At 39.5% G+C, this 71,531-nt stretch overlaps 4 protein-coding genes and 1 long non-coding RNA gene across 9 annotated transcripts in view; 4 read left to right on the top strand and 1 right to left on the bottom strand.

Moving 5' to 3' along the window:
* Positions 1-838, top strand: part of LOC116318652 (H-2 class II histocompatibility antigen, A-Q alpha chain-like) — a 1,302-nt gene extending 464 nt beyond the window's left edge. For both annotated transcript variants that reach the window (XM_031737732.2, XM_039609468.1), the window contains exons 2-4: positions 1-27; positions 155-436; positions 525-838. The exon at positions 1-27 is cut by the window's left edge. In XM_031737732.2, coding sequence (XP_031593592.2) covers positions 1-27; positions 155-436; positions 525-655 — 440 coding nt within the window. In that variant the 3' untranslated portion in view covers positions 656-838. The remainder of the gene's footprint in view (positions 28-154; positions 437-524) is intronic.
* A 171-nt stretch (positions 839-1,009) lies between these two features.
* LOC116318651 (class II histocompatibility antigen, B-L beta chain-like) lies at positions 1,010-3,890 on the top strand. 2 transcript variants are annotated; one of them, XM_039609467.1, is made up of 6 exons: positions 1,010-1,577; positions 1,674-1,699; positions 1,775-1,940; positions 2,259-2,552; positions 2,643-2,756; positions 3,367-3,890. In XM_039609467.1, the coding sequence occupies exons 1-6, from the start codon at positions 1,526-1,528 to the stop codon at positions 3,414-3,416; spliced, it is 702 nt and encodes a 233-aa protein (XP_039465401.1). In that variant the 5' UTR covers positions 1,010-1,525; the 3' UTR covers positions 3,417-3,890. The 2 variants fall into 2 exon arrangements, with proteins under 2 accessions (XP_039465401.1, XP_031593590.2); XM_031737730.2 differs by having other exon boundaries at positions 1,674-1,940.
* Positions 3,891-21,975: 18,085 nt separating this feature from the next.
* LOC120437396 lies at positions 21,976-22,750 on the bottom strand. The gene is made up of 3 exons (XR_005611088.1): positions 22,611-22,750; positions 22,454-22,506; positions 21,976-22,343 (listed from the first exon to the last, which is right to left on the bottom strand). It is a non-coding gene; the product is annotated as an uncharacterized LOC120437396 (long non-coding RNA).
* Positions 22,751-43,392: 20,642 nt separating this feature from the next.
* LOC120437350 (leucine-rich repeat LGI family member 2-like) lies at positions 43,393-50,815 on the top strand. 3 transcript variants are annotated; one of them, XR_005611048.1, is made up of 3 exons: positions 43,393-43,439; positions 43,783-43,947; positions 50,747-50,815. XR_005611048.1 is itself a non-coding variant. In XM_039607895.1 (2 exons), the coding sequence occupies exons 1-2, from the start codon at positions 43,767-43,769 to the stop codon at positions 44,457-44,459; spliced, it is 384 nt and encodes a 127-aa protein (XP_039463829.1). In that variant the 5' UTR covers positions 43,684-43,766; the 3' UTR covers positions 44,460-44,575. The 3 variants fall into 3 exon arrangements, 1 of the variants encoding a protein (XP_039463829.1); XR_005611049.1 differs by having other exon boundaries at positions 50,751-50,812; XM_039607895.1 differs by lacking the exons at positions 43,393-43,439; positions 50,747-50,815 and adding an exon at positions 44,257-44,575 and having other exon boundaries at positions 43,684-43,947.
* Positions 50,816-62,122: 11,307 nt separating this feature from the next.
* LOC116333111 lies at positions 62,123-67,392 on the top strand. Its single transcript, XM_039607969.1, has 7 exons — positions 62,123-62,179; positions 62,896-64,822; positions 64,911-65,077; positions 65,159-65,382; positions 65,632-65,761; positions 65,833-65,930; positions 66,062-67,392. The coding sequence occupies exons 2-7, from the start codon at positions 62,908-62,910 to the stop codon at positions 66,309-66,311; spliced, it is 2,784 nt and encodes a 927-aa protein (XP_039463903.1). The 5' UTR covers positions 62,123-62,179; positions 62,896-62,907; the 3' UTR covers positions 66,312-67,392.
* The last annotated feature ends 4,139 nt before the right edge of the window (positions 67,393-71,531 follow it).

The raw sequence follows: 71,531 nt of genomic DNA, 5'->3' as shown, positions 1-71,531 counted from the left end.
CAGACAAGTCTGTAATAAAGAAAAAAGGTCAGTGAAACTCAAACTGTTATGTTTCCTGTTCAGTTTTCACTGTTTATGCTGCAAGTTTTTTTAGATCTTTTTTTTTTAAACCAGAAAGTTGAATTTAAGCGAATCATGTGTTCATTTAATTTAGAGCCACCAGAATTCATCATCTACCCCAGAGATGAAGTGATAACAGGGGAAGATAATACCCTCATCTGCTTCATCAACCGCTTTTTTCCTCCTTTGATCAACATTAAGTGGACCAAGAATGATGTAGTAGTAACAGTGGAAGACCCTTTCATCAAAACTTTGTCCAATCCTGATGGGACCGCTTATGTTTTGTCCTACCTCAACTTTGTGCCAGAGAAAGGAGACATCTACAGTTGCACTGTGGAACATGAAGCACTGGATGAGCCTCAGACCAGGTTTTTGGGTGAGAACAAAGACGCTTCAGATATTTTAGCACATATAATATGATTTAATGTTTAGAATTCATCATTTCTTTCTGCTGTTCTCTGCAGAGGTTGAAACAGATGAGATCAGCAAAGGTCCAGCTGTCCTCTGTGGATTTGGCCTGAGTGTTGGATTGCTTGGAGTTTTCATAGGAACCTGCTTTTTTTTTAAAGCAGTGCACTCTGGTCCCACTGCTTGAGATGTATACTACATATTGTATAGAGCTGCATAATCCTTCGTTTGTTTCCAGCAGGCATAACTTTCATCTGTGGTTACTGACAAACCTCAAGTGTCTCGTATTTGCATCACCTGTGTAATGGCGTTAATGGCGTCGTTCTTTGGCTGATATGTCAGTGTTTCTATAATAAAACTTTCGCTTTCATACTGTGCAATAAAGCTGAACGGTGATATCAGCACTTTTCACACAGACATTTTCAGACGTGACGCACTGCTGCACATTTTTGGTTCGTAGCATTAGTGCAGAGCTTGAAGTCTGCATTACTGGTATTCTAGCATTGAAATATGCCTTATTAATAATCCATCACTCTAAAATCATATTAGGTCCATTATGTCAAGTAGAATGAAACTTGAAAAAAAACTATGCTGTTTTTCTTTCAACTGAAATAAAGTAAAAACCAGACTAGAAAAAAAGAATGTATCCATGAACATATTAAACACATTGTTGCTGAGAAGTCTACCTGATTGTAAGTCATCACACTTCATAAGTATTATTACATACTCCACTATTATTAACAAGGATGTGAAAACTAAGTTTAAAAAAATATGTAAATAAACCGATACAAGTGAATACATTCTGGAAAATTACTAGAAATGAAAAATAGTTTGTAAGAAGTTTGTAGTTAGTTGCAGAGAGTATTTGAGTGCCTTATTTTAAGAGGAATAACATTATAAATATATATATATATATATAGTAGAGGGATAGAGGGAGTTTCCACTAAATGTTTTGCTGTTAAATCAGCCTATCTGCTTTCATTTCCTTGTTTTGGTGAACATATAAATGCTGCAGATTAAGTCTTCTTCCTGAATCATCGTACAACACACGCGAAACATGTACACTCATAAGTTTATCCTGTGTGTGGCTTTCTCTCTTTTAAGTCCAGGTGAGCTGCAAAAATCTTCTCTTTGAACAAATCAGTGAAATATTAAAGTCTAATTATTATTTTTAACATCAGAACATTTCTTTCTTTTTATTTCAGTTCTCACAGATGAAGACTTTTACCAAGTAAGAGCATGCTGTACATTCAAAGGGTCACACTTTGAAGAAACCGAGTACATATTAACTAGTTTTTTTAATAAGAACTTGATGATGGAGTACAACAGCACAAGAGGCAACTGGACGGGATTCACAGCATATTCAATTGAAGCAGCAAAATGGTGGAACAGTGATCCCTTTGATGCACTAACAAGAAAGATTGAAAGGAAACTGTTGTGTACGGACATGTTAGATGCCATCCAATCCGTAGGTAAGAGATTTGTTTCTTAATAATGTTTTAAATCAAATGTTAAATAGGGTTTTGATGCTGTGAACTTTTTACATCAAATATTTTTATGATCACTTTTGATGACATAAGATTATTATATTTGTTTTACTGTAAATAACAATAGTGCTTTATGAGTTTTGCTCAGTTGCATGACATTACAGTTGATTTCCAAGTATGCCATAATTGACAGCATAGCTACGATACATTACATTACATACATTTGAGGAATACATCTGTGAACAGAGAAGGTGCATTAATGTATTTTTCTTAATCAGAAGCATGAAACTTATTTTTTCACAGATAATCTGACAACTATACCCACCGTCAAACTAAAATCCTTGAAAAGGCCTAATGGCGAGCACGCATCTACACTTGTGTGCAGTGCCTACAACTTTTATCCAAAACAAATCAGAATGATGTGGATGAGGAACGGCAAGGAGGTGACCACAGATGTCAGTTACTCTGACGTGATGCCTAATGGTGACTGGTACTACCAGACTCATTCTTACCTGAAGTACATCCCAACTTCAGCAGAAAAAATTGCCTGCATGGTCGAACACATTGGTCTCTCCCAGCCGAAGTTTGTGGTCTGGGGTAAGTTTGCTGCTGTGATGCCAATTAAAGTCAGAGAGATAAAACTGAAGCTGCATAATTACGAGTTTCACTTTTATCTCACTGTTTCAGACCCCTCCCTCCCAGTGGAACAACGAACTCAGATAGTTGTTGGACTGTGTGGACTCGTGATTGGATTTGTTATTGCAATATCTGGAATCATCTACTACATCACTGTGTGTCAAAGTAAGGAGTTTGTTAGAAGTGTACATAATATAACATATTCTGATCTAAGACTGAAAGCCTCGGTGTGCCCAGCACTCAGTAACTTTCTTGACTTTGTCTCTTTTCTGTTTTCAAGAGAATCCAAAAAAAAAAAAAAACTATTCCTATTCTTACTACAGCACATATCATTATTAAGTAGATCTGTTGCCTCATCATCATCATCATTTTTTTCTATGCTGCTATTGCTGTGTTCATAAATTGGGCCTTTTCTGTGGTTGCAACAACATTAAGTTTTGCTTGCATACACTGTAAAAAAAACAAAATCCTAATATAAAAGTATTTTACTGTGTATTTTACAGTTTTCTTCTGTTCTTCTAGAATATCATTAAATTTACATAAATAGACTGTGAGTTCCCATGTAAATCCGATGTAAAATTAGGGCAACAAACTGTATTGTCATTACTGAAAATAACCGTATTTTTATGAGAAAGTTATTTTCTATTATTTTATGGTATTATTTTGGCACCACAGCTGCAGGAATATTACTTTTTCAGGATTTTTTTTTTTTACAGTGTAGTAAATCTGACCAATAGAGTTGTTAAAATGATAAATATGTTCTTCTTTTTAACAGGACAAGTGTTCATTCCTGTGGAATCCCCTCCTGAAGCTGGAGCAACTTAACAGCCTGAGCAAACACTATTAATACGGGCACATCCATCCAAGGTGCCCCAAATATCACAGCTCTCTGAATAATGATGTCTGTTGTGGGTGTTTGGGGCTTTGCATCTTTTACCCTACAGGACAGAGGATACATTTGTAATGTCGTTAATACTCTTATACAGTATAGTAATATATTTTATAGAAAAATGATTACACTGTATCTACTGGCATTAACCCTCATTAAGCAGTAAACCCTGTGAGTTAACCAGTGGTGAAAGTGGAAAAGTAGAAAAACCCTGGAACAATACAATGGTTCAAAAGCTACCCACAGTGTGTGATGGGTTTAGATTTTATTATTGTCCTTTGTATTAGGAAATATTTAACCATATATGCTTAGAGGCGTATAATCGATTGTGTAGTGATAGGATGTGTGATCTTTAGTAGTCTGCAAAGGCTTTGTGTGCATGCCAGAGTGTTCTGGCATGCACACCCACATCCTGGGAGCATGGGAGAGGTTGTACCTTGTTTTATTGTTTTATGGTAGGATAAACGTATCTATGTCTGTTTTAGTCTAAGTGCCTTTTGTTTAGATGAACTGCTGGACTTCCAGACCAGCAGGTTTAGGGAAGTCATTTATGGGGTCACACACACACACACACACACACACACACACACACACACACACACACACACACACACACACACACACACAGAGGCAAGGTATTCTTTGTTCACATGTATACCTATGTAAGATGTCATATGTTAATGACCCTATGCATATTCATGTAACCACAATAAAAGGAGTGCTATGGGGAACCTGGCTGAGAGTCTGACGGAGCAGGGCTCTAGACTAACTTTTTGCCATGGGCGCACCGGTGCGCCGGCACAAAAGTTAGGCGCACTCAAATTTTTCAATTGCATCGCTTAACACCGCAGTTTTACATGTTTTTTTGGGGGGAAATTGCAGTCCATACAGACAATATTAATTTCTAAATTATTAACTAACAATCTTGTGCTTATAGTGCTTTGTCAATATTGTAGAAAATGTTAAACTTAATCATCATCTCGGCCTCCTCTGACGACCTGTTTGCTGCTGCCTGCTGCTGAAAGGCAGTGGGGAGAGGGTTCACTTGGGCAGTGCATTTATTGCAGCATATAATGTGTTTTCTGGATACACTGCTGCTTTTTCAGCATTCAAAGATTGATGGCACCATGTCAGAGCTGGCTATGAATTTCAGATGGATCAGTCCTTAACTTAACAAAAAAGTTATCAATAGTTCTTTTCATCTTTTCTTATTACCCACAGCTACATCCACTTCTGCCAGGCCTAGGCTGCTCACTGGGGCTGGGTATCATCACTGATTTCTATAATCCATTTGATTCCGGTTCTCAAAGTCCTGATTCCATTCAATTTAGCCTCAGACAGTCAGAAATATTATAATTCTGATCATTTATCAGTACTGATACATGTGAGACTTCATCAGAATTGTGAACATCACAGCAGATGCCTTTGTGTGAAAGTAACTGAGAATAAAACACAGAAAAACATGAAGGAGATTTTTCTGGCCTGGCTTTCTATAACAGATAACCTTAAAAATATTCTGCAATTTTGCACAATTTTAAAAAGTTTAAATTTCTTCAGTATTGAACAACAGAAAAAAATTGGCTTTCTTGTCAAATGTTAATAGACCAGTTGACAGTAAAGGCAGCTTGTGCAAAAGGGAAATCGAAACAGGAGAGAGACTTACAACTGGTGTCCGCTAAACTGTGGTTAGAGCAGGCGCAGAAAAGACAGGAGGCAGTGAACGCAAAGAGAGCAGCTTTGCAGGCATTAGCTGTGAAACCTGAAGATGAGACGCTGTAGTCTACTTCAGTGGTGCTGACGTTAAGGGACCAACAGCGTAGACCAGTATTAGAGAGGGAGAGAGAGGCCAGAGAGGAGGAAGAAAAGCAGGAGCAGGAAAAGAGGGAGAGAGAGGAGGAGGATAGAGTACGACAGGAGTTTGGGGATGCCGCAGCACAATATTTAAGCCCTTATAACACTAGATCCAAAACTAAAAGGGATGAGGCGAGTGCAGCTGGTATGCCTGTCTATCCTGTCCATGCAGTAGATACCTTTCCCATGGTGGAGGTCGCGAATCCCCATTTTGGTGTTGAAGGTGACCAAAGCCGTGTGATTTGTGTTTACAGGCCATGGACTGAATCTGAATGTGCAGAAGCATGTAAAGGTTTAGGAGACCCATTGACTAATGTTGATGAATTTATTGCCCGACACAAGCAACTCTGCTCCTCGTATCGCTTAAACGGTCAGGAAACAGAAGCCACCTTTAGGAGGTGTCTCACATATAACTGGGCTCGGGTGCGAGGCACCTACACAGGGAGGGACGGTAATACCGTCCTGCCCTATGGCCATGCAAATTTAAGAGGCCAGGTTGATGGGGTTTATGAGCGTCTTAGAAATACTTTTAAAGCTTCTGTAGATTACAACAAAATCGCCCAATGTATGCAGAAAGAAGGAGAGGATGTTCATGAGTTCAGGGCGAGATTAGAGGAAGTTTTCAAAGAACATAGCGGCCTTGAAGAGAGTGCGGAGAAGGCCAGCCCATATCAGCAGCAGTTAAAACATGCTTTGATGAATGGCTTTCATTCACTCATTGCTGATTTCATCAGAAAACAAAATGTTAATCAGAACACTGACGGGTCCGTTGAATGCATGAATTGGGCCCGCCATGCACAGGAAGTCATTAAAAATTAAAAAAAGAAGTCACAAAGCTCTGAGGCTGCTGCCTTTTTAGCAGGTGAAATTTTGTTTCAGGGACAGGCTGGAAGAGAGCAAAATAGAGGCAGGAGCAGGAGAAATAGAGGCTCATGGCAATTTAGGGGGAACCGTGGCAAAAGAGATGATAAGTGCTATGCATGTGGGGAAATGGGCCACCACGCAAGAGAGTGTCCTGATCGCATGCCTGAAGAGTATAAACGTCCTGATGCAAGAAACCCTTATTATAATAAATGACTAGCACCTGTTGACACTGCTAACACACATACATGTACAAATGATCCCTTAGTTTGCCAGAATTTACAACAGCCTGTGTTTCAGACTCTAGATTTAACTGAAGTATTGTTAAATCTGTCAGGGAAAGAAGTAAAACCAGTTCGCACGTTAACTGTGCAGGGTAAAACCATTCAATTTCTGTGTGATATAGGGGCAGATAAAACTGTTTTAAAAGATCATGTGTCAGGAGTTGACCCTTCAAGTGGCACAATTTATGTGAAGTCTGCAAATGGTCAGTTAAATCAGCATAGAATCTCTAAACCAGTGTGGATTAGAGATCCTACCACAGGAGAGGCAGCTCAGGGTTCAGTTGTAATGTGCCCAACTTGTCTGGTGAACCTCTTGGGAAGAGATATGATGATGAAACTTGGAATTTCAATAATTCCAACATCCATTGGGATGATAGCTGCAGGGAAAGGAGAAACTGCTGAGACAATGGTTCATCAGGACAGTGGGGATTTGCATTATTACTGGACACTTGACCTGTCGGCCTCCAGACCTGATCAAATAAACTGTTAGCTGCAGCTGAGGAAATGTTGACAACCAGCCACGACACACAGGCGCAAGAAGACTTGCATGTCACACTGAGATTTAAGACCACGCCTGGGCCTGATGAGGCCTACACAGATAAAGTGTTGAAATTAGGGCCACAGAGAATCACCATAAAAGCAATATATACTGATGGTGAAACCATGGCTGGATGTAGTGTGATCCTTTCTGAAGCTGCACAACAACTTTTTACAGGGCAGACACCACATATTTCACTGACAAAGAGTGGCACAGCTGAGTGGACAGACTTAGCATCTTTGGTGAGGCAGGGGGAGAGTGTTGGAATGTGGCAGCAAGCTGGAGGGGGTTGGGAGACAGACATGCAGCACAGCATCTTTCGTAAAAAGCTGGGATGGGTGACACATACTACACCACAAACACATTTAAAGGGGGGTGAGAATGACACAACAGAATGATATGTTGTAGATGTCAGAGATCACCCGGAGCTTAAACAGGTCCCAGAGAAGCTCTGGTCTACGGGGAAGACTGATGTGGGGTTAATGACAACAGCAAGTCCAGTAGTTATAAAGCCCAAAACGTCTTTTAGGCCAAGAGTGAAACAATATCCCTTGAAGCCTGATGCAGTGGAAAGCATTAAACCAGTAATAGAGGATATGATTAAAGCAGGGATACTAGTTGAAGCTCCACAGGCAGTATGTAACACACCCATCTTCCCAGTTAGAAAGGCTGATTCACAGTCGTGGCGCATGATTCAAGACTTAAGAGCTGTAAATCAGGCAGTGGAGAGTATAGCTCCATGCGTCCCCGACCCCCACACCTTGTTAAATCAGCTTAAGCCAGACAAGACACACTTCACTGTGGTAGATTTAAGTAATGCTTTCTTTTCCATACCAGTGCATGAGAATTCACAAGGCTGGTTTGGTTTTACGTATCAAGGCAAAAAATACACATACACCAGATTGCCGCAAGGTTTTTGTGACAGTCCTACAATTTTCACACAGAATATTACAAATTGTCTGTCTGATTTTGTAATTCCATCACATTCACAGATGTTGGTATATGTCGATGACATTTTAATTGCATCCAATTCAGAGAAGAATTGTAGAGACATGTCATTGGCATTGCTGACTCACTTAGCTGAAACAGGTAACAAGGCCTCACTTTCAAAGCTACAGTGGGTAAAGACAGAAGTGAAATTTTTAGGACATCTGCTTAGTGCAGCAGGGAAGAGCATACATCCAGAGAGGAAAACGGCTATTTTGGCAGCACCTAGGCCAGTGACAAAGAAACACATGATGCACTTTATGTTCAATATATGTATTTTGTTGTGCCTGAAATGAACAAATAAAAAAAAAATAAATAAATAAATTTCTAGGGTTGTTAAATTTCTGTCGATCGTGGATGCCCCATTACACTGAAATTACGCAGCCATTATTGGATATGATGTACAGTAAACCTTTAGCTATGTCAGAAAGTTTGACTTGGACGCCTGAGGGGGAGCAAGCTCTGTGCATGCTGAAACAGATGCTGACAGGAGCATCAGTTCTAGGACTTCCAGATTATAACAAGCCTTTTGTTCAAACTGTTGACTGTAGAGGGCATTTTATGACATCCATGTTGGTGCAAAAATGTGGAGGTAGAATGAAGCCAGTAGCTTATTATTCTAAGAGGCTGGATTCAGTGGCTTGTGCCTTACCTCATTGTGTGCGATCTGTGTGTGCAGCTGCTGAAGCCGTAAAGTGTTCTGGTGAAATTGTTTTGTTTCACCCTTTGACCCTGCTAGTTCCACATGAGGTGGATGTTTTATTGCTGCAGACTAAAATGACATTCTTGTCACCTGCAAGACATTTATCTTTAATGTCACTGTTGCTGTCCCAGCCACACATAACTATTAAGCGGTGAACAACTTTGAATCCCTCTACACTGTTGCCCACAGAGGAAGAGGGTACACCACATGTGTGTAGTGAGCATGTGGAAACAGAGTGTAAACAGTAGTAATATAGCTATGGCTTTTTTGCCCCCCCCCCCACTTCCCCTTTTCCCCCCACACACCCCACCAGTTTTCCCTCACCCCCTCCCCTTTCCCCCTGCGCGTCCATGTGAGTGAGCGTGAACGTGAATGGACTTTTGCTCGTGCATGTGAGTTCAGGGGTCATATGAGTTTACATGTATTTAATAGCGTTTTATTTAATGAGACCATTATGTGTTTTAATTAAGCTGATTTTAAAGGATTGTATAGGTCTCAGAGCTCTGTTATTTAGACATAGATGATTTAATTTAGCTAGTTTAGGAGCATTTTGCTTTTTCTTTAGGGCTCTGAAACACACAGGACCAAATAGTTTTCAAACAAAAAGTTTTTTCCACCTTCTAAAAAACACATATTCACACATAGCCACACTAGCACTGTATCAACCCCCAATGTTCCTTTAATGCAACTAGCCCTATAATTATCTACTAGTCACAAAGACACATAGATGATTTAACTGTTTTAGGAGCATTTTACTTCTCTTTAGCGCTCTGAAAGACACAGAGGCTAATAGTTTTTAAACAGAATACCACAAACAGCAGGTATTCCTTTAGAAATAAACAGGGATACTTCTAAAACTACATATTCTTAACTCTGCAACAGTTAGACAGAGGGGGGCTTACAGTTAGACCCCCTACAGTCAGCAGAAGAAGTCATAAAAACAGCCATCCTTATCAAGAACATCCCAGCACTCACACATCCCAACTGTAGTTCCATAGTTTTCCATTACAAATGCTCTTTTATCTTATCTTATCATGTCAGAGGCCAACTGAAACCGTGGCCAACTGAACCACCAAAGGTTTTTTCACCTTTTCTTACACCCCCACACATTTATCTCTACAGGCAGACATTAGCAACATTAGCATTAGTCTCATTAGCAACAGGGATGAGACCGACTACAGAAGTGAGGTGAGACGCCTGGCCACGTGGTGTGTTGACAACAATCTCTCTCTGAATGTGGAGAAGACGAAGGAGATTGTTGTGGACTTCAGGAGAATGCACACCCAACATGCTCCTCTGACCATTGACGGAGCGTCTGTGGAGAGAGTGAGCAGCACTAAGTTCTTGGGTGTGCACATCACAGAGGATCTCTCCTGGACGTACAACACCACAGCACTGGCCAAGAAATCACAGCAGCGTCTCTTCTTTCTCCGCAAACTAAGAAGAGCAGGAGCACCAGCCCCCATCATGTACACTTTCTACAGAGGCACCATAGAGAGCATCCTGTCGAGCTGCATCACTGTGTGGTTTGGAGCCTGCAATGCGTCCTGTCACAGAACCCTCCAACGCATAGTGAGAGCTGCAGAGAGGATCATTGGTGTCTCTCTCCCCTCCCTCCAGGACATTTACAGCACCCGTCTCACTAAAAAAGCCCTTTGCATAGCGGCTGATCCCACGCACCCAATGCAAAGCTTCTTCAAGCTGCTGCCGTCAGGGAGGCGACTGAGGAGTCTCCAAGCCAGGACCAGCAGACTGAAGGACAGCTTCATCCATCAGGCTGTCAGGAAGCTTAACTCCCTCCCGATTCTGCCCCCTCTCCCCTCTCTCCTCCACGGTCTCACTGAACTCTGTCACACACACACACACACACACACACACACACACACACTCTCTGACTCACTCACTGGCCTGCACCAGTTATTAGCCACCTGTGGAGCATTGGACTGCCATTACCTCATAAGACTTTGTTCTGTTACACTACCTCCTACCGTACATTACCAAATCTCCATTTGCACTATTTGCCTATTTGCACTACCCTGCCTGGTCTACACTGAATGTCATCTACCGTTACCGTTACCTGAATATTGTATATTGTATATTGTATATTGTATAGCTTGTACTGTATTTATTCAAATTTTACTTTTTAATTATTTTACTTGCATTTTTAATCTCTCTCTTATATTTAAATGTTCATTGCTACTTCTTCTAGGGTTTGAGAGTAACGGAATTTCTATTCTCTGTATGTCCTGTACATATGGCAGAATTGACAAATAAAGTTGACTTTGACTTTGACTTTGACTTTGATTACACCTCCTAGTGACCAACCGATCCTCCAAACAGTTTTCCACCTTTCTTCTTTACATCCTACCCTTTTTTATCTTATCATGTCAGAGGCCAACTGAAACCAAGGCCACCTATATAAAAACACCCCATCAGACACACAGTATTTTCCTCAGCACTTCACAACTGCCGCAAGGTATATCGTTTTAACTTTTTATTTTTTCGGATCCCAGACACTGTGGTGCGAGGTAGTTAGCTGTTCATAAGAGTTTAATTTAATCAAACCTCATTTTACGGATCTAAGTGGCTCCTCATCACTAGCCAATTCACCACTTTATTTAAATATCAGAATTTTCGGAATGATGATCCAAGCGGGACACAGAGGCTGATAGTTTTAACGCACCAGAATGCAAATATAAATAAAAGCCTGACTATCCTGACAGGCTAGCTGCAGCGACACCTTTCTTTCAGACGGATGCCTGGATGTGCGTTGGAGCTGCCTTTGCTACCCGCACAGAGCGTTTCTGACCTACGGGCGCTGCTTATACAATAGAGAAAAGCAACAACACAGCGTGTTTCTCTGCTCCAAGACATCGGGGGGCCTTTCACACAGTAAGCATGTCTGTTATACCCAGTGCATAAATGTCTGTATGTCAGTGCTGATTATTCAAACCCTGTTTAAAATGTGACACATATGTTGTCCAAAAACAATTCCTCTAAATTTGCAAAGTTACTGATTTAAAAACATATTTTTTCGAATTTTTAGTTGCATGACAAACATACGATAGACTCTTGAGCATATTTATTTATATAGCTACATTCACAATGGTACCGCCATGCTAAATAAAATATGCCCAAGCACCACTGCACTCTAATGCAAGCCTCTGAACTGTATGTTGATAAGTACATGATGTGTACCTCTACCTCTACAGCTGTAAACAGTTTGTATCCAAACTTTGAGGATCTGCTGAATTGTTTTAATGGCACTTTTTGACAAACTGCAGATGATGAATTCCTCTTTATTGGAGAAACTGTCCCTAAGCTATTGTTGCTCATACTTACTGAGTTCCCTAGCTACTTCTTTACTATGTCAGTAAACTTTTTGAACAATAAAAGGTATGGTAGATTTAAATAAACATCCTAATTGAAGCAAAGGCAAAAAAATGGAATTAATTTTATGTGGCTGTTCACAACAACAAGAAGTGAAAATCCAAAACCGGCTCCAATCCTTTGTATTAATGATCTCTCTGTGTGTGTGTGTGTGTGTGTGTGCGTGTGTGAGTGTGTGTGAGTGTGTGTGAGTGTGAGTGTGCGTGCCCTCACAGAAGGAAGGTCACAGCAGCAGCTTTTCTCAAACGCATTACCAAGCAGTTTTTTTTTTACAAGAAGTGTAGCTCATACGATGGTATAAATGTATTCTCTGCGATACTTCATAAATATGAAACTCTAAAGATCTTGAGTTCATGCACATTGTGAAACAAGAATCTAAATATTTTGTGTCACAATGATTTCTATAAAAGCATGTTGTTTATGGGGATAATGTAACAAATCTTTTGTGGGCCCTATTAATGATCAATGGTAATTGAAGAGGAACCCAGGCTCTGGACATTTTCATGACAAGTGACAGCGCAGACATCTACTAATGAGAGAACATGTTTTATCATCATAAACACTGTGATATGAAGCATCGTTAAAGTGTCACTCCAGTAATGTTGACTCATGTTTTTAATAGATGACTTTAAAACACTAAACTCTAATTTCTGTGGTTTATTTTAAGTTTACAGAATATAACATGTGGTAAGACGACGAGTTTTACTTCTCACTGTCGTGTTATGTGTATCTATTTATCATGTATGCTACTTTGCTCTGTGGACTGTAAAATGTTTCATTGTCCATCCATCCGCTTCCGCTTATCCTTTCCAGGGTCGCGGGGGGCGCTGGAGCCTATCCCAGCTGTCATAGGGCGAGAGGCGGGGTACACCCTGGACAGGTCGCCAGTCTGTCGCAGGGCCAACACACAGGGACAGACAACCATTCACGCTCACATTCACTCGCACATTCACACCTAGTGACAATTTGGATTATCCAATTAACCTATCCCCTCAAACTGCATGTCTTTGGACGGTGGGAGGAAGCCGGAGTACCCAGGGAACCCACGCAAACACGGGGAGAACATGCAAACTCCACACAGAAAGACCCCGGCCTGATGGTGGAATTGAACTCAGGACCTTCTTGCTGTGCGGCAACAGTGCTAACCACCGTGCCACCGTGCTGCTATGTTTCATTGTATTCATAAAATAAACCAGACTTCCACCGTCTGCATCTTTTACTGTTTTTCTGCTTTTGTTCACTCCAAGTTTGACAAAACCCACAGATATCCAGAGTTAACTCACTAACAATGTGGAGCAGTCTCAGTGTATTTTGCTGGTTTTTCCCTAAACACAACCAACTGAGAGAAACGCTTGTAGTCCTCACTTTGGTCATTTTGAACGCTGAAGGAGATTTGTTCCATAGACGCCTTACACTAGTGTTTCCTGCACTTAATCCATCACTACTATCTTCTATTAAAATTCAGATTCCTTTATAGTTTGCAGTGAAATTTCTTAAACCGTTGCTTAATGGTACAGAAGTACACGTCACTCTTTACTAACACATTTGTAGATAAGTTTATTGCTGAACGACACAGCTAGCAGTCTCACACACTCTAGGTTTTTGAAGTTTTGTGTGTAATGGTTTACTCTATCAGACCTTATCCTTTTCTCCCCAGTATCACAACAGTATGACTCCCAAAGTACGGATCAGTAAACAACCAATGATTCTAAAGCCAGAACAGAAAGATACAGTTGGAAGATGAATGATTGCTTTTTTATGATGCATAGTAAAACTACCCCCTCTTCTTCTTCTCTGTTGTTGTTGTTGTTGTTCTTGCTTGTGTGTGTGTGTGTGTGTGTGTGTGTGTGTGTGTGTGTGTGTGTGTGTGTGTGTATGCCTTAGAAGTCAAATAATACATTAGCCACACTTAAAAAACATTTGAATTTCATTTAGAACTGAGATTCTAAGTTGAAAGCAGAAATCTTATGCTCAATCAGAAACATGTTTCCCCACTTTCACAATGCTGAGGTGTCAAATCCACAACCCCCAACAAATGGTTTGTTACACGCGGGTGTGAAGGGCAAGCTTTACTTACACAGCCTCACACACAGTAGATTTTTAAAGTTTTTGGGTACAGTGGTTTAGCCACAGATGTAACTTCTACTTTTGATAAAGATCACTGCACCTGTTTATTTCTTAAGAAATTAAGCTCTTATTTATACATGTCTACACAATAATAGACACCGTGTGCTCCGTGACATTATAGTCTTCTACTTCTGCTTCCATTGGTTTGCATTTTAAACTCCCAACCTTTCAGGTTGTTATGAACGACTTATATTTCTAACATTTTGTGATATAAAAGTGAATCATGCGACTTTTTTTTATTTTCTGTGTGATAGAATGACTTAAGACACAAGTTATTTAAACAATTCTAAATGACAGTGTGATGGCCATAGTACTTAGTGTGGGTCAAATATGTTAAGGATAATGTTTATCAATGTAAAAATGCAAAGAACTTGTGGATAGATTATAACATTTTGTAAACAGTTACCTCAGAAGCTGTACTGTCAGATCTATGTATGTAAGGTTAAACTTTCCACAGTAGTTCCACTTAAGTAACTAAACATATAAAGTCACCCTTTACCAATATCCGACTGCTCCTTGAAAAAAGTAGCACAAACAGACAACTGACTCAGCAATGATGAGTAGAGCTACCCGAGGCCGAGAATCAAGCAGAAGAAAATTAAAAGTTGTTGCTTTTGTGGCTCGAAAAATTAAAGAAAGTATATTTAATAATTCAACAAGACCTACACTTTCAACACATGTACATTCAAACTTTGGAACAGGCTCAACATTGCTGTTGTTCAATAGTTTTTAGCCGTTCGAAAAAGTCATTTTACGGACATAGACGAGGAGACAGTACTGAACTTGAAACGAAAAGCGAGCCTTTATTTGGGCTGATTAACGTGGCAAACAACAGAACGCACAGAGCAAAATTAAACTAGAAGCTGAACTGGGAAAACTAAGAACTGACACTTAACTCAGACAGCAGGGAAAGCGAAGACAGGGTGACGATGATGCATATGACGGAGACAACTATGAACAGGACTCTGTGCTGGAACAACAAAGAACTATGAAACGTATACACGTAAGCAACATGGACATGACCAGCACAGAGTCCTGAAACCTGGCGTAACACGGGGGAAATTGAACAAACGACGCGGCGACGACCACAGGAAGACTGAGGACTTAAATACACACATGAGGTGATCAGGGGAAGTGGAGACACATGAGAACACAGCTGACTAGAATGAAACATAATGACAATACAGGGGAGAGTAACACTAACTACAATGAACAAAGAACACCAGACTCTTCCAAAATAAAACAGGAAACACAAAGACATGGACATGGCATGAACTTGACAACAAGAGCCATACAGACATGAAACATGACAGGTAGACGCACGGACCAGGGAGAGATGACAAAAGGGACTAAGAAACCAAGGACTAAACTGCAAACTAGAAAACAACTAGATGCGTTACACTACAACATGGGGATACAAAAATATGCATTAGAACTCAAACACTGGGCCTAATGGCCCAGTACCGTGACAGACAGACACTATTGCTACTTTTAAGATTAGGCTTAAAACCTTCCCTTTTGGTAAAGCATATAGTTAGGGCTGGATCAGGTGACCCTGAATCCTCCCCTAGTTATGCTGCAATAGGTGTAGGCTGATGGGGGATTCCCGTGGCAGGTATTTCATCTTCAGTCAGCTTTCTCACTCACTATGTGTTAATAGACCTCTCTGCACTGAATCATACTTGTTATTAATCTCTCGTTCTCTTCCACAGCATGCCTTTTGTCCTCTCTTCCTTCTCTCACCCAACCGATGGTGGCAGATGGCCGCCTCTCTCTGACCCTAGTTCTGCTGGAGGTTTCTTCCCGTTAAAAGGGAGTTTTTCCTTCCCATAGTGGCCAAAGTGCTTGCTAATAGGGGGTCATATAATTGTTGGGTTCTTCTCTGTATGTATAATTGTAGGGTCTACCTTACAATACAAAGTGCCTTGAGGCGACTGTTGCTGTGATTTGGTGCAGCAGAATCCTTCTTCCAGAAAAGAGAAAAATACTTTTTCTTCTTTTTCAGGCTCAGTTCTGCAGCTGTTTGTTTTGTACTATGAGGTTTGTCATCTCACTGAAACATTCTTTCTCCTGAATCTCCATTTTCTGGGAGCCTTTCTCCGGTTCTTCTAATGCTTCTTGGTTCTCTAGGTCCTTTTCTTTCAGGTGTTTATATTTCTCTTGCAGCACTTTCTTTGTCTCAGCATGTTCTCATTTCTTAGTTGTAAGTTGTCTTGCATGGCTTCTAATTCCTGATGTCTCCTCTGCATTTCTTCAAATACGTCTTTTTGTGTTTTTTCTTCTTCTTCTTCTCTTCTTGCATTTCACCATTTGTCTTTTGGACTTTGTTATACATTCCATGCAAATGTGTATTTTTGTTCACGATTTCTTTGTTTCTGAGCTGCATTTCTGTACATTTTTTCTCCAGCTGTTGTTTCTCTTCCTCGAGTTCAATGTTTTTGTCCTTTGCTTCGTTATAAAACACTTGTAAGTCTGCATTTTTCTTCTTGAAGTTGTGGAGAACATCCTGCATCTTTCTTTGTGTCTCTTCCAGTTGTTCCTTCTCTTCCAACATTTCTGTGTTTCTCCTGAGTATTCATCAAACATTACTTTCAGCCCTTCATGGTTTTTCTCCAGATCTTCAAGCTAGCACGTCCAACTGTTGATGCATTGCATCCTGCTGCTCCTTTTTGTGCACCATTTGTGTATTTCGTCCGATCACTTCATCCAACATGACTCACAAGCCTTCACTATTTTTCTCTGTTACTTTGAGTTTGCAATGCAATTAAATTTTTATTCAAAAGATATACGAAACTGGCTAATTGCTAGAAAATGCTAATGCTCCCCACTCATATGCAAAGTGTTAAGGCCAATGTGTGACCCACCTGTCACTGGGCCAGAAATTGAATAAATAAGCAGTGAAATGAGGTCAGAGTAATGAGTAATATCACAAACTAACCACCTGCTATTACCAGTTTTAATTCACTCTTTATATAAATAAATATATTTTATAAATTGAATTTCTGTTATTACTTCATCTGAACTGCATGGTGAACATGGGTCTTCAACAACACATATCCATATCTCTACAAAGTTGCTTTAAAATGTTTATATACTTCTGCTTCATCAGTACCCTGTGACACAGGGCTGATCTCAAAGAGAGGAAATGGCGTCGGCCCCCACATGCTACAAAATTCTCATCCTTAATAACGTGTGTAAACAATGGTTTCTCCCCTCACATACAAGTGCATAAGCACTGGCATTGTCACAGCGCTTGTCTTTCCTAAACAAATGTTTTCATTTATGCTTCCTTACTGAAAAGATTTTTCTAACTTTTGAATTTAACATAATGTATTAGTCAGGTCATATTTTTGTTATAATCAGTTTATTTTGAATGTAAACACTTTTCGTCCAGTCTCTTTCATTTAGTTAATTCTTAACACATAACAGCTTTTTACATAAACAGGACCAAAACGAATAAACCTAGCTTATTCTCTCAACCAGGGCTGTTGAGATTAAACTGAATCTTCCATGGTTGGTTGCATGTTTGAGATCTCAGGTTCAACTACCAGCAGGACATTCAGGAGTACCATACCACAGAGAGCAGCGTCAGGTGTCAACGTCCACGTTATTGAGATGTTCGTTGCAGATGTGCCTGTATTATTGACTGCTTTGAATTTCTCATTGAAAACCTAAAGACCTGAAAGCGAGGTCAGAGACATACTCCCATTACAAACATTGTTATACAATGAAACATTCAACTGGTGTCACACCAGGGAGAGTTTCCTTTATATCAAAAGGTTGGGGTGGCAGAATATCCGACAAACACTTGACTGAATAAGTGTAAACGGCAGTGAGACAGAGCGATCGATCGAGTGAGAGAGACAGAGAGCGAGTTTTGAGATGTTAGAGATTTGTGATGTTTAGCGTACAGTTGGTGTGTTGTGTTAACTTGTGTAGTTAGTGTGTTGTGTTGTGTAGTTGTTGTTTTGTTTTGTGTGTCAGTGAGGACACGAATGAACGTCACACAGGCAGGATGCAGTGTGAACACTGTCTCCAGGTGGAAAACAGGAGGAGTGATACACCTCCTGCTGTCAGGCCTGCAGGGTTTCTCCCTCTGATGTTCTTCTCTGTCTTGTGGTAGACAATTTTAATTTTTTTTACTGTCACAAATAATTTGTGGGGCATCTTATTGTGACACCTTATTGTTCTCTCATTTTAGTTAAGTAGTATTTTTAAATGGCTGTACAAAAAAAAGAACACAAGATGCATTGGCTGCATTTTTAGATGAATAGTTGTATATAACTTTATTATTCACAAAAGGTTTACATAAGTTTTACAAATTTACAATTTATATTTGCATTTCAAGTTATGAAAATAATTTACTAAACATGTCTGTGGTTTTACACTAAAAGAAAACATAACTATTACTAGGATTTTATGTGTTTGTATGATTCCAGACCAGTTGTGTTAATACAGTATGTCAATGAAAAAATAACTGTAAATTCGGACATGTGAGGTTGTGCTGAAAAGAATGATACCAAGCAAGACAAGGTAAAAAAAACACAAAATCAAAAGTAGCCAAAAACGGTCAATTATATTTTGGACCTCAGGAAATTAGGTTTAAATTATTGTTTGTGACAGAGTAGATTTCTGACATTTTAGTAGTAGTAGTAAGGAACAATTTGATTTTCTGTTCAACAACAAACAGTGTGAAACTTAAGTTAGACTTAAGTTTGCCCAATGTTTTGTAGCTTTCTGGATTTTATACTTATTGGGTACATATTCATTTATTATACAGACTATACAGTACATAAAATAAAAATGTATTTTTTAATGTAACTGAAATGTTTAATTATATGGGTTATAGAAAATAATTAAGTTATAGACCATATTTATATGAAACGTGTATACTTACTGCATATTAATCATTTTAACCATATGTAACACCTGCATATGTGTTTAAAAAAAGGCTTTGATTCTGCCACCCCATTTGATTTCCATGCCACCCTAGGAAAATTTCTCTAGATCCACCCCTGGACCTGTCCTGGACCAGCAACACCAAATCAGTGACAAAAGAGCTCAGCAACAACTGCAATTCAAGAGACGACTGAAGAAGGTCCACATCCCCAAACCCATCTTTAACACCTTCTACAGAGGTACCATACAGAGCATCCTAACCCGCTATTTACACCTCACGCTGCACTGGGAAAGCCACAAGCATCATAGCTGACCCGCATCACCTTTCCCACCGACTGTTTACCACCCCTTAATCCAGAAGATGACTCTGCGTCATCAGGAGCAGGTCAGCAAGATTGTGCAATAGGATTTTCCCCCAAAGCAGTCCGGCTCCTGAACACCATGCTGCGCTCCTCCACACTGAACTCTCTTCTCCACACACTTCTTGGACTACATAACACTCTCCTTTCACAACCAATTCTTGCACTACCCTGTATTGTACTGATCGACTCTGTCTGTTGTCTTTATTTATTCTCATTGTTTTCTATTCTTACTCTCTCTGTATTCAAGTACAATACTGTTGTACTTACTCTTAGATTATCTTATTTCTGTATAGTTGTAAGTATGTATGTATATTTGAATTTTCCCATTTTATTTTTACAGTTTGCACCTTTGATCCAGGACAATGATATTTCATCGCACTGTATACTTGAGTGCATGTTGTTGGGTTGACAATAAAACTCTGCTTGACTTGAATTAAACTTGTGCATTAGCGAATGAGGAAATGAGCCTCTACAGGCCCTCAGACAGCATGTTAAATGTTAACGTTCATGACAGTTTAATTAGAAAAGACCAAACAAGTATGGCTTGTTTGGAAGGGCCAGACCTCAACCTGACTGAAATGCTGTGTATAAAGGAATGCTTGCAAATGTCATTGAATTGAAGTTATTGCTGCTAACTGCTGGTTCTGTAAACTACTCAATCACAGAATGATTACGATATCAAACTAAAACAAATGCCTGAATCCTAAATTGTGGATATCCTATTGTGGTGATCTAAAATGTAACACTAAATGTGATTAAAACACTAATAATCTGGACACAAAATACACATGACTCCGTAACAAAGACAATTCATTCTTGAATGAAGACATTGATCAGACATATTTAAAATGCAGCCAATTGTGTTTATTATGAAATTATTGGGGAAATAAAAGGGGGGTCAAGGAAAGGGATAGAAAGGAGGAAAGAGATAGAGGAGAGAAAACCCCAACAATGCCCTCTGAGCAAGCACTAGGCGACAGTGGATAGGAAAACTCCCTTTAAAGGAAGAAACCTATGACAGAACCAGGCTCTAGAGGGGCAGTCAACTGTCGGGACTGGTTGGGGGTGAGGGTGAAAAGAGAGAGAGGGGAGGGAGATGGGACAGGTGTTAGGAGTTCAAGGGAGCTAGGGGAAGGAGAGGTGTCAAGGTGTCAGGAGAGAGGGAGAGGGCAGGAGAGGGGAGGTCAAAATTACGATGGAACAGAGGTGGAGGAAGACGAGGTGACATCAGCAGTGGAAAAACCAGACAAAGCATGAGTGTCCTTCCTCCAGAAGAAGCGGAAGCGTTTCTTCTTCTTTTCCAGGAGCTTTTCCACGAGAACCTTTTTCTCTAGGATCAGGTTTCTCAGCTGATCGATTGTTTCTGTATTCTCCTTCTCAAGTCTCCTGCATGTTTTCTCCACTTCTTCTAATTCAGCTTGTTTGTCTTTGAGCCTTTCTTTCAACTCATTAGAAGTTGCCTCCTGCATTACCTTTGCCTCCTGCATCTCTGTATAACGCTCTTGTAATTTGTTGTGAGCGTCTTCTAACTGTTGACTTTTCCTCTCCATTTCTTCAAGTTTGCACTGCAGGTCTTCATTTGTTTTCTGGAATTGCTGCTTTAGCACCTGCACCTCAGTGTTTTTGCCCTTCAAGGTGTTTGAAAGTTCCTCGAGTTCGGTGTTTTTTGTCAGCATGTCATTGAGCTGACTCTGCATCGCTGAGCATTGTTTTCGCAGTTTCTCCTTCTCTCCTTCCATTTCAGTTGCTTTGTAGTTCATTTTCTTGTAAAGTTCTTGCAGCTTTTGGTTTTCCCTCTCAAAGCCCTGGAGTAAACGTTTGTCTTCTTTCTGCTTTATGTCCTGTTGTTCTTTCTCTTGAAGCAGCTCTTGATATTTCTGCTTGTGCACTGCAGTTTTATCAAGTTTTACTTCCAGGACTCGGCATTTTTCCTCCATGCTTTGGAGTTGGCACCGCATGTCTCTCTGGTTTCTTTCCAGTTGTTCTTTTTCTTGAAGAATCTGGTTATTTCTTTGCAGTGCTTTATCAAGCTTTGATTTCAGCTCTCTGTAGTTTTCCTCCGAGTCTTCAAGCTTGCTTTCTTTCTGTTTGATCGGTTGTTGCTTTTTCTCTTGAAGCAATGCTTTGTATTTGATCCCCAAGTTTTGGAGTTCTATGTCCTGCCGTTTCTTCTCTTGGAGGATTTCTGTATTTTTTTGCAGAGCTTCATCAAGCTTTAATTGCAGCTCCCGATCCTTTTTGTCCTTGTCTTTCTCATTTTTCTTCTGCTGGAGGATTTCTTTGAGTTTTTCTATTGCTTTATCAAGCTTTGCTTTGAGCTCAAAGTTCCTTCCACGCACGTCTAGGAGTTCCATTTCTTTCTCCTTCTGAATATCTTCCTTTTCAAGAAGCTGGCTGAATAATTTATCTACTTCAGCAGTCTTTCTCTCATTTTCTTTTCTGAGGAAGATAATCTCCTTTTCGCTGTTCAAAAACTCTGCCAGACGTAATAGATGTACTCTGGCTGGGGCGGGTGTTTCGTATTGCGATTGTTCATGAGATTTTCCTCATGCATCTCTTCCAAGCACATCTTCTGAACTTGAATATTGTCTTCTTGAGCCAGAAGAGGAGAGCTGGGCTTTACTTTTTCTTTTCTTGTGTGTTTTTTCAGAGACATGTTAGAAAGTGTAAAAAGTCACTCTGAAAAGGATCCAATTGTTTTGAAAGGCTTCTCTGTCAAACGTTTCAATGCTGCGAACATAAATGCTGCGAACAACGAACTAAAAGTTGTTGCTTCTCACTCCTATTTATGGGTTTTTAGGATCAAAGGCTCAAAGGATCAAAGTGGTGGTAAGATTCTAAATGGGCGTGATGTCACGATTCTGGAAGCCAAAGAGGTTGTCACATGACATTTCTGGGATTTTTTACTTGGACAAATTATCACAACAGTCCCCCCCCCCCTTAAGAAAACAGTTACAAATCATTATCTTACTTTTTCAGCGGGGCCTTCTCCTCTTCAACACCCACAGTATCCTCTTTTGTTTTCTGAATCAAATAAATCAAACAGCATGTGATTAAATAAGAACTGTGTTGCACAAAAACAAAATTTTTAAAAAAAACATTAAAAAACTTCACATATCAGGCTGTACCTTTCTCCTTCTTAGAGTCCAGCAAAATATGTTTGCACTGGTTGCTGTTTGAGCAAATAATCCCTCTGACTTGTAAAGTTTTTACAAAACACTTCTCTCTGCAAATGTCTGAAAGTGTGTGAAATTACAGTCCTCAGAATGCGACACCTACAGAATGTATTTGAGTTATCAGGTTACAAACATAAACATGGTTGCCATAGTTATACTAATAAACTTTATGATGTGTTGCTAACATTTTGGTTGTTGTGATGATTCAAATTTGTTCAGTAAACTTCATCAAAATGAACATGTGTTGACATAAGCATATATTTGGGTCTCATATCTTCTTATTAAATGTAGCTAATGTCCAATAAACTGAACTCTGGGACTTACCTAACACTAATATTTCATATATTACTGTTAAGATATTCATTGTGTGTACTCATGTTGTACAATATGTTTAACAGAGACAGTATTTTAGTTGTCACCACAAGGAGGCACTGTTTATTGTAAGGGCACGTATGCTGTGTCATCACGCCCCTAAGAAGAAGTATACCCACAACAAAATGGCACCCATGAGGAAAGTTTTGCCTCGTGTTCATGTGGAATAAAGTTCCCAAAATATTAAGGACATTTTTGCCTCCGTCGTCATTTTCCTTCGAGTTGATCGCTGTCGATGCTGCAATACTCAACAATTACTTCAACTCACTAATTTAATTAAAGGGTTTTGTATTAAATTATAACGTAATAAAAAACCACAGTGCACATGTGCAAGTAACAGTAGCCAGCTGCTGCCACAAGAGGGTGACGAATTAAAGGTTCACAGAGAGATCTCTTTACTTTGGGACATTTAAACAATGTGTATTATTACATTTGATTAAACAAGCACTGCTTTTCCTCCAGGCTTCCTGAAGCTCTTTCAAAGTTTCTCTTTTCAGTCTTTTTTCAGTCCAGTCCTTGTACCAAAACTTTATCTCATGAAACTGGATGAATGGAGGACAAAAGAAGATGTTTTAGACCTAAACCCCCACTATCTACACCAGCTGAATAGCATCTGAAAGTCACATCTTTAACAGACAGACAAAGTCCAGCAAAGTCTCCACACAGGACCTGAGAGATGCATCTGAACCTTCAGTTCACTCCAAGATCACACATGTGCAGGAGAACTGAGTGCTGCTGTCAGATTGAAAAGTGCTTTAAACATGATGATACTGTCTTTGTTAAACAGCAGAATAGGTTTATAAAGTATCATTAACTAAAAGTGGTGAAATAAATATCTCTAAATCTACTGTTAAAATCTCCCAGTTCTTTTAATCTTTGGGCTGAAGGAAGGACAATACTCGGTGTATAAATGCTCAATCAACAATCATTTATTTCCATATAATTCAACACTTAAGAGCATAAGAACCATCATGATGGGGAGAGATGCTTGAAGAGGGTCACAGCATGTCTCAAAATGGTGACGGGTTACTCAGCCTTTTATAACCCCTAGTGGCCCCCACCTAGTCATAAAAAGCCTAAACATTCACATGTTTTCTCTCTTACGGCGCCTAAGTTATGACCTCGGCTCCCTGTCTTTCTGCTCTCTGTAAAGGTGGGGGTATGGAATGTGGTCTTTTCTCTTCTATTATCGGCACAAGGTCTTCTGCACACAACATTCTCTTCATGATTCAGCAGTATGAAATGTCAAGAAACAGTGTAACACATTCAACAGTGTCGAGTAATGCAGGTCAATCAAATAGATCTAATGATTTCCACACTCTTTTAAGTCAGAAGTATAATGCAAACTAAAACTACATACTGATCACACACTCTATATTAAGGGGTATAATATGATCTACAGCAGTATCATAATTCAACTACTTTGATTACAGATATAAAGTAACATATGATAACAAAATAATCTCACAATTCCCCCTTTTGATCTCTTAAAAAAGAGATCACTTATAACATACACTCCAGCGTTACAAGGTTCAGTTCTTCTTGGTCCTGAGGCCCTCTGTCCCCCTTTAACGGGTGGACCATATGTGGGATGACCTCTGTGTTTACGCAGTTCAGATGCAAGAAAAATTAGATTTACAATAATAACAGCAGTTACAGATGACACTCCCATCACTCCCCAATTCTCCCACAGCTTTATTTTGGTGCTCCAGTTTTCCACCCCCATTTTGATGCCACCTTATACCTTTCAAATGTACTCAGACTAGAACCTCTGTCTAAGGAGCTTTTAACCTTTATTTTTATTGCTGCAGCTACCAGTATCTTCCAGTTGGGTGATTCTCAGCTCTTCTTTCTTCGACCTCAGGGGTTAGACCACCCTTCAGTCGTTGCACAGATCAGGGATTATTCTGCCCCGATTTCAAACAAAGATCTGTGTATTTTGGGGTCACCGCCGTGTCCCCCTTTTTGCCAAGAGCCTCTCGAACCTCGTTGGTCTGGTGTTCCTAGATTTTGGCCAACCCCTTCATGGTTATTGCTGTGTTTATGGGATCCATCCTCTCGAGGAGCCCTAACGCCATGACACTTGACCCCAGTTGCTGTCTCGGCAGTCCCTACATCTGTCTCTGCTGTGAAGGGTCCTCATACCTCCGTGTCCCCGTCTGGTGTCTGTTCCTTTCTCTGCAAGAGACAGAATACCAAAACACCTCTCTCCCTAGCCTTGATAATCTATTATATATTATGTTCAGGACTCTCTGACCCAGGGACTTATTCTAATCATAATCTATGTGTGTGTAAAAGAAATCAAAAATTAATGACCCATTTCTAAGTCTAACATACCCTAAGCTTAAGTTTTACCATACCTAAATTATTAAACACACAAATAAGGTCATAAACTGTTCATAAAACCATTGTTTGATGTTCAGACTCAACTTCCCCCTTTTTGACACACTCCCATGTGTCAATTCATCGGAGCAAGAAAATTAAAAGAGAAGGTTAGTGACATCATATCTCAGAACTCAAAATCAGCAACCAAAGGGTTAAGTCTGCAGTTCCACACTCTCATGTGAAGCTACCGTCTCCTCCTCCAGTCTCTCTTATACTCCTGCTCCTGCAAGAACAAAACAAAACAAAGCGAAGCATCCACCCTTCTCTTGCCGGCTGGGTGAATTGTTTGTTGGCATTTACTAATCCTAAAGTTCGTGCAGTCTTTGTCTCAGTATCAAGTCAGTCAAAACTTTTAGTCCGTCCATCACAGTCCAGTCACATGCATTCATTCACACCCATTCATACCAGATGTTGCTGATAATGGAGTCTCACGCGCGAGCTATTCGAGCATCCATCACCAGCAAGATGACGTCATCATTTTAAAGGAAACTATTCCTTGTTTTTTGGACTGGATTGACTCGCTGCAATCCTTTTAGACTCAGGACTTACCACGCAATCAGTGTCCCATATAAGTGAATTTCTCCCAAGCCAATTACAATCATGGAGAAGCACACTTTGCAACTGTTTACAGTAATAATATTTTATAGCGCTTTAAATTTCAATCTTTCAGGCCTGGTTTAAAGAGCTGATTGTTAAATCATGAACTCACAAAATATCACCACCGGTGGATCACACCTCTCAGATTTTCTTATCTCAGTGCACTGTAACAAAAGCAAACACAAACGTAACCAACAAAATACTAATAAAATAACACAAACTAGGGCCCATTGCAGACATGTCCAAGCATAAAACTATCCTCTCTTGCTTAGAGAAAGAACACAAGCCAAAGCTCACTGATAAAATTAAGCTAGCGCTAAGCAAAACCAAAAAATCAACCAGAAATTCACAGGAACGTTTTGCTTCCTGCCGGGACAATATTGTTAAGGCATGAGAACCTCAGGTACCGTAGCACCTTTGTTCCTCCTTGAATTAAATCTCAATCACAGAAAATGCCGCATCTCGACCTAAACTTACACTATTAATTCATCATTTTCACTCTGTGCCACTGCTCCTCATCAGGGCTGTGTATGAAGCACAGCAAAGAATTCAGTCAAGGCCTTGAGCCATAAACAGACATCACGCACAGACATTGTTTTCATAACCAAACTGTTTTAGACCTTACCCCTAAAATCTACATAAATGTACTCTGGGTGACATAAAACACATTTTAAGTAATCAACGATAATCAATGGCCTCATAAAAATTATGTATTGGGATGTTTGTGTGCAGCATTTTGCATATCAGCATAAGCATTTGTTAGCAAAGCATTCTTCATTGCATCAGCGTGTATGTGTGTGCGCATCACTCTTCATTGCACAAGCGTGTGCATGTGTATGTGTATGTGTGTGGATCACTTCTCAGTGAATCAGCCTTTCAATGTGTGTGTGTGTGTGTGTCCTTTTTCACTCAATCAACGAGTGCACATCTGTTCATGTGAGTGTTTCTTTTCATCAGTGTATGTAGATGTGTGTGTTTGTGCTCATCACTTTCCTGTTCTGGTGTCTTGGGTAAACCACGGCCTGAAGCATGCCCTGGGGTCCTGCCCTCCTCCTTTTCAGTCTGTTTGCGACCATTGCTGCTGCTGCTCAAAGTTCAGTCCGTCCTGGTTCTGACCCCAATTGGGGCAGTCCTTTCTCCAGTGTCCATGCTCACCGTAGGTGAAACCTGCATCTTCCTCTGTGTTTTTGTCCATTCCGAGGTGCCTTTTGACCTCACTTGCTCCTCCTGTCTCTGTCACGCCCATTTTGCTGCCGTGTTGGTCCATCACTGTCCTGCACAGTGTGAATGCAGAGTTATCAAGATCAGCATTCTTTTGTTCGGCCTTACTTTTCATTCGGGCTTGGCGGGCGTCTCGTCACAGCTCTGTCAGCTGAAGCTGTCTGAGAATTTTCCCCCGTGTAGTGAAACGGGCCTCAGGTTTTAGTGCTCTCCGTCTCTGCTGCATGAGATCGCATTCCTGCAGCACTGACATTTTCAGGTTGTTGTTGTGGGTCCAGCTGTTGCAGCATTTGGTCAGGGTCACGTAGAGGGGAGAGCAGGAGTCCAGGTCAGCCTCGGCTTTCAGGGCCGGCAAAGCAGCCTGTAATTAAACATAAAGAGAAAAAAACAAAACAAAACAAAACAAAAACAAACCGAAGTGTACGAACAGGAAAATGATGTTGTGTTGGCTGTGTTACAAAGAGAGGGGAGAAACACCAGGCCAGGCCCTGTGTCAGCCTTCTCTCCCTTTTTTTTTTTTTTTTTTTTTTTCCACGCTATAATCAACTCATAACCCACCAAGTTGACAGGACAACATGCACATGTTCAATTTCTTAAGATCATGTTTAAACTCACAAAAGAGAAATTTTCTTTCCGTCCGTAATCACTTGTGTTGTTCAATCATCAGAAAACATCTCACAATTTGACTGTTAACTACTAAATTTGTTGTTTCATCACTCATTGGTCATACCAGTCTCTTTATTTTCTTTTTCTTTGAAGCTAAATTGTTGTCCTGCAACCCAGAGGGTTTATTTGTTAGTAATGGATAAACTTCATCATTTAACAACAGAAGTATGTTAATTTTTGCTGCTTTAACCTTGCTGGAAAATCTTCACATGTTCATGAGTGTAAGCTGTTTTTTCATTGCATGTGTGTGCATTTGTAGGCAGGTTAATTTTAACTTTTTCTCAAACTAGGCATTACCTTAACAGGAGCCTTTCTCTCACATTTCTCTGCTCGTGTGTGTTTTTGTTTCACCTTTTGTTGTGATGCTCCGGACGCCTTCCCAACCTCCACAAGTCCGTTGGCCCCAAAATTCAACCCAATTTCATGTGCTCTTAAAACCTTCATTTCTCCTCTAATTCTCTCCTCGCTGCTGTCTGTTTCACAGCTGCTGATTCTTGCTGGGTGTGGTTCCCATTACTATAATTTTGCTTCGGCCGCTGTGCTTGTGGGGGCAGTTGGTCCAGGTCCGTAGCTTCCTGTATTAACACACTAAGAGATTTATTTAATATCATTTTCATCATTGTTAAACAGATAAGCAGGCAACACGCCCACCTTGACAGCGAAAACTGCACGCCCGTCTCCCAACATATTCCTCTCTCTGCTTCTCAATAATTCTCCACTACACACCTCTTACTATCTCTCTCTCCTTTTTTTATTATTTTTTTTTATTACACCACAGAGTAATACACCCAATTATGCCCGTCTATCTCTATGTGGCTCCAAATTCCCTCTTTATTCGTAATTTCACGTTATCAGGGGACAGGCACACAACAATTTTAACCACTGAAACGTCACTATAACGAGGACTCTAACCTCTTATTTTAAGAAATGAGGACTCTAACCTCGGTTTTCTTTTTTGACTACTATAGAACTCAACCTTAGATGTCAAAGCATTTTCTTGTTCTATTCCAGAATAAATGTGAGCCCGTGATTACACGGCCGTTCCAGTGTTATTCTGTAGCTATGCGGGAGTCCTCAGTTCCCAAGTCGCCACCTCGGCACCCAGACGACGCTGGACCGGCCTGTGCGTCCACAGACAGGGGGGTTGCCACACCTTGAACAAAATTAATTTCCACAGGTACACTAGGCGTCAACCTTTGATCTTAAAGCATTTTCTTCGCACTAATGTCCTCCTATTCACACATCAACCGTCACTGTCACTGTGTTCACGCTTCACACACGGAAACACACCCAGAGCGCGCCTCACACACAGAGCAGCACCCAGAGCGCGCTTCACACACAGAACAGCACCCAGTGCGCGCCTCACACACACAGCGCGTTTCACCAGCAGTGAGACCCACAGAGAGCGCTTCTCATCAGCGGAAATTTACACAGAAACCTCTGAACTCAACTGTTAGAACTCTTCCGAAGCACAACCGCACCATACACCATGTACTCCTTTTACTGCGCTTATGACCGCCACCACGGGGCAAAATCGCATCATAAACAGAAGTGATGCTCGTCCCCGAAGCTCAAAACCGACACCATAAACCAGCGTCTACTTTACCTTTAATCGGGGTGAAGTAAATATTTTACTTATAATTTTATGACCGCAGCCCTCGAGGCTCAAAAACGACACCATAAACCACCGTCTAACCTCTTTTCAATTGTGCTGAAACCAGCAACCCCTCACTACTGTACTTACGGCCGCATCACCGGAACACGGCCGTATCATAAACCAAAACCTACGGACGTGTTTCGCATTTACGCGTTGCCGGCGCTCAACCGCACCGTAAGCCAGTATCTGCTTAACCTTAATTTCATACTAATTTCATGGCCGCATCAACGAGGACTCAACCGACACCATAACCCACTTCAAAACCTCTATTCAATGTACTGGACATATGGCCGCGTCTCCAAAGATTCTAATGTATTATTGCTACAGAAGCCAGTCTTAGACAAAGTTAAATGTGGAAGGTAAAGTGGGCTGCAACTAGACTCAACGTAGTATGTTATTAGTATCTTGCTAGAAGCAGTTCATTTAACACACTGGAATTCAGCCTCAACTTATGTTGTTAGTATCTTGTGCCAAAAACCAGACACCGACAAATTTACTGTGAAAATACGTGTAACTCAGCGAACAGATTAATTTGGAAAGCCCAATATGCACATTTGGTATTTATAATACAACAGGCTGTGCTTACCTTTCTGTTTGTACCGGTCCTCTGTTCGCCTCGCCCCACGATCTCACCACAGGCCAAATCTGCCATTCCTCAGCACGCCAAAGATCCGGGTCACCAGGCACCAAGTTGTTAAAATCTCCCAGTTCTTTTAATCTTTGGGCTGAAGGAAGGACAATACTCGGTGTATAAATGCTCAATCAACAATCATTTATTTCCATATAATTCAACACTTAAGAGCATAAGAACCATCATGATGGGGAGAGATGCTTGAAGAGGGTCACAGCATGTCTCAAAATGGTGACGGGTTACTCAGCCTTTTATAGCCCCTAGTGGCCCCCACCTAGTCATAAAAAGCCTAAACATTCACATGTTTTCTCTCTTACGGCGCCTAAGTTATGACCTCGGCTCCCTGTCTTTTTGCTCTCTGTAAAGGTGGGGGTATGGAATGTGGTCTTTTCTCTTCTATTATCGGCACAAGGTCTTCTGCACACAACATTCTCTTCATGATTCAGCAGTATGAAATGTCAAGAAACAGTGTAACACATTCAACAGTGTCGAGTAATACAGGTCAATCAAATAGATCTAATGATGTTCACACTCTTTTAAGTCAGAAGTATAATGCAAACTAAAACTACATACTGATCACACACTCTATATTAAGGGGTATAATATGATCTACAGCAGTATCATAATTCAACTACTTTGATTACAGATATAAAGTAACATATGATAACAAAATAATCTCACACTACTAAATGTAGAATTTTAAATTTTGGACAGTTTAGTATTACAGCTGCTGATTAAACAATAGAGACAGATGTGCAGTAAAACTTTTATTTAGTGTTTCAAGTCAAAAACAAACAGAGCAGAGATACAGAGAAAGTCTTTTGATGAAAAAATGAAGATACTGAACGTTGAGTTTCCCCTAATCATGTGTGTACAGTTGGGTGAATGAGGCTGTGTCGAGTGTTCAGACTGAGTAGAAATGCACTGTGCTTGTCCATTTACATCCTTTAGATCCAATCTTGACTCTTTTGCCCACTAAGATAATAAACCAGTACTTCTTTCTGTATGTAATATAATCTAAAGCATCCACAGTAACATTTTCCACCATACAACTGCACTCTAAGGTCAGCACGGTGGTGCAGTGGTTGGTACTGTTGCCTCACAGCAAGAAGGTCGTGCATGTGAATCTGCTGGCTGCTGTTTGCATGTTGTGTTCTCTGAGGGTGCTCCGGCTCCCTCTCACAGTCCAACAACTTGCTTTTTTAGGTTAATTGGTGATTCTTTTGGGAATTACAATCATCTATTGGGAATGTGATCATGAGTGGTGAAGTGTGTACCCTGAGTTTTACCTTGTGAAAGCTGGGATAGTCTTCAAGGGATCTCCTTCAACCCTTAAGTGCTTAAGAGGAAGGAAGAAGGAAAGGAAGGAAGGATAACTACAGTTTATGATCTCAGCTGTGATTATTAAAGGTTTGTGCTTTCTAGACATTCCCTGTAATAGAAAGAGCAGAGGGGTGTAGTACTTCATCACGGCCAGAGGGAGGCACTGTGGAACCATCAAACAAAAGACCCCAGTGCTGATAAGGCAACATGCTGTCCATTACCACCAGGTATGAGGACACAAGGTAGGTGGCAAACTCATCTGATCCATCCTCAGTCGCCCCAAATGAGAATAAATGTGTTACTTTCCTTCAACTCCTGTTGTATTATTTTGTATCCACAAAACTATTAGAACAGAAATATTTAACTTAAAAAGATAAATCCAAATAGATGAATAGATCTTTTTTTTATCTTCATGAATGTCATGAATATTTTCTGGAGAATAGAAGTGGTACTTATATAATGGTAGTGCCCATTGCCTGAGATCCCATGATTGTAAGGTGACTGAGAAATATTTTTAATCACACGGTTGTTGATGTGATTCAGTCTTCAGCACTACGGTCACCCCGGTGTGTCGGCCACAACACCAATTAAAGCCAAACTGTCTCAGAGTGTAGAAGAAGAAGCTTGAGGTTTGTTCTGAAACTTATAAACACCTGTATAAGAACAGAATAGACTTGTCCTATAAACTTTGGGGCCTTTCTACACTCATTATCCTTTCTATCTCTGCTCCTGGTCACGTTGCTGTCAACTCCTCGTGTGTGCGCCTGTTTAATTTAGCCATTTGTGTTCAGGTCTCTTAGCTCCTATAATAAAACTGTTCATATTCCAAGCCAGCCTGCGAGTCCTCGCATTTGGTCAGTCCCAGCACCCATACCTGCTGCAAGGGAGAGAATGGCCAGCCGTCAACATGAGCGCCAGTACCAACATCCAGAGCAGACTGCTAGTCCTGCTCCACCTGAGCCAGAAGTCTGCGCTAAGCAGGCACCTGCCAAGCCGCCAAGGTGTCCCATCACCTCCGCTGTTCCCCAGTGGAGCATTGCTGGCCATGCGGTCGGCCTCCTGAACTGCTGGATATTATTTTTTTAAATAAAAGGGCCAGGTTATTTTTTCTGGTTTTACCTCAATGCCAGGTGATGAGGATAATGAGCTATCTAGTTAAGTTCCCTTCAGTGCTGCTGGACTAAAAGCAGAGGGTTATTCTTGTCTGAATCTGTGATTTTTATGTAAACTTAAAGCACACGTCTGTGTTGTTTGTTAAGTAGCATTAGCAAAAGACATTCAAATTATTATAATTGCCCAGTTTTACAAATTGTGAAACTCACAAAGAAAGAGGACAGCTGTGGCTCATTACTGAATTGGCCATGTGCAACCATGAATGATGATAAGTATTAATAAACAAATGAGACACTGTTGGAACACAATGTTCTACATTTTTGTACTAATAGCAAAGTAAACTGTAAACTATTACAAACAGTTAGGTTCTCGAAACTGTAGAGTTACAGTAGATACATTAAATTAAAAAAAACTTTGCATTTTAAGGATTGTAGAGTACGTCACAAACATATAATCATTATTTAATGATCACATGTTTAAGAAACAGAAAAAAAAATTGATGCAAAAAAAGACTGTAAATTAAGGTCTCAGAGGGTCTGACCAGGGCCTCTTATACTTTCAGTTTTCAGTGTTTGCATCAAATTATAAACACTTGTATCTCCATAGTTAGCTACCATTAGTACATTAGTTATATGCGTATATTGCTCAGTCCTCTGTAATGTCCATTTTATGTTAAGATATGCTACTGATTATCTGAGAAAGATGAATTGAATATTAAATGAAAAATCTAAAATTTGAATTATTACAAAACTGCACTATGGACTGGTGTCATGTTTAACAAACTTGCTGCTGGCTCTAACATTGGATTGGCTTCTGCTTCATTTCTATATTCTATTCCAGTGTCCTAAAAAAAGAGTTCTTTGTCTTTAAACGTCGTTAATGTTGCAGTCCTTAAAGGCATTCACCTGCTTTTTCTGCCACCTGCTGCGATGGCTCTTGATAAAACTTAAATATGTGGGATGATCTTGGACAGTTTAAAGTGGGCCTCTGTTCCTGTAAAGTAGATTGTGGTAAGGACCCGACATGCACACTGGATTTCATTCACTATAGGTTAGTTTTATTTTCGTTCTGATGTTCCAGCATCAGTCACACAGGAACAGCTGCTTCTTCCTCCCAGTCTCCGTCCCTGTCATCACTATTTAAAAATAGAGAGAAGAAGATGATCACCTTGAGCAGTCACACCCGCCCTCTCAGCCACACCTCGGCACCGCCCTGAGAGCTCACTGTAACACCCCTCTGCTGCAGCAGGCCGGAGACCACACCCCGCCACATAGATCATATCACTACTGTGAGATAAAAGTGAAAGAGCAGCTCACAGATCAGTGGGAAGTCACATCAGGAGAACATTAAGTATTTGTAGCATGTGATTCCCTTGTGTTTTCAGTCTGTGAAACAGCTGTTTGTCCCTTCACCAGGCAGGTAAGATCAGCAAAACTGCACCATAGGATGGTTTATACGTAAGATTTTTTTAAAAATATATTATTATTAACATAACAAGAGGAAACATAGATTTGATTCTTTATTTATTCATTTCTTTTCTTTTATTTCATTTCTCTTAAGCTCAAAGGCTGTTTTTATTTCCACAGTGATGGCAGCAGCAGCGTTCAGGAGCAGAGGACTGGCTGGTGTCAGAAACACCAACGTTTTAATCCTCATCTTTCTGCTGTCCCTGGTTTATGTCACAAATTCACTGATGAAAGTAAGAACAAAGTCACTGCTGAATTAACTGTTGCTGAAGGTACTTCTATGAAACATTTATTTGCAAATGTAAAACTACAGTCACTATGTAACTCATTATAAGCATATCAGAGTTTAAACGGACGCATCCTGTTTTTGTAAATTTAAAAAATTCTGACAAGTTTCTTAGAACAACTTAGGAAATCAGAAAAAGCAAAAGCAGCCAGAAGGAAGGCGGGTCAGTCAGTTTCATCTCTATTGCATGTTATCAGTCAAATTTGGTCATGTAGGAAACAACAAATGCGCGTATGAGTCATGTCAGTGCACACTAAGAGAACTGCAACTCAGTCTGACTGTAGAAGTAAGTTTGACTTATATCCCCATTAAGTTATTCATATGTAACTTTATTAAATTAATTTGGTACATGTTGTGGTAAACAGAGAATGTCTTTTGCTTTTCTGATATTGACCAATAATTCATTAATGTTCGATTATATTTTTAAACATTATACATGTGTATGTAATTTGTATGTAACTGTATCATGTGAAGATTTTCTCTTGCGCCTCTTCGTCAAGCCCTAAAGTTAAAATAAATCAGAGCTGATGCTTCTTGTACAAACTGTAGCATCCTCCCCCGCCCACTTACAATGGAGACGATGACTGTCTTTCTTTGCTTCCTAACTTTTCTTGAATTGTTCTTGAAATTAAAAATTCTGAAGTTTATGGATTTTATAAAATATAAAACTGCAAAAATTATGTACAAAGCCAGACACAGTACCAGGAAATGTACAGAGGATGAATTGAGGGAAAATTAAATATGAAGACCAATGTTCCTCTAATTTTCATGTGTCTGAGCGAACACACAAACTCCCTGAGCGATCCCTTGGACCACTGTGAGCGACATCAGACGTGTGCACTGTGGTCACGCCAGCATCTAATCCATCCAAGTTACATGGTTTATTACAATAATCAAATTACAGCATTTACATTTATGTTAGACTACTTTTAATTAACTGCTTTAGCCCACTTACAATGAAAATTTAAAAAATCTTGTTCATGACCTGTGTAGTATGTTAACACTATTGGAAGTAAAAATAACTTTAACTCCAATTTTGAAAACACAACTTTTTCTTTTTTTTTTTTCATAAAGCTCTGACTTGTATTATGAGTCTGAGTCTGTGGTCTGGGAGAGTCCTGTAACTCTCTGTCTGCAAAACACAGTATATAATGACCAATGCTGGGCAATTAATTATATAGTTACCACTTCAAAAAAGTAACTCAGTTTGGCAAACAACAAAGTTTTTTGCAGCTATTTATTTTTTTTAATGCAGCCAAGGCGTTTTTAAATAAACATTTCAAACTATTTACAGAACAATCAGCTGTTCTGCATCAAATCTGATGCCACACAAATTATTTGTGCCACTCCAAAAAATAATTTCTGTCCACTATGAGATAAAGGAGAACAACAGCCTGATCATTCATCCCGACAGCAGTTAGACTCTTTAACTCCTCAATCACAATGTCATAAGTCACTGGACACTGTGAACATCCACGGTCACCACTTCATGCATAATGGACCTTCCATGTGTATGGACATGTGCAGGTATATATGTATGTATATGTATACATATGTATATTTAGTGTGTACAAGTGTATATCAAGCGATATAGTTTATGTCTTCCATATTTCCAACCATATCCATAATCACATACTGTGTATGCTACCATTGTATATAGTGTATTATCTTACTTTTTTCATTGATTGTACTTATTTTGTTTTTTTTGTATTTCCTTCTGATATCTGTACCTGAGCTGAGGTGACGCAAAAATTTCCCCATCGAGGGATCAATAAAGTCTTATCTTATCTTATCTTATCTCTCTCTGATACCTGCAGGCCTGACGACAGGAGATGTATCACTCCTGTAACACCTGTAACATTCAGCAGCCGCCTCAATGTTCTGACACGCCAACAAAACTATTGACTACACTACACACTAACTACACAAGATTTGCGCTAAACGTCTCAAATCTCTCACATCTCAGAACACCGCCGTCACTCCTAAAACTTCCCCCCGTTTCTTAACAACTAGATGCCACGTTGCCATATCATTTTTTGATTGGTCGACACGGTAATTTTTTCGACCAATAGGAAAGGGTGGGGGTTTTTTGGTGTTGTTTTTGCTCACAGGCGGAGAGTGCTTTCAGCGTTTTCCTTATAAAACGCCGTTTTACCGTTTCTTCCGCAGTAAATATAAACAACGATAGTATTCAGGAAGAAAACCAAACATTGCATATATTTTTATCATAACTCTGATTTTACGTGGCCTATCTACACAATTTAAAAACTGGTATAAAGTCCACACTTTTTCCGTCAATTGTTCCGTCTGTCCTGCTCACATCTCCAATGGTTGTACACGTTGTCATTAATGTGGCTTCACTGCACATCAGCCACGCCGCTTTGCTCGCTAAAACACCGGTGTCGGCACATAAGGACGCTGTCATAGCCTGTCAACGACGTTGATTGGCTGCGTGTATACGAATGTGAATCACATTATTGGCTGGACTATAGGATAAGGTGGCATCGTTCTAATCCCATACAGGAGCAGCCAGTCACTTACTGACTAACACTGCAAAACAGAATTGTTAAAGTTTTAATTTTAATTTCAATTCAGGTTAGATTTTTTTTGTGCGCAACGCAGATTTTCTGTGCGCAGAGACCGTGCCAACAGTGCGCAATTGCGCACGTGCGCAGCTTAGAGGGAACATTGATGAAGACTCTTAAAGCACGGACAAGGGTTAAAACCTTTTGTTTTACCATTTGTGAGGTAAAACTGTGGAACAGTTTTCCTGTGGACCTACAGCAATGTTCAAGCATTAGTCAGTTCACAAAGATGTTTCAAAACTGCTTTTGGAAGAAAATGAAAGTAATAAAGTTGTAGACTTTTAGTCAAGACCGCCTAAACCAAGACCAAGACAATACCAAGATTAGAGGGTATCGAGACCAAGACAAGACAAGACCGAGACCAAGACAGAGACAAAAAGGTCTTTAAACTGCAGCCAGATGCTGCTTTGTTTACAGGTGTCAGGCATATTTATGTGTTTTTGCGATGCACTCGCACAGCCCTCCTCACTGCTGTCTACTGTCTCACTCACTTACTGAGAGGACAGACGCACGCCCACTTGACTGCAAAGCAGATAATGCTATTAGAAATTGAAATAAAGTAGAAAAACTTACTTTTTGGCATACAAATTACTTTTTTTCGTGTTATATTGTCTGTGTTTGACAAAACGTGCTGATTTTTCACATGTGATAGCAGAACTGAATTGGGCATGCACAGGATGAGTCACATCATTTGAAACTTAGCCCTGATAAAGTGTTACAACTGACCCACGTTACAACTATCCCCGGTCTCCCCTATTATGTCTGTGTTAAATATACAAGTTGTGGCCATTTTCACAAGATTTGATTGTTTAAAATTCACATGGACAAAGTAAGGATTCTGGGGGACACGAGGTGTGCTCCAGCAAATATTTCCTCTGTGGTCCCATTAAAGATGGATTTAAACATGAAGAGTGTGAGATGGCAAAAGCAAAGACATTCTGTACTTAATCAGAAGTACAGATATTAGTGGCAAAACCACTCCAGTAAAAGTAGCTCTTTGGAGGATTTTTCTACCAGCTATTTTTTGTGCAAAGCTAATTGAACCTTGTGCTATATTAATGTATCATTAAAGTAACATTAATACATAAGAAAATGACCTACTTACTTTAAATTTTAATTCTCATAAATATACTCAGCTTGAATCAGTTTGGTAGAAGATGAGCAGAGAAAAAGACGAAAGATTTTAAAATATCTCTACATTGTAGAGAGCGACTCTAAACAGAAAATGAGTAAGGAACGGGTTAAAGTGGGATTCAGCAGGTGGGGGAACTCTAAAATTGGTTGTAGTGGCTCAACAAGAGGTTAAGAATCGCAATTTCTATTCAAAGCTTCAGTAAATTTTCTTTGTGTCCAGGCTGTGATCAGCTGATCTGGGCTGCTGGTGCTTTGAGGTCCTGATCTGAATTAGACAGGTTTCAAGGATTTCGAGTGCTCAGGCAAAATAGAAAAGTGCTGTACAAGAACCAGTCCATTTACCATTTGGTTTACTAGCTGGCAAAATGTTGAAATTGATCAAAAAATATACTTTTCTTTTTCTTCTTGTTGATCCACAGATTCATTGAGAGTAACAAACTAGAGACTACATCCAAATATGCCTTCAGAGGACTCAGGGACCTGACTCACTTGTGTGTTCCAGTGACTGAAAATACAACTGTTATCTGTTATACATGATTTGATGTCTCTTTTTCATAATCAACTGCATTTGTTTCCAGGTCTTTGGCAAACAATAACATGAAAGCCTTGCCCAGGGACCTCCTCAATTCAATTCAATTCAATTCAATTCAATTCAATTTTATTTATATAGCGCCAAATCACAACAAAAGTCGCCTCAAGGCGCTTTATATTGTACAATAGATCGCACAATAATAAATACAGAGAAAACCCCAACAATCATATCATATGACCCCCTATGAGCAAGCACTTTGGCGACAGTGGGAAGGAAAAACTCCCTTTTAACAGGAAGAAACCTCCGGCAGAACCAGGCTCAGGGAGGGGCGGGGCCATCTGCTGCGACCGGTTGGGGTGAAGAAGGAAAACAGGATGAAAGACATGCTGTGGAAGAGAGACAGAAATTAATAACAGATATGATTCGATGCAGAGAAGTCTATTAACACATAGTGAGTGGCTGGAAAGGAAAACTCAATGCATCATGGGAATCCCCGCAGCCCACGTCTATTGCAGCATAACTAAGGGAGGATTCAGGGTCACCTGGTCCAGCCCTAACTATATGCTTTAGAAAAAGGAAAGTTTTAAGCCTAATCTTGAAAGTAGAGATAGTGTCTGTCTCCGAATCCAAACTGGAAGCTGGTTCCACAGAAGAGGGCCTGAAAACTGAAGGCTCTCCTCCCATTCTACTTTTAAATACTCTAGGAACAACAAGTAGGCCTGCAGAGCGAGAGCGAAGTGCTCTAATAGGGTGATATGGTACTACAAGGTCATTAAGATAAGATGGGGCCTGATTATTTAAGACCTTGTATGTGAGGAGCAGGATTTTGAATTCAATTCTGGATTTAACAGGAAGCCAATGAAGGGAAGCCAAAACAGGAGAAATATGTTCTCTTCCTAGTCCCTGTCAGGACTCTTGCTGCAGCATTTTGGATTAGCTGAAGACTTTTCAGGGAGTTTTAGGACATCCTGATAATAAAGAATTACAGTAGTCCAGCCTGGAAGTAATGAAGGCATGAACTAGTTTTTCAGCATCACTCTGAGACAGGATATTTCTAATTTTAGAGATGTTGCGCAAATGGAAGAAAGCAGTCTTACATATTTGTTTAATATGTGCATTGAAGGACATGTCCTGGTCAAAAATGACTCAAGGTTCCTCACCGTGTTACTGGAGGCCAAGGTAATGCCATCCAGAGTAAGAATCTGCTTAGATACCATATTTCTAAGATTCTCAGGGCCGAGTACAATAACCTCAGTTTTATCTGAATTAAGAAGCAGAAAGTTAGCGGCCATCCAGGTCTTTATGTCTTTAAGACATTCCTGCAGTTTAACTAATTGGTGTGTGTTACCTGGCTTCATGGATAGATAGAGCTGCGTGTCATCTGCATAGCAGTGGAAATTTATGCTATGTCTTCTAATGATGCTGCCTAGGGAAGCATGTATAATGTAAATAGAATTGGTCCTAGCACTGAACCCTGTGGAACACCATAATTGACCTTAGTGGGTGAAGAGGACTCTCCATTTACATGTACAAATTGGAGTCTATTAGATAGATATGATACAAACCACTGCAGCACAGTACCTGTAATACCTACAGCATGTTCTAATCGCTCTAATAGGATATTATGATCAACAGTATCAAACACAGCACTAAGGTCTAGCAGGACAAGCACAGAGATGAGTCCACTGTCAGAGGCCATAAGAAGATCATTTGTAACCTTCACTAAAGCTGTTTCTGTGCTGTGATGAGCTCTGAAACCTGACTGAAACTCTTCAAATAAGCCATTCCTCTGCAGATGATCTGTTAGCTGTTTGACAACTACTCTTTCAAGGATTTTTGATATAAAAGGAAGGTTGGAGATTGGCCTGTAATTAGCTAAGACAGCTGGGTCTAGAGATGGCTTTTTGAGTAAAGGTTTAACTACAGCCACCTTGAAGGCCTGTGGTACATAGCCGATTATTAGAGATAGGTTGATCATACTTAAGATCGAAGAATTAATTAATGGCAGGACTTCTTTGAGCAGTTTTGTAGGAATGGGGTCTAAAAGACACGTTGATGGTTTGGAGGAATTAATTATTGAAGTTAACTCAGAAAGATCAATTGGAGAAAAAGAGTCTAACTTAACATCGATGGTACTAAAAGTAGCTGTAGATAATATTACATCTGTGGGATGATTATTGGTAATTTTTCTCTAATGATAAAAATTTTATTTGTGAAGAAGTTCATGAAGTCATTACTAGTTAACGTTAAAGGGATGGTTGGCTCAAAAGAGCTCTGACTTTTGTCAGCCTGGCTACAGTGCTGAAGAGAAACCTGGGGTTGTTCTTATTTTCTTCAATCAGTGACGAATAGTAAGATGTTCTGGCTTTGCGGAGGGCTTTCTTATAAAGCAGCAAACTATTTCTCCAGGCTAAATGATGATCCTCTAAATTTGTGACACGCCATTTCCTCTCCAGCTTACGAGTTATCTGCTTTAGGCTACGTGTTTGAGAATTATACCACGGAGTCAGGTACTTCGGATTTGAGGCCTTAGTTTTCACAGGAGCTACAGTATCCAGAGTCGCACGTAGTGAGAAGGTAAAATTATTAACAAGATAATCAACCTCTGTTGGAGTAGTGTTCAGATAGCTGCTCTGCTCTATGTTGGTACAGGGCATTGAAGATGATAACAGTGGGTGGATTATATTCTTAAACTTAGTTACAGCACTTTCAGAAAGACATCTACTTTGATAAAGTCTACTCTCCATTGCTGTGTAATCAATTATTGTAAATGTAAATGTTATCAGGAAATGATCAGACAGCAGAGGGTTTTCAGGAAACACTGTTACATGTTCAGTTTCTATGCCATATGTTAAAATGAGATCTAGAGTGTGATTAAAGTGGTGGGTGGGTTCTTTTACATTTTGAGAGAAGCCAATTGAGTCTAATAACAGATTAAATGCCATGTTGAGGCTGTCATTTTAGCATCTACATGGATGTTAAAATCACCCACAATAATTATTTTATCTGAGCTGAGCACTAAATCAGATAAAAGTCTGAGAAATCAGAGAGAAACTCTGTGTAAGGCCCAGGTGGACGATAGATAATAACAAGTAAGACTGGTTTCTGAGTTTTACAGCTGGGGTGGACAAGGCTAAGCATCAGGCTTTCAAATGAATTAAAAGTCTGTCTTGGTCTTTCGTTAATTAATAGGCTGGTGTGAAAATTGCTGCCACACCGCCCCTCGGCCTGTGCTTCGAGGTTTCTGGTAGTTAGAATGACTCGGGGTGTTGATTCATTTAAACTAACATAATCATCCTGCTGCAACCAGGTTTCTGTAAGGCAGAGTAAATCGATTTGTTGATCAATTATTAAGTCATGTACTAACAGAGACTTGGAGGAGAGAGACCTAATATTTAATAATCCACATTTCACTGTTTTACTCTTTGGTTCAGATGTGGATACTGTATTGTTCTTTTCTTTGTGATTTTCTATGTTGAAGTTGTTTGTTGCTGGTTTTGGTTTGTTTTTTGTCATTTTGGGAGCTGACACAGTCTCAATGGAGATGGGTTTTGGGGTGGTAGCAGGAGGAGAGAAGCTGCAGAGAGGCGTGTAAGACTGCAACTCTGCTTCCTGGTCCCAACTCTGGATAGTCATATTTTGGGGAGTTTAATAAATTGGTCCATATTTCTAGAAATGAGAGCTGCTCCATCCAAAGTGGGATGGATGCCGTCTCTCCTAACAAGACCAGGTTTCCTCCAGAAGGTTTGCCAATTATCTATGAAGCCCACATCGTTTCTGGGACACCACTCAGACAGCCAGCAATTTAAGGAGAACATGCGGCTAAACATGTCACTCCTGGTCTGATTGGGAGGGACCAGAGAAAACTACAGAGAGTCCGACATTGTTTTTGCAAAGTTACACACCGATTCAATATTGATTTTAGTGACCTCCGATTGGCGTAACGGGTGTCATTACTGCCGACGTGAATTATGATCTTACTGTATTTACGTTTACCCTTAGCCAGCAGTTTTAAATTTCCTTCAATGTCGCCTGCTCTGGCCCCTGGAAGGCAATTGACTATGGTTGCCGGTGTCTCTAGCTTCACATGTCTGAGAACAGAATCGCCAATTACCAGAGTTTGACCCCCGGCGGGTGTGTCGCCGAGTGGGGAAAAACGGTTAGACACATGAACAGGTTGGTGGTGTACCTGGGGCTTCAGTTTAAGACTATGCTTCCTCCTCACCGTCACCCAGCCGCCCTCTTTCCCCAGCTGCTTGGGGTCTGCCGGGAACAGCTAGCGGGCCTACGCTATCTTCGGCTGCACCAGCTACAGGGGCCTGGCTAGCTACGGGTGAATGAAGGGTGCTGGCCGAGTCTCCAATTCAGTAATCCTGGCCTCCAGAGCTGCAAATATGCTACATTTGTTACAGGTATCATTACTGCTAAAGGAGGCCGAGGAGTAACTAAACATCTGACACAATGAGCAGGAAAGTGCAGGAGGAGCAGGTGAAGTAGCCATGGTGCTAACGAGTCGGCTACGAGCTAAGCTAAGCTAGCGAAACAGTACAGAGACAGTGAGTGAATACTTTGGCTATAAATTAGGTAGTGAGTACACAGAAAGGGTGATTGAGATAAAGCACGTTAAGATTATACTATGAAAAAGGGATGTATCAAAAGATTTAAATTAAATTGCTAAGCAGAAAAGCTACTCAGAAACACCACTGTGTTTGAGCAGGAACAGGAAGTGATACTATACCACAGAGCGAGCGAACACCAAGTGACAGCGCCGAGGTAAAAAGCTCCTCATTGACCTTGACTCCCTTATAGAGCTGTGAGTTTGTACATAGTAATAGGAAAATAGTGTGCTGTGTAATTCTTGCAGTCTGTCTTTCTCCCAGTTTAGCCGTGAAATACAATATGTTTTCTACAGTCATTGGTGCCAACAGAAAGCAGAAGTTTAAATTTGGGTGTTACTTTGCCCAGGCTGCTACCATAGAAGAAGAATGTAGACCAATAGTACCTTAACGATTTCCACTGATCGTTTCCGTGTAAATCTCAGCTGAGATCAGGATGAGAGAACTCAGCACAGTCTTTCTAAGTTGTGTAGAGGTTATTCATTTAACGTGGCTTTGTTGGTTTGTGAAAAATACATTTCCCGATGTTCCTTTCCACAGATTTCATCCTTCATCAGTCTGTTGCCTCAGAATCGTTGTCTGTTGACACATTCAGCTATAAGAATGATGTCTACGTGGCCATTTCTGCTCCCAGCACAGAGAGCTGTATGATTTTCCAGTGGGACCACATAGAAATGAACTTCAGGACTTATGATAACATCACAGGTAAAGTTTGATTTCGCCTTCTGCAGGAAATGTGTCCTAACTTACTACATAACTGGAAACCCCTCTTGATCCTGCAGCGCAACCTTCTAACCATTTAAGTCCTCGCAGGCTGTGTCGACCCAACGTGTAGTTACATCTCTCAGGAGGTGCATGTCAGGTTACGTGGAAGGTTAGGTGAAGGGTTAAAGGGAGTTTCCAGTGACACTGTAAGTTAGGAAGTCTAAATCACACATTAGGCTAACAAACACTCCCAGAATGCTTGAGCTGAGTCTTATTCTCAAGCGATTCATGTGTTTCTTTGCCATTTAGGTCAGTCTATTGTGGGGTGCAAATCTGTTATCATGGAAAATGAGGTGTTTGTCATTGTGGCTCAGCTGTTTGGTGGTTCCCACATTTACAAGTTTGATGACGAGCAAAGCAGGTTCAAAGAGAAAGGACCTTATAAACTGTTAAATATCCACACCTTCATAGTTTTCACTCACAAATTAGAGCGGGGTCAAGATGTATCGTGACTATTTCTGAATGGCCTTGCACTCATGGATCTTCAGACTTTCTGAAGTACTACCCTTTCATAACTACTTCTATTCTCTTAAAAATACCACTGAAGTTCATGATGGGTTAAAAAAGAGACATTTAATTGAATCTATCTGGATTTATCTTTTTTTGTTTAATATCTTTCTCTCAGTAGTTTTATGCAACTATAAAAATACATCAGGACCTGAATGAACGTAACAAATTTATTCTGATTTGCGGTGACTGATGATGGATTGAATGATTTTGCCACCTACCTGTATCCTCATACCCTGTGGTAACGTACAGTACCTTGCCTTATCAACACTGGGGTCTTTTGTTTGATGGTTACACAGTGCCTCCTTCTGGCCGTGATGAAGTACCACACCCTCTGCTCTTTCCATTACAGGGAATGTCTAGAAAGCACAAACCTTTAATTATCATAGCTGAGATCATAGAGTGTAGCCGTTTGTTGGAAGGTGTCTTTGTAGATGCTGTACATTATAATGCATACAGTAGGAAGCAGTGGGTTGTTGTTACAGTTAGTAAGGACTTGACCTTATACAAATTCATTAACGGAGAATCGCCATTTAGATACAACTTCTAGATCTGCTGTAATATAATGTGGCAAAGTACAGAGAAACTTTATCAGTATTGCAAAGGACCTGTGTTTAGATGATGTCAGGGAAAATAAACCTCCTGATATGTTTAAAAGAAAAACTGTTTTGCCCAATTAACAATATTTTTTTTTTTACTAACATCTGAAGTCAGAAGCATCAGAGGCAGAATTTGTATGACCACAAGGAAGGAAAATAAATGTACATGTAAATATATCTTCAAGCTTTCACATTTTTATTCTGCTTTTGGAAATGCTGAATGTTGACAAGCTCCAAAATGTACATAAACCAAGGATTGTAATGTCACCACCTGTTTGAATGGACCTTTGCACTTACAAAACTCAAATGTTACTGCAGCCTGCAAGAGCATGACATTCAAAAAAGGGTGTTTGCCAAATTTTTTTTCGATAAACCTAACAAAGACTAAAAGTGCTTCTAGGTTAACAATATGCAAGCGTTACAATTCTTTTGTATGATTTTGTTTAAACCTAATGAATGTTCCTCTTACAAATATGATGTAATATCAAAATAAATCTGTGAAAACATGACAAATTTATTTATCCCACTGTAGTGATTAATCACTGATACTGATCATTAAAAATAAAACTTCCCTTCTTTCCCTAAAAATCCCCCAAAACCCAAAAATGGACATTATGATTGTAAAGTTGCACAAAGAAAGAAGAAACATTCAGTACTGTCTGGTGTTTGAATGGTCACAGATGCAAAATTGTAAAACCTTATAATGTGCAGTGTGTATGCAATCTAACCAGCACTAAAATCTCACCATTATATTCTGGCGTTCACATGTCAGTATTTCAGACACTCAAACACTTAAACATCTCAAACCCACTGTCAAATATGCTGGTTCAAGTGTGGTGATTTGAGCTTCTTCTGCAGACACAAGCAATAAAGCACCTTGCAGTCAACGAACTCCTCTGTATGCCAAAGTGTTTTAGAGTCAAAGGTGAGGCTGTCTGTCCGACAGATAAAGCTTCTCCTAAATTAGGCCATGCAACAGGATAATGACCCCAAGCAAAGCAGCAAATCTACATCATGGAAGTCCAGACCTCAACCTGACTGAAATGCTGTTTATAAAGGAATCCTTGCAAATGTCATTGATTTGAAGTTATTGCTGCTAACTGCTGGTTCTGTTAACGACTCAATCATAGAATGATTACGATATCAAACTAAAACAAATGCTTGAATCCTAAATTGTTGATATCCTATTGTGGTGATCTAAAATGTAACACTAAATGTGATTACAACACTAATAATCTGGACTCCAGGGCTGAACGACCGCGAGGATCACCAGCCTGAGGAAAAGACAAAATACACATGACTCTGTGACAAAGACAATTCATTCTTGAATGAAGACACTGATCAGACACATTTAAAATGCAGCCAATTGTGTTTATTATGAAATTATTGGGGAAAATAGAAGGGGGGGGGGTTGTCAAGGAAAGGGATAGAAAGGAGGAAAGAGATAGAGGAGAGAAAACCCCAACAATGCCCTCTGAGCAAGCACTAGGCGACGGTGGATAGGAAAAACTCCCTTTAAAGGAAGAAACCTATGACAGAACCAGGCTCTAGAGGGGGCAGTCAACTGTCGGGACTGGTTGGGGGGTGAGGGTGAAAAGAGAGAGAGGGGGGAGGGAGATGGGACAGGTGTTAGGAGCCAATTGTGTTTATTATGAAATTATTGGGGAGAGAGGGGAGGGAGAGGAGAAGGGAAAATTAAGCTGGAACAGAGGTGGAGGAAGATGAGGCAGGAGTGGCCCTGCGGAGGAAGAAGCGGAAGCACTTTTTCTTCTTCTTGAGTTGCTTTTCCACAAGCACTTTCTTCTCTAGTATGAGGGATCTCAACTCGTCCACTGTTTCTGTATTTTGCTTCTTAAGTTTGTTGCATATTTTTTCCACTTCTTCTACTTTGGCTTGTTCTTCTTTGAGCCTTTCTTTGAGTTCTTTAGCTGTTGCCTCCTGTTTTTGCACTTTCTCCTTTTCTCCTTCCAGTTCAGCTGTTGTGTGCTTAATTTTGTTGCCAAGTTCTTGCAGTTTTTGCTTTGTCTTCTCAAAGTCTTGGACAAGAAGAAGTTTTTCTTCGTTCTGCTTTATGTCCTGTTGTTCTTTTTCTTGACACAGCTCTTCATATTTGTTCCGTGTTTCATAATGCATTGCCTGCAGTGCTCTGTATTTTCCTTCCATGCCTTGGAGCTGGCATTGCATTTCTCCCTGGTTTATGACCAGTTCTTCTTTCACTTCAAGGATTTCTGTATTTTTTAGCAAAGCTTCATTGAGCTTTACTCGCAAGCCTTCATTGTTTTTCTCCATGTTCTGAATCTTGCAATGTAATTCTTTTTCTTTCATCTCCTGTTGCTTTTTCTCTTGCAGCAACTCATCATATTTGTGCATTGTTTCTTTAAGCCTTGCCTGCAGCATCCTGTCTTTTCCCTCCATGTGCCTCTCCATGTCTTGCTTCTTTATGTCCTGTTGGTTTTTCTCTTCGAGGATCGCTTCATTTATTTGCAGAGCTTCATCAAGCTTTACTTGCAGCTCGTCAGTTTGTTTCTTGATGTCCTTAAGCTCATGCCCATTCGCCTTTTGTTTGATCTGCTGCTGCCTTTTCTCTTGAAGAACCTCTTTATTTGTTTCCTGATTTTTATCATCCCTTGCTTTTACCACTCTGTATTTGATCTCCATCTTTTCAAGTTGATCGTGCAACTGTCTTTCTCTCATGTCCTGTTGTTTCTTCTCCTGGAGGATTTCTTTAATTTTTTCTAGAGCTTCATCCAGCTTTCCTTGGAGCTCTTGGTTCCTTTCCTCCATGTCTTTGATATCCCACTGTTTTTCATCAATAATACTCTCCTTTTCTTGGAGCAGGTAGGACATTTTTGTAATTGAGCGCTCTGTCTCTCATTTTCCTCCATCAATAAGACAATCTTCTCTCTGTTAAGAAGATGTTCATTCTCCATTTCTGCCAAGCGCTTCTCCTCTAATTCAACTTGCTCAGCCCAGGGAAGAGAGGAGAGGTACGGGTCTTCTGGTTCATCCCAGGGAAGAGCGCCGGGGTCAACCTCTTGACTTTTTGGTTCTTCACCTTGAGACATGTTGGAGTCTGTAGTCAGGATCCAAATGTTTCTAAATGGCAAACAGTTGAGGGCTGCAAACAGAAATGCTGCCAGTAATGGACTAAAAGTCGTTGTTTTTCACCGTTATTTGTTGGTTTTAGGATCAAATGATCACGTTGGTGGTAAGACTCTAAATCTGTGTCACGAACAGTCGAAGGCTGCGAACATAAATGCTGCAAATAACAGACTAAAAGTTGTTGCTTCTCACCCCTATTTATGGGTTTAAGGATCAAAGGCTCAAAGTGGTGGTAAGATTCTAAATGGGTGCGATGTTACGATTCTGGACAACATGGTTACCATAGTTAGAATAATAAACTTTATGATGTGTTGCTAACATTTTGGTTGTTGTGATGATTCAAATTTGTTCAGTAAACTTCATCAAAATGAACATGTGTTGACATAAGCATATATTTGGATCTCATATCTTCTTATTAAATGTAGCTAATGTCCAATAAACTGAACTCTGGGACTTACTTAACACTAATATTTCATATATTACTTCAACTCACTAATTTAATTAAAGGGTTTTGTATTAAATTATAACGTAATAAAAAACCACAGTGCACATGTGCAAGTAACAGTAGCCAGCTGCTGCCACAAGAGGGTGACGAATTAAAGGTTCACAGAGAGATCTCTTTACTTTGGGACATTTAAACAATGTGTATCATTACATTTGATTAAACAAGCACTGCTTTTCCTCCAGGCTTCTAAAATTCTTTCAAAGTTTCTCTTTTCAGTCTTTTTCAGTCCAGTCCTTGTACCAGAACTTTATCTCATGAAACTGGATGAATGGAGGACAAAAGAAGATGTTTTAGACCTAAACCCCCACTATCTACACCAGCTGAATAGCATCTGAAAGTCACATCTTTAACAGACAGACAAAGTCCAGCAAAGTCTCCACACAGGACCTGAGAGATGCATCTGAACCTTCAGTTCACTCCAAGATCACACATGTGCAGGAGAACTGAGTGCTGCTGTCAGATTGAAAAGTGCTTTAAACATGATGATACTGTCTTTGTTAAACAGCAGAATAGGTTTATAAAGTATCATTAACTAAAAGTGGTGAAATAAATATCTCTAAATCTACTAAATGTAGAATTTTAAATTTTAGACAGTTTAGTATTACAGCTGCTGATTAAACAATAGAGACAGATGTGCAGTAAAACTTTTATTTAGTGTTTCAAGTCAAAAACAAACAGAGCAGAGATACAGAGAAAGTCTTTTGATGAAAAAATGAAGATACTGAACGTTGAGTTTCCCCTAATCATGTGTGTGCAGTTGGGTGAATGAGGCTGTGTCGAGTGTTCAGACTGAGTAGAAATGCACTGTGCTTGTCCATTTACATCCTTTAGATCCAATCTTGACTCTTTTGCCCACTAAAATAATAAACCAGTACTTTTTTCTGTATGTAATATAATCTAAAGCATCCACAGTAACATTTTCCACCATACAACTGCACTCTAAGGTCAGCACGGTGGTGCAGTGGTTGGTACTGTTGCCTCACAGCAAGAAGGTCGTGCATGTGAATCTGCTGGCTGCTGTTTGCATGTTGTGTTCTCTGAGGGTGCTCGGCTCCCTCTCACAGTCCAACAACTTGCTTTTTTAGGTTAATTGTTGATTCTTTTGGGAATTACAATCATCTATTGGAAATGTGATCATGAGTGGTGAAGTGTGTACCCTGAGTTTTACCTTGTGAAAGCTGGGATAGTCTTCAAGCCATCTCCAGCAACCCTTAAGTGCTTAAGAGGAAGGAAGAAGGAAAGGAAGGAAGGATAACTACAGTTTATGATCTCAGCTGTGATTATTAAAGGTTTGTGCTTTCTAGACATTCCTGTAATAGAAAGAGCAGAGGGTGTAGTACTTCATCACGGCCAGAGGGAGGCACTGTGGAACCATCAAACAAAAGACCCCAGTACTGATAAGGCAACATGCTGTCCATTACCACCAGGTATGAGGACACAAGGTAGGTGGCAAACTCATCTGATCCATCCTCAGTCGCCCCAAATGAGAATAAATGTGTTACTTTCCTTCAACTCCTGTCGTATTATTTTGTATCCACAAAACTATTAGAACAGAAATATTTAACTTAAAAGATAAATCCAAATAGATTAATAGATCTTTTTTACCTTCATGAATGTCATGAATATTTTCTGGAGAATAGAAGTGGTACTTATATAATGGTAGTGCCCATTGCCTGAGATCCCATGATTGTAAGGTGACTGAGAAATATTTTTAATCACACGGTTGTTGATGCGATTCAGTCTTCAGCACTGCGGTCACCCCGTGTGTCGGCCACAACACCAATTAAAGCCAAACTGTCTCAGAGTGTAGAAGAAGAAGCTTGAGGTTTGTTCTGAAACTTATAAACACCTGTATAAGAACAGAATAGACTTGTCCTATAAACTTTGGGGCCTTTCTACACTCATTATACTTTCTATCTCTGCTCCTGGTCACGTTGCTGTCAACTCCTCGTGTGTGTGCCTGTTTAATTTAGCCATTTGTGTTCAGGTCTCTTAGCTCCTATACTAAAACTGTTCATATTCCAAGCCAGCCTGCGAGTCCTCGCATTTGGTCAGTCCCAGCACCCATACCTGCTGCGAGGGAGAGAATGGCCAGCCAGTCAACATGAGCGCCAGTACCAGCATCCAGAGCAGACTGCTAGTCCTGCTCCACCTGAGCCAGAAGTCTGCGCTAAGCAGGCACCTGCCAAGCCGCCCAAGGTGTCCCATTACCTCCGTCGTTCCCCAGTGGAGCATTGCTGGCCATGCGGTCGGCCTCCTGAACTGCTGGATTTTATTTTTTTAAATAAAAGGGCCAGGTTATTTTTTCTGGTTTTACCTCAATGCCAGGTGATGAGGATAATGAGCTATCTAGTTAAGTTCCCTTCAGTGCTGCTGGACTAAAAGCAGAGGGTTATTCTTGTCTGAATCTGTGATTTTATGTAAACTTAAAGCACATGTCTGTGTTGTTTGTTAAGTAGCATTAGCAAAAGACATTCAAATTATTATAATTGCCTAGTTTTACAAATTGTGAAACTCACAAAGAAAGAGGACAGCTGTGGCTCATTACTGAATTGGCCATGTGCAACCATGAATGATGATAAGTATTAATAAACAAATGAGACACTGTTGGAACACAATGTTCTACATTTTTGTACTAATAGCAAAGTAAACTGTAAACTATTACAAACAGTTAGGTTCTCAAAACTGTAGAGTTACAGTAGATACATTAAATTAAAAACAAACTTTGCATTTTAAGGATTGTAGAGTACGTCACAAACATACAATCATTATTTAATGATCACATGTTTAAGAAACAGAAAAAATTGATGCAAAAAAAAGACTGTAAATTAAGGTCTCAGAGGGTCTGACCAGGGCCTCTTATACTTTTAGTTTTCAGTGTTTGCATCAAATTATAAACACTTGTATCTCCATAGTTAGCTACCATTAGTACATTAGTTATATGCGTATATTGCTCAGTCCTCTGTAATGTCCATTTTTATGTTAAGATATGCTACTGATTATCTGAGAAAGATGAACTGAATATTAAATGAAAAATCTAAAATTTGAATTATTACAAAACTGCACTATGGACTGGTGTCATGTTTAACAAACTTGCTGCTGGCTCTAACATTGGATTGGCTTCTGCTTCATTTCTATATTCTATTCCAGTGTCCTAAAAAAAGAGTTCTTTGTCTTTAAACGTCGTTAATGTTGCAGTCCTTAAAGGCATTCACCTGCTTTTTCTGCCACCTGCTGCGATGGCTCTTGATAAAACTTAAATATGTGGGATGATCTTGGACAGTTTAAAGTGGGCCTCTGTTCCTGTAAAGTAGATTGTGGTAAGGACCCGACATGCACACTGGATTTCATTCACTATAGGTTAGTTTTATTTTCGTTCTGATGTTCCAGCATCAGTCACACAGGAACAGCTGCTTCTTCCTCCCAGTCTCCGTCCCCATCATCACTATTTAAAAATAGAGAGAAGAAGATGATCACCTTGAGCAGTCACACCCGCCCTCTCAGCCACACCTCGGCACCGCCCTGAGAGCTCACTGTAACACCCTCTGCTGCAGCAGGCCGGAGACCACACCCCGCCACATAGATCATATCACTACTGTGAGATAAAAGTGAAAGAGCAGCTCACAGATCAGTGGGAAGTCACATCAGGAGAACATTAAGTATTTGTAGCATGTGATTCCCTTGTGTTTTCAGTCTGTGAAACAGCTGTTTGTCCCTTCACCAGGCAGGTAAGATCAGCAAAACTGCACCATAGGATGGTTTATACGTAAGATTTTTTAAAATATATTATTAACATAACAAGAGGAAACATAGATTTGATTCTTTATTTATTCATTTCTTTTATTTTCTTTCATTTTCTCTTAAGCTCAAAGGCTGTTTTTATTTCCACAGTGATGGCAGCAGCAGCGTTCAGGAGCAGAGGACTGGCTGGTGTCAGAAACACCAACGTTTTAATCCTCATCTTTCTGCTGTCCCTGGTTTATGTCACAAATTCACTGATGAAAGTAAGAACAAAGTCACTGCTGAATTAACTGTTGCTGAAGGTACTTCTATGAAACATTTATTTGCAAATGTAAAACTACAGTCACTATGTAACTCATTATAAGCATATCAGAGTTTAAATGGACGCATCCTGTTTTTGTAAATTTAAAAAAATTCTGAAAAGTTTCTTAGAACAACTTAGGAAATCAGAAAAAGCAAAAGCAGCCAGAAGGAAGGCGGGTCAGTCAGTTTCATCTCTATTGCATGTTATCAGTCAAATTTGGTCATGTAGGAAACAACAAATGCGTATGAGTCATGTCAGTGCACACTAAGAGAACTGCAACTCAGTCTGACTGTAGAAGTAAGTTTGACTTATATCCCCATTAAGTTATTCATATGTAACTTTATTAAATTAATTTGGTACATGTTGTGGTAAACAGAGAATGTCTTTTGCTTTTCTGATATTGACCAATAATTCATTAATGTTCGATTATATTTTTAAACATTATACATGTGTATGTAATTTGTATGTAACTGTATCATGTGAAGATTTCTCTTGCGCCTCTTCGTCAAGCCCTAAAGTTAAAATAAATCAGAGCTGATGCTTCTTGTACAAACTGTAGCATCCTCCCCGCCCACTTACAATGGAGACGATGACTGTCTTTCTTTGCTTCCTAACTTTTCTTGAATTGTTCTTGAAATTAAAAATTCTGAAGTTTATGGATTTTATAAAATATAAAACTGCAAAAATTATGTACAAAGCCAGACACAGTACCAGGAAATGTACAGAGGATGAATTGAGGGAAAATTAAATATGAAGACCAATGTTCCTCTAATTTTTCATGTGTCTGAGCGAACACACAAACTCCCTGAGCGATCCCTTGGACCACTGTGAGCGACATCAGACGTGTGCACTGTGGTCACGCCAGCATCTAATCCATCCAAGTTACATGGTTTATTACAATAATCAAATTACAGCATTTACATTTATGTTAGACTACTTTTAATTAACTGCTTTAGCCCACTTACAATGAAAATTTAAAAATCTTGTTCATGACCTGTGTAGTATGTTAACACTATTGGAAGTAAAAATAACTTTAACTCCAATTTTGAAAACACAACTTTTTTTTTTTTTTTCATAAAGCTCTGACTTGTATTATGAGTCTGAGTCTGTGGTCTGGGAGAGTCCTGTAACTCTCTGTCTGCAAAATACAGTATATAATGACCAATGCTGGGCAATTAATTATATAGTTACCACTTCAAAAAGTAACTCAGTTTGGCAAACAACAAAGTTTTTGCAGCTTTTTTTTTTTAATGCAGCCAAGGCGTTTTTAAATAAACATTTCAAACTATTTACAGAACAATCAGCTGTTCTGCATCAAATCTGATGCCACACAAATTATTTGTGCCACTCCAAAAAAATAATTTCTGTCCACTATGAGATAAAGGAGAACAACAGCCTGATACCTGCAGGCCTGACAACAGGAGATGTATCACTCCTGTAACACCTGTAACATTCAGCAATTCCCTCATTGTTCTGACACACCAACAAAACTATTGACTACACTACACACTAACTACACACTAACTACACAAGATTTGCGCTAAACGCCTCAAATCTCTCACATCTCAGAAACACCGTCACTCCTAAAACTTCCCCGTTTCTTAACAACTAGATGCCACGTTGCCATATCATTTTTTGATTGGTCGACAGGGTACTTTTTTCGACCAATAGGAAAGGGTGGGGGGTTTTTGGTGTTGCGTTTGCTCACAGGCGGAGAGTGCTTTCCAGCGTTTTCCTTATAAAACGCCGTTTTTACCGTTTCTTCCCGCAGTAAATATAAACAACGATAGTATTCAGGAAGAAAACCAAACATTGCATATATTTTTATCATAACTCTGATTTTACGTGGCCTATCAACACAATTTAAAAACTGGTATAAAGTCCACACTTTTTCCGTCAATTGTTCCGTCTGTCCTGCTCACATCTCCAGTGGTTGTACACGTTGTCATTAATGTGGCTTCACTGCACATCAGCCACGCCGCTTTGCTAGCTAAAACACCGGTGTCGGCACATAAGGACGCTGTCATAGCCTGTCAACGACGTTGATTGGCTGTGTATATACGAATGTGAATCGCATTATTGGCTGCACTATAGGATAAGGTGGCATCGTTCTAATCCCATACAGGAGCAGCCAGTCACTTACTGACTAACACTGCAAAACAGAATTCTTAAAGTTTTAATTTTAATTTCAATTCAGGTTAGATTTTTTTTGTGCGCAACGCAGATTTTCTGTGCGCAGAGACCGTGCCAGCAGTGCGTAATTTCGCACGTGCGCAGCTTAGAGGGAACATTGATGAAGACTCTTAAAGCACGGACAAGGGTTAAAACCTTTTGTTTTACCATTTGTGAGGTAAAACTGTGGAACAGTTTTCCTGTGGACCTACAGCAATGTTCAAGCATTAGTCAGTTCACAAAGATGTTTCAAAAACTGCTTTTGGAAGAAAATGAAAGTAATAAAGTTGTAGACTTTTAGTCAAGACCGCCTAAACCAAGACCAAGACAATACCAAGATTAGAGGGTATCGAGACCAAGACAAGACAAGACCGAGACCAAGACAGAGACAAAAAGGTCTTTAAACTGCAGCCAGATGCTGCTTTGTTTATAGGTGCCAACCATCCCGTAAAAAACGGAATCGTCTCGTATTCAGAGAAAACATTATGCGTTTCGTATTGAGGTGAAAAGGAACGTGATTTGTCCCGTACTTCAGCTACAATGAAAAAGATACAAAGCTGGAGTTATTCTGTCTTTATGCTGTCAGCTGCCTCTTCTTCTCTCATTCTCTCCCCCTCTCCCTCCCGTTTCTACTTCAATCATGAAACTGATCAATGATCAGCTGATCGGCTTTTCTCTCTTGTTTGTTTATCGCCCACCTCGCGCCAGAAAGAGGAAACCAGTGGATGTCGCGCTAAACAACAGCAGCACGTTTAAACATGATCAGCTGTTGTTAGAATTTATTTAATATTAATTTCTATCAGCTGATGTTTGCTGGAGCCACAGCTGTAAAGCTGCTGGTCATGATGGTTTGTATATCTGGTGAGAGGAAAATATGAAGATGAAACCAGGAGATGTCCTTACTGAATCATCAGAGCTGAACAGGTGATGGAGAAACAGGTTTACCTTTTAGGTGACATGGATTAGTTGAAGGGAAGTTATGAACTGTTTCTGGCTACGTCCACACGTACCCGGGTATTTTTGAAAACGCAGATTTTTGTATGCGTTTGCACCTTTCGTCCACACGTAAACGGCGTTTTCGGTCACTTAAAACGGAGATTTTTAAAAACGCCTGCCAGGGTGGATATTTTCGAAAACTCCGTTTTTGCATTTACGTATGGACGAGGAAAACGGAGAAAACGCAGTCAAAGGTGTGCGCCTTTTTTGACGTCACACTGTGCGCCACGTTATTGTTTCGGTGAAATGAATTTCTACAATACTATTACTGTTAATTGTACTCTCTGCAGTGTTTAAATGCTTACATATACACACACAGTCCCTCCACACATAGGACTCGGTTCTGCTTCTATGCCCCATCTTTGTTTACTATTTCCTACCGAGGCTTCTAGACTTCTGATTGGCCAACATTTCTACACGATTAGGAATATATCGCCACCTGTTGCTTTGGCATGTTCCTAGCAGCGTTTTCCTTCATTTCTGCGTTTACGTGTGGACGGGATTATTTTTTAAAACGAAAACGGAAAATCTCCGTTTTCAAAAATACCCGTGTACGTGTGGACGTAGCCTCTGAGAGACAAATAACACCAGGATCCTTTTCTAGTAGCTGACAGACGGTAACTGTGCAGGGGCGGGTCTACCAAAGTGTTGCCAGGGGGGCCAGGTAGGGCATTAACAGGGAAAGGGGGGCACAAAGAAATACTTTTCTTTCTTATTCTCATTTAAAATGTCTCGCTTTTAAAAAATAATTATCTGAGTCAACAAACGATTGATAGATTGATGCATATATACCATCAAAACAGTGCACATCATTGTCACAACAGTGTTTGTTTTCATTCAAAGGCTTTATGATTTTTCCTATAATGGTGGGCCGGTCAGTCAAAATGCCCGGGCCGATTTTTTGTCCCAGTCCAGCCCTGTATGCAGCTCATCTGCAGTCTGGTGTTACCTACATCTTCCTATTCAGAAGGCAGAATTTCCGAGTTCTGAGTACAATCGAAAGCACCACGACTGCAGTTCTTGTGTTGGATGTAAAAAGCGCACATGACGCTGTGACATAGGCTAGAATCATGACGGCAGTCGACGATGGTCCAGGCGTGGGATTTCTCTCGTGGAAATGTGCACATTATTTTTTCCTTTCTATTGGTAGGTGGCACAGTGCACTTGTGGCAAGTAAGCAAGCTAGAAGACTGGCAATCTTGCTGGGTATCCAGTTACGGAAGCAACACATTAACAAGAGAGTAAAACCAAAGTTACTTTCCCTAGTAACTAGTTACTTTGAAAGTAACGAGTAACTTGAAGTAACTGCGTTACTTTTGATAGAAGTAACTAGTAATGTAACTAAGTTACTAATTTAAAGTAACTTACCCAACACTGTTGTTATGACATAAAATGACAAATCATGTTTTTTCTACTTCAAGCTCTTCCCTTGAGCTTTTAGGTTGACACTTCATAATATTCATTTTTATTAGTGTTTAATAAGTGCAAAGTTTGGATTACTTATTTGAGTCGATTCCTTTAATTAAAAATTAAAATTAAAATCCAAGCTGATAAAAAGCTATAATGAATATATTCTGATGGCACTTGGCCCAGACAATATTACCCTAGTTTTTAATGATTAACAAATATCAATCTTGTTTTTGTAATAGAGGCGTCAGTACTGATAACTGAGTCTGTTCTCTGGTGAAATGATAACTAGTGCAGTCAGGTTGAAATTGTGAATTACTGTATTTTAGCAACTAAACAGGGGTGTGCAGATCTGCAAAAGTTTCTTTATCAACAGCTGGTCATTTTCCACTGTTACTTTTAGGCTACGTTCACACTGCAGGCAAAAGCGCATCAAATCCGATTTTTTTGACCCTGCGACCCATATCCGATCATGGTATGACAGTGTGAACGGCACAAATCCGATATTTTCAAATCCGATCTGGGTCACTTTCGTATGCAGTGGCGGTCCTAGCCTGTTTGGCGCCCTGGGCGAACACTCCCTCTGGCGCCGCGCCCCCCCCACACACACACACACACACAAAACATGTTAAGGATTGTACATTAACACAAAACTGTTGTCCACACACACATATGAAGAGAGAGAGAGTATGCATAGTATGCAAACGGCTACCAAACAGCCATCATAATTCGTCATACAATGAGAACAGGACAAATCAACAATTGACAATGACTAATTAATATTAAAATCTGTAACATAATGTATTGTTTGGAGTTTAGTCTGTTACTGTTACTATTTTTACCATTTCTTCTTGGGGCAACTGCAACCCACATTATTTCCTTAGGGATTAATAAAGTATTCTGATTCTTATTGTTTCAGGATGACCTGCCATTATCCAATGACACATCTGTTTACCTGTATCATTTGTTCGTTTCTTCTCTTCTTCTTTTCTCTTTTTTCTAAACTGAGCACCTGATGGCTTTGAACTTTTCTTGTCCATCTTCCATTGGTTTTAATTTTGCACTCCAGTATGAACAGCCATCCCTCAACCAGAGGATCACCACAACATAACCTAATAGACCTACATCTTAGTTCACAGATTAACTTTGTCTAACGCTAATATTTATTATAGATGTGAGTGAAGTATAGTACTTCAACCCACTAATCAATTCAAGGGGTTTGTTTTAAAATATAATGGAACAGAAAAACACAATGCGCATGTGCAAATAACAGTAGCCAGCTGCTGCCACAAGATGGCGGCGAAGTAAAGGTTGGCTGCAAAGCTTTATGACAGAAGCTGTTTGATAAGAAAGCAGAGAGAGATTGGTTTACTTTGGGACATTTTGGTCAATGTGTATTATTATTATTATTTTCCTCCAGGCTTTCTGAAGCTCTTTCAAAGTTTTCTTTTCAGTCTTTTTTCAATCCAGTCCTTGTACCAAAAAGTTATCTCATGAAACTGGATGAATGGAGGACAAAAGAAGATGTTTCAGACCTAAACCCCCACTATCTACACCAGCTGAATAGCATCTGAAAGTCAGGTCTTTAAGAAACAGACAGAAGTCCAGCAAAGTCTCCACACAGGACCTGAGAGATGCATCTGAACCATCAGCTGATTCATCTACTTTTCACTGAATCAGAAATGATCTCACTGCAAGGGCGGCTGTCAACAGTAAAGGTGATCATGCTAATTATTGACTTTGAAGCTCCTTAGAATTGCAAACATTCATTATATGCTGTATTTCTGTGTTTTAATAAATCAATTACACCTGGCTAAAGACTTTTGCACAGTACTGCATATATGATGTGATCCTGTCATCCTTCTGTAAACTGGTTTAAATAACAGAAAGAAAGAGGACTTCCCTTCAAAATCATCAATTTACATTCAGTTTACAGGAGAACTAAGTGATGTTTTTTAAGCACTTGCTGTCAGCAAGTGCTGGGTGTCTGGGGGGGCTTGGACCTCTTTCCTATGGGGCGGGGCTCTTCCAGGGGGCGGGTCTTGGAGGATTTTTCTACCAGCTATTTTTGTGCAAAGTTAATTGAACCTTGTGTTATATTAATGTATTATTAAAGTAGCATTAATACATGAGAATATAAACTTTACTTCTTTAAATTTTAATTCTAATAAATATACTCAGCTTGAATCAGTTTGGTAGAACATGAGCAGAGAAAAAGAAGACAATTTAAAAATATCTCTACATTGTAGAGAGCGACTCTAAACAGAAAATGAGTAAGGAACGGGTTAAAGTAGGATTCAGCAGGTGGGGGAACTCTAAACTTCCAGCAGATTTTCTTTGTGTACAGGCTGTGATCAGCTGATCTGGGCTGCTGGTGCTTTGAGGTTTACTGTAAGCAGGTGTTTTATGAGTTATCCTGGCTGATTTCCATCATCTACACTGACAGCACACTGTTTATCTTGTGTTTATACTAAACACTATAATCGGTATTCAGTGAATAAATCTAAGCATCGTCAGCTTCACTTCAAAATCATCTCAGCTGCACTTGATGTGACCCAACTCTCACCATGAGCACCACAGCCACTGTGCACCAGTCACACACACTGCTTTATTTTAAACTACGAGCTGCAAGCCAGTTTATCCTGTACTGAACTGTAGATTATTTTCATGGAACCTTTATAGTTGGTCTAGCTTAGTTTGTTTTGCAGCACTTTTCAATACATAGAAAGATGTAATGTCACATGTACAGATCCAATATGTGATTTTAAAACGTGAGGACTTACATTTCATCTTTAAATTTCCAGTTTATCAAATCCCACTCAGCAGTCCTTACCTATAAATCTAACCTCTCTCCTTCCTCTGCTCTCCTGTCTTTCTTATCTTTCTCCGAGTCTTTCTCTGAGTGAAAAACAGCAGCTGGACCGTTCACTAGCAGCACACTGCACACAAAGATTGTGTTTGCTGATGTTTGTTGAGCTGATGGAAATTTTACGCTCTGTACACCTGTTCTAAGGATATTTGGGTAAGGTCATCTATGAATGCTGTTATAATTACATGAAATTAAAAATGTTGAGTTCCATGTTAAAATGTAAAATAATAATGTTTTAAGTTCTTTGAAAAACTCTGGAATTCCTTTTAAAAGTAATACAATATGTTAAATAGGTTTAAAAGAGCATTTGAATTATATATGGTTCATTTTTACAAGTATTTTGTTTTACTGTGACGAGGGAAGTGAATGTGTTTGTGATCAGTAGCTGGATTGATAGAAGTTGCGACGGAAAGTACAAGAAGCTTGTGTAGGTGTGTATGTATGAAAGACCGTCTGTTCGACAGTCTTTGTTGATGCGCATATTTTGTGGAGTGACTGTGAGGAGCTGGGGACATTTCTGCTCCAAACCACCGTTCAGCTTCTCACTTTTGTTTTAGAGCCCGCGCCATCTTGGACATCTCTGCTGATCACTCTGCATTCCTTCACACATAACTGTTTATGTAGAGAAAACATGTCCTCCACCCTTTGGAAACATGTGAATACAGAGCCGATAGAAGCAGTATAAAAACATGACATTGAAAAGACATCCACAACGACCACACTTGGACTATAAATAGCCTGTACACGGAGGTCCTCTGGATGTCAACATTAGACGTTCTGTAGACACAGTGAACCAAAACTGTACGTCCAAAAATGAAATATAAAAGATGTCACCCGAATGTCACTGATCGTAGTGGGTACTAACAAATGACTGTAGAAAAATGCTTCAGTGTGAATGTTATCAAACATTTTTTTGTATGATCATGGTTCACACTTGAATGTTACTCTAATGATATAGGCCTACGCTAAGATTAATCAGTTAATTATCAATAAATGTATGAAAATGTGATTGTGAATTGTGTTTTATCATGTGTTAATCATTGGAGTTGTCAATGGGTTTATGATACAGTATCGGTTAAAACTGAGAAATAAAACATGAATCACTTTTTTAAGGGAAACTACAATAGAATGTGAATAAATAGCATAAAATAGAATAGTCTTTTATTCTCTGTATTGTCACATATACAATGAAACTGTGTTGTTGTTGTTGGGTTTTTTTGTTGTTGTTTTTTAAATAAAAGAATTGAAGTAATATTTATTAAACAAAGAATATGTCAGTGTGAGCTATATGAGGGCAAGAATTGGACCAAAAGTGCAGGAAAGCGGAAAACTCAAAAACAGCTTTATTGCTAAGCTTCTAAAGAAGTAAAAGCAGGTTTAGGAGCAACAACCCCCAAAATAACTCTTCTCAGATAACACACAAAAAATGAACACAGCTGAGTGAAAGAACACAACAAAGGCAAGAGAAGATTGAGACAATATATAAGACACACAAACAGGTGAGAGGACAGTTGAAACTAAAATAAAGAAACAGGGAAAGTAGAATTAAACACAAAGCACACGAGACATGAGACTTTCAGAATAACACAGGAAATAACTAAGACTGAAACCTGGATTAAGACACACAAACTTGAAACAGACAAGAGAAACAAGAGGAAAAGGAACAGAACGGAAACATAAAAGGAAGAGACAAATCTAACAACTAAAGTAAGCAGAGAACAAAAGGCACAGAATACAGGATCATAATAAGCAAAATCTTCATATTTGATAATACCGCTGTAAGGAATGAATCATTAACCTGCAGGCTAGATTGGCAGCAGCAGTACAATAACATCTTGTATCCTCACATACACTCAACCCCTCCCACTCTCTGTCTAACAGGTTTGCTGTATGTATTGTATAAATGGGAGGAGCCAGAAGATACCTGAGACCTTGACCTAAATGTAACAGCCGTACTTTACGTCGACGCTGTAAGTTCATTTCCTTACAATCCTCTGATTGTTGTTTAAGTTGGGTTTTTTTTAGCCTTATTGAGAAAAGACTGAAAAAACTGGGAGAGAGAGCAGGGGGCAGACAGGCAGTAAAAGACATTGGGGTGGATTTGTTTCCGGGCTCTGCTATAGCCTTACAGCATGTGGGTCACATGCTCAGTCAAGTCGACTGTACCGGTGCCAATAACAAGGGCTTCATATATATATATATATATGTATGGTAAAATAATCTCTGCTTGCTTAAGAAAAGCACTTAGCTAACATGGAGTGTTGGGTTGTAATTTGATCCCGTTTGCAATGTTTGGGTTGGGTTATGTTTGTTCACCTTGTTCAACAAGGAAGTTCAAGTTTAAGTGGTATGGCAACCCTTGTCTAAGATATCGTTGTTAAGAATATACTTCAGTATCTTAGGAATTTTGCAATTAAGAACCCGTGTAAATTGTCTCCCAATACATATGCACTACTTTATAACGTAATATAACATTACATAGTCTGCTGCCCTCATGACCCAGCCCCATATAAGCGGAAGAATATGGATGGAGAATATTACGTTTATTATTTGTGTCCAAATCTGTTGCTGTCTATTCCAAGTTGATATTTTTGCGCAGAATTTTGTTTAGGTTTCTGAAACAAAGTTTAAAGCAGAACCAAATTCAGTATCACTTTGCTAATATTAATTCTTTTCTCTTCCACAGGCAAGCAAAGAAATGAATTTTCCAGTGGCACAGTTTCAACTAACACTCCCCCAACCAACAGACACACATCCTGTAGTACAGTGTATATTTAACAATAACTGCAAAAAGCTCAAGAAATTACTGAGGGGCAATGAGATTAATGGACTTTACCCTTCTAGAGATTGCAAGCAATGCATAACACCGTTGATTGCTGCTGTTGTAAAACACAACAGAGATATATGTACTTATCTTTTGAAACAGGGTGCAGACCCAAATATACCTTCTGAATATGGCTGGACACCTTTGCATTATGTCTCACTCTCCAAAGCTCCACTTTTTTTTGTGGATGAATTTCTAAAAGCAAACGCTGATCCAAATGGATGCCATGCTTTCACACCACTGCTTACTGCTGCCAACAATGACAGAGAAGATGTTGTAAACGTGCTCCTCTCTGCTGGTGCACTGGTAACACTCTTACCTATAAATCATCCTGAGCATTCTGTTCAAAACAAAAGATTATCTGAGATGATTCATAAAATTGCATCCAAAGGAAATGAATTCTGTTCCAAAATCAGACATTTTTTGGATGCTACAATAGCTATTTCTGAAAAAACACCTGAAGAAGTGTTCAGAAATTTCAACAGTCACATGCTGTTGGAAAATCCTCAGAGCCATCTAACCATGATTGAACTTCTCTTTACTGTTACAGGGCCAGATGCAGATAAATACTGCCAGACTTGCATTAAATGGCTAAAGGAAACTGAGAATGTGAATATTTACATTGCAGGTGCAGCCAGTCGCTTTCCAAACATCCCTAAGCCACAAGTAAAGATGGCAGTTCAAAGTTTAAATGCAGTTTTCTGTACAATGGATGACATAACAAATGAGCATGCAGTAGCTATAGTTCCACAACTACTGAAACAGCTTGACTCACAGGACAGTGGTGTTTGTGAATCAGTGCTACAAACACTGTATGTGATAACACAGAAAACAAAAGGCACAAAGGACTGGGACTTAGACTTTTTCAAGAAGTTATGCAGAACAGTTGCCCCTTTTGTAAATGAGAAGCGCCCGACTAACATCAGGGTCTACACATACGGTATATTGGCAAACCTACGGTTAATCGAACAGGCAGCTAACATCTTTACATCAGTGGGTGTAACTTCAGTGCCTGAGGACATACTGACATCAGCTGATATGAAAATGAATGACAAGCTGAAAGAAGTGCTGAGAAATCTGAAAAGTTACCTGAGCAAACAGAACTCAGAATGTGAGGGAAATGGAGCGTCGTCTGTATCCAAGAAGAAAAAGAAGAAAAAGAAGAAGAAAAAGACAGAAAAGCTAGAAGATCTAAATGATGAAGTTTCCACTGCAGCAACTGATCCAACAACAAAAGTTCCCGTTGTAGAATCAACTTCAAATGTAAAGCCTTTTGAATACAGCATCATTGAAAAAGCAGAAAAACAAAAATGGCTTCCAATCAGCAACAGGTGGAAGGACAAACTGGAGAAACTTGTTGGCTCAGATGACAGTAAAATATCCAGAATCAGAAGCATTATTTATGTGAATGATGCAGAATTCAGAATAGCGAAGGGAAGCGATGGTACTGAAGTCTTCTTGGGGCTGAGAGAGGACGGCACAGAAGTTGCCATCAAGAGAATGTCTAAGAGCAACTATGACGAGCTGAAGAACGAAGAAGTAATTCTACGACATCCAGAACTCGATCATCCTTATATCGTACGATATGTTGATGCTGCAGAGGACGAGAACTTTGGATATCTTTGTTTGCAACTTTGTGAATACACCTTGGAAGAATATATCAAGAATGACCATGACCCACTGATGTTAAAGAAACTTGTCAAACAAGTTCTTGAAAGTCTAAAGGTGCTTCACTGTCAAAATCCTAAAATTCTTCACCGAGATCTCAAACCCCAGAATGTTCTGATTGGTAAGACATGTTTAAAATTGAGGGAAATAACAACATTTTAATCAATATTTACCACTTAGGATTTTATTTCACATGATTCTTCTTGCAGATGTTACTGGGAGGGCAAGATTAGCTGATTTTGGCATAAGCAGACGCTTACTCAAAGGCCAAACAACTTTACGTACACGCAGTGCAGGAACCAAATGCTGGATGGCCCGAGAGACTTTAGCAGAAGAAGAATCTGTCATATCATACAAGTCAAGCACTGACATCCAGGTAAAGTCTGAACACAAACTTGATTAACTGAAAAATGGCTTGGTAAACATACCTAAACTGATAATATGTGTTGTTATTAAGGTGGCAGGGATGCTGGTCTATTATATCCTCTCTGGAGGCCACCATCCATTTGGTGATATATCCTTTAAATGTGAGTCCAACATTCACAAAGGGAAGTACAGTTTGGATCATGTTCAAGATGAGGTGGCAAAGGATCTCATCGAGTGGATGATCAAGAAAGAGCCAAAGGACAGACCCAAAGTAGAAGAATGCTTAAACCATCCCTTCTTCTGGAGTTCTGAAAAGTGAGGGAATGATTGACAATTAATAAAAAACATTTTTTTATGATTCTTGATTTCTGCCTGTCAAAGAGGGATACAGATGTTCATGTTCAAAGTGAGCCACACTTGATCATCCCGGATCAACCTAGTTAAGCATTAATGCTAAATTGTTCTGCTAATGCTAAATCCTTCTATTACACACTTCTCCTTAAAATTTTAAATGCTCAATGCTGCTTTTTGTATTTAAAGCATTTTTAATAATTTCCTTTCCAGGAAAACTGAATACTTGAGAAAGATCGGTAACAGGGACGACGTCGCAAACTATCGAAAAGCTGAACAGGAGCTGATTGATTCTCTAAAACAATGTGCTGTGGACGGATCCTTTAAGCAGTGGAAAAATAAGGTGACTGTAACATCAAATATCAAATGTCTATATTCCTAAAATCCACTTCAAAACCAATGTTTTTGTTGCAGTTTCCACAAGAGCTGGTTCAGAAATTGGAAGGTAAAAAGCCCTACACGGAAAACACGTTGGGATTACTGCGCTTTATACGCAATCTCCATGAGCATTAGTGAGTTAAACTAATTAAACTAGTTAAACTAATTGACAGACATCTGTCTGTCTGTCTGTCTCTCAATCTATCTATCTAGAACTTTGCTTGTCTTATTTACCATACAGTAATAAAACCTTCTTTGTTCACAGTGCCAAGGAAGCAGCCCAAATTGATGTTCTGGCATGGTTTCCTGATCTCTTTGGGAGTATTTACACATTTGCAAAGAACCAAGGCTGGAATTTAGAGACACCATTAAAGGAAATGTTTCAAAGAGAAGACAGAGAGGATATTAGCACAGTTTTGATGATGCCATCTAAAAGCACGGAGGAGTCCCTGGGTGTCCCCGTTCAAGAGTCTCAACCCAGTGAAGTGAAAGTTGTCAGCAGCCATAAAAAATAAAATAATAACTGCTAGTAGTAGCAGAGATGTCATGTAGGTGTGCCTCCTGCTGCTCTGTTATTTCCCAAAGGATCACCACAGAAGACACTGATCTGCTGTGGTGATCCACATGTTAGCACATAGTTGTCCTTCCTTACACAACACTCCATTTTACCAGCAGTAACATTGCAGTATCTTCAAGCTAGGTCTGCTCCTTAATGGAGCCACTACCAAGACCCTTAGACTGAACCAGCTAAATGGATTTTAGACACAATGTATGATTTATACTTGTGTGAAATAAGTGCCTGATGTTTTGAAAAAGTAACTATTGATTTTTAAAAGTATGAGAGAAATAGATTAGAATTACAATTGTTTGAGTCTCTTTACTCTATTATTTTATTTTTCTTATTTTTGCGAGGGTGTGTACTGTATTTATACACAATTACACTGCTTTTGTTTTTCTGTTTTTTTGTGGTTGTAGTTGCTTATTGCTACATTTATTTGTACTCAGTTTTTTTTCTACAGTAGTACAACATTATATTTTTATTCAGTTAATCTTCAGGTTTAATTCTACGTTATATGGGAGGTATGAGGAACAGAAATAGAGACATTTTGTTTGTCTTCAACAAATACAAAAGTTAAAAAAAATCTGTTTTTTTTTTCACAATTATAGTTTTAAAGACTTCCATTTCTGATCGTGGCCTTTCACAGACTGTAAACAGAATAAATACGTTGGACATGCATTTTGCTTTGTGGAAATCACCTCGGGCCTATGACAGATTCAAACTGTACAAACATGTATGTCACATAGAAATTGAGCAAATCTTTGTACTTAATATTAAGAACCACAAGTGGATTTAGCAAATATTAAGATTTTGAGATTTAAACCATGCAGGGTTTATTTTCTAGTGAATGGTATTGTAAATTTGCAAAACATATACATTACACATATTTAAGAAACATGATTTCTTATTTTGTTTCTCATCATGTTTTCTAAAGCAAAATACAAAGTAAACTGTAGATTGATTCTTTCTGTGTAAATAAATCTGTAAAACTGTGACTGTAGGATGTGTCCCTTCATGGTTTTTTCTTGAATGTTAAATCTTTTCACCACAATACAAAGTAAGAAGTGAGGCCTGTTTTCTTTTGTTTTTGTTATTTTGCACTTTAAAGGTCTGAGAACTAAAATATAAACTACACTTCAAATGTAATGGGTTTTTACATTTTTATTTAATTGCAATTTTTATCTTATTTTTCCATAACAGTGTGTTATAAAACATAACATATTTAATTACAGACTTTATGCCGTTATTGTAAAAGAAGATTTGTATCTATGCCCATTAGACCTTCTCCAGTATTTGTTTCATAATTAATTCTAACATCTATCATGTAAGATTTCATACAGATTTAGTGTATTGGTCACATTTTAAGGGGATTATTACTTTCTTTAATATTGTATTATAATGCTGATTTTCCCCCTCCCCATTTTTTTCTGTTTCTTTCACATCTGTTGACAAAGTTTTTATTCAGATTCAGAAGACTTTATTTATCCCCGAGGGGCAATTCAGTTACCACCATTGAAATTATTTCTTCTTGACTTTAGGAACTGTTGAATATCAACTCCTTTATAGTTTTCTTAAATTAGAAATATTTCTCAGTCACCTTACAGTCATGAGATCTCAGGCAACAGGCACATTATATAAGTACTACTTCTATTCTCCAGAAAATATGGCTGGCATTCATGAAAGTGATAAAAAAGTGAAATATGATTTAATCTATTTGGATTTATCTTTTTAAGTTAAATATTTCTGTTCTAATAGTTTTGTGGATACAAAATAATACGACAGGAGTTGAAGGAAAGTAACACATTTATTCTCATTTGGGGCGACTGAGGATGGATCAGATGAGTTTGCCACCTACCTTGTGTCCTCATACCTGGTGGTAATGGACAGCATGTTGCCTTATCAGTACTGGGGTCTTTTGTTTGATGGTTCCACAGTGCCTCCCTCTGGCCGTGATGAAGTACTACACCCCTCTGCACTTTCTATTACAGGGAATGTCTAGAAAGCACAAACCTTTAATAATCACAGCTGAGATCATAAACTGTAGTTATCCTTCCTTCCTTTCCTTCTTCCTTCCTCTTAAGCACTTAAGGGTTGCTGGAGATGGCTTGAAGACTATCCCAGCTTTCACAAGGTAAAACTCAGGGTACACACTTCACCACTCATGATCACATTTCCAATAGATGATTGTAATTCCCAAAAGAATCAACAATTAACCTAAAAAAGCAAGTTGTTGGGCTGTGAGAGGGAGCCGGAGCACCCTCAGAGAACACAACATGCAAACAGCAGCCAGCAGATTCACATGCACGACCTTCTTGCTGTGAGGCAACAGTACCAACCACTGCACCACCGTGCTGACCTTAGAGTGCAGTTGTATGGTGGAAAATGTTACTGTGGATGCTTTAGATTATATTACATACAGAAAAAAGTACTGGTTTATTATTTTAGTGGGCAAAAGAGTCAAGATTGGATCTAAAGGATGTAAATGGACAAGCACAGTGCATTTCTACTCAGTCTGAACACTCGACACAGCCTCATTCACCCAACTGCACACACATGATTAGGGGAAACTCAACGTTCAGTATCTTCATTTTTTCATCAAAAGACTTTCTCTGTATCTCTGCTCTGTTTGTTTTTGACTTGAAACACTAAATAAAAGTTTTACTGCACATCTGTCTCTATTGTTTAATCAGCAGCTGTAATACTAAACTGTCCAAAATTTAAAATTCTACATTTAGTAGATTTAGAGATATTTATTTCACCACTTTTAGTTAATGATACTTTATAAACCTATTCTGCTGTTTAACAAAGACAGTATCATCATGTTTAAAGCACTTTTCAATCTGACAGCAGCACTCAGTTCTCCTGCACATGTGTGATCTTGGAGTGAACTGAAGGTTCAGATGCATCTCTCAGGTCCTGTGTGGAGACTTTGCTGGACTTTGTCTGTCTGTTAAAGATGTGACTTTCAGATGCTATTCAGCTGGTGTAGATAGTGGGGGTTTAGGTCTAAAACATCTTCTTTTGTCCTCCATTCATCCAGTTTCATGAGATAAAGTTTTGGTACAAGGACTGGACTGAAAAAGACTGAAAAGAGAAACTTTGAAAGAATTTTAGAAGTCTGGAGGAAAAGTCAGTGCTTGTTTAATCAAATGTAATAATACACATTGATTAAATATCCCAAAGTAAAGAGATCTCTCTGTGAACCTTTAATTCGTCACCCTCTTGTGGCAGCAGCTGGCTACTGTTACTTGCACATGTGCATTGTGGTTTTTTATTACGTTATAATTTAATACAAAACCCTTTAATTAAATTAGTGAGTTGAAGTAATATATGAAATATTAGTGTTAAGTAAGTCCCAGAGTTCAGTTTATTGGACATTAGCTACATTTAATAAGAAGATATGAGATCCAAATATATGCTTATGTCAACACATGTTCATTTTGATGAAGTTTACTGAACAAATTTGAATCATCACAACAACCAAAATGTTAGCAACACATCATAAAGTTTATTATTCTAACTATGGTAACCATGTTGTCCAGAATCGTGACATTGCACCCATTTAGAATCTTACCACCACTTTGAGCCTTTGATCCTTAAACCCATAAATAGGGGTGAGAAGCAACAACTTTTAGTCTGTTATTTGCAGCATTTATGTTCGCAGCCTTCGACTGTTCGTGACACAGATTTAGAGTCTTACCACCAACGTGATCATTTGATCCTAAAACCAACAAATAACGGTGAAAAACAACGACTTTTAGTCCATTACTGGCAGCATTTCTGTTTGCAGCCCTCAACTGTTTGCCATTTAGAAACATTTGGATCCTGACTACAGACTCCAACATGTCTCAAGGTGAAGAACCAAAACGTCAAGAAGTTGACCCCGGCGCTCTTCCCTGGGATGAACCAGAAGACCCTTACCTCTCCTCTCTTCCCTGGGCTGAGCAAGTTGAATTAGAGGAGAAGCGCTTGGCAGAAATGGAGAATGAAAATCTTCTTAACAGAGAGAAGATTGTCTTATTGATGGAGGAAAATGAGAGACAGAGCGCTCAATTACAAAAAATGTCCTACCTGCTCCAAGAAAAGGAGAGTATTATTGATGAAAAACAGTGGGATATCAAAGACATGGAGGAAAGGAACCAAGAGCTCCAAGGAAAGCTGGATGAAGCTCTAGAAAAAATTAAAGAAATCCTCCAGGAGAAGAAACAACAGGACATGAGAGAAAGACAGTTGCACGATCAACTTGAAAAGATGGAGATCAAATACAGAGTGGTAAAAGCAAGGGATGATAAAAATCAGGAAACAAATAAAGAGGTTCTTCAAGAGAAAAGGCAGCAGCAGATCAAACAAAGGCGAATGGGCCGCGAGCTTAAGGACATCAAGAAACAAACTGACGAGCTGCAAGTAAAGCTTGATGAAGCTCTGCAAATAAATGAAGCGATCCTCGAAGAGAAAAACCAACAGGACATAAAGAAGCAAGACATGGAGAGGCACATGGAGGGAAAAGACAGGATGCTGCAGGCAAGGCTTAAAGAAACAATGCACAAATATGATGAGTTGCTGCAAGAGAAAAAGCAACAGGAGATGAAAGAAAAAGAATTACATTGCAAGATTCAGAACATGGAGAAAAACAATGAAGGCTTGCGAGTAAAGCTCAATGAAGCTTTGCTAAAAAATACAGAAATCCTTGAAGTGAAAGAAGAACTGGTCATAAACCAGGGAGAAATGCAATGCCAGCTCCAAGGCATGGAAGGAAAATACAGAGCACTGCAGGCAATGCATTATGAAACACGGAACAAATATGAAGAGCTGTGTCAAGAAAAGAACAACAGGACATAAAGCAGAACGAAGAAAAACTTCTTCTTGTCCAAGACTTTGAGAAGACAAAGCAAAAACTGCAAGAACTTGGCAACAAAATTAAGCACACAACAGCTGAACTGGAAGGAGAAAAGGAGAAAGTGCAAAAACAGGAGGCAACAGCTAAAGAACTCAAAGAAAGGCTCAAAGAAGAACAAGCCAAAGTAGAAGAAGTGGAAAAAATATGCAACAAACTTAAGAAGCAAAATACAGAAACAGTGGACGAGTTGAGATCCCTCATACTAGAGAAGAAAGTGCTTGTGGAAAAGCAACTCAAGAAGAAGAAAAAGTGCTTCCGCTTCTTCCTCCCAGGGCCACT

Source organism: Oreochromis aureus, linkage group 3, assembly GCF_013358895.1.
Source record: "Oreochromis aureus strain Israel breed Guangdong linkage group 3, ZZ_aureus, whole genome shotgun sequence".
NCBI lineage: Eukaryota > Metazoa > Chordata > Actinopteri > Cichliformes > Cichlidae > Oreochromis > Oreochromis aureus.
The sequence above is the reverse complement of the archived record's forward strand: the minus strand, read 5'-3'. Positions and strand labels throughout refer to the sequence as shown.

Coding starts and splice junctions, on each gene's coding strand:
- LOC120437350 (XM_039607895.1), top strand. CDS start 43,767: ATGTTCCTTTCCACAGATTTCATCCTTCATCAGTCTGTTGCCTCAGAA. Junction 43,948..44,256: donor GACTTATGATAACATCACAG/GTAAAGTTTGAT, acceptor TTTGCCATTTAG/GTCAGTCTATTGTGGGGTGC.
- LOC116318651 (XM_031737730.2), top strand. CDS start 1,526: ATGTACACTCATAAGTTTATCCTGTGTGTGGCTTTCTCTCTTTTAAGT. Junction 1,578..1,673: donor TTTCTCTCTTTTAAGTCCAG/GTGAGCTGCAAA, acceptor TTTTTATTTCAG/TTCTCACAGATGAAGACTTT. Junction 1,941..2,258: donor AGATGCCATCCAATCCGTAG/GTAAGAGATTTG, acceptor ATTTTTTCACAG/ATAATCTGACAACTATACCC.
- LOC116333111 (XM_039607969.1), top strand. CDS start 62,908: ATGAATTTTCCAGTGGCACAGTTTCAACTAACACTCCCCCAACCAACA. Junction 65,078..65,158: donor AGTCAAGCACTGACATCCAG/GTAAAGTCTGAA, acceptor GTTGTTATTAAG/GTGGCAGGGATGCTGGTCTA. Junction 65,383..65,631: donor TTCTTCTGGAGTTCTGAAAA/GTGAGGGAATGA, acceptor TTTCCTTTCCAG/GAAAACTGAATACTTGAGAA.